Genomic DNA, 72,089 nt, shown 5'->3' on the forward strand with positions numbered 1-72,089 from the left:
TGCCCCCTTTCAGTGCAGAGTGCCCACAGCGTACTCCCTTTCAATGCGGAGTGCCCAGAGCGTGCTCCCTTTCAATGCGGAGTGCCCAGAGCGTGCCCCCTTTCAATGCGGAGTGCCCAGAGCGTGCCCCCTTTCAATGCGGAGTGCCCACAGCCTGCCCCCTTTCAATGCGCAGTGCCCACAGCCTGCCCCCTTTCAATGCGAAGTGCCCAGAGCGTGCCCCCTTTCAATGCGGAGTGCCCAGAACCTGCCCCCTTTCAATGCGGAGTGCCCACAGCCTGCCCCCTTTCAATGCGGAGTGCCCACAGCTTGCCCCCTCTCAATGTGGAGTGCCCACAGCATGCCCCCTTTCAATGCGGAGTGCCCACAGCCTGCCCCCTTTCAATGTGGAGTGCCCACAGCCTGCCCCCTTTCAATGTGGAGTGCCCACAGCCTGCCCCCTCTCAATGCGGAGTGCCCACAGCCTGCCCCCTTTCAATGCGGAGTGCCCAGAATGCAGAGTGAACAGCGTACCAAGCCCCAGTGCACTTCACTTACCTGTTTTAGCGGCGGCTTCTTCTTCAGTCCCCGCGTCTCTTCGAGTCCTCCCGCGTCCCGCCTCCTCCTCAGCCAATGGCATTGGCCGAGGAGGAGGAGGATTCGTGAGACAGTAGCGAATTTTCATTCGCTATTGTCACACAAATGGGCGGGCTCGAGGCGCACTGCTCTGCGCCTTGGGTCTGCCCTTTTCGGAGATTCACAGTGTCAGAACGGAGCCATCGGCTCCTTCTGACACAGCGGCACGGGGAGGGGGCCGAACAGAACGATCGTGCGGGCCGCATGCGGCCCGCGGGCCGGCGGTTCCCCATCCCTGCCCTATAGGCTTACTGCTGATTCTTAGTTTCAATGGACCGACTCTCTTGCCAATTAGCACAGATGTCTCCATTCTAAAACTGTTTCGCGAGGAGACGTTACCTTCCTTGACTCTTTTCTTTCCCTTGTTTCTCCTGTGTATTGTCTTACCCTCCTTTTCCTCTCCCTTATTTCCAGCCTTGCTGCACCCCCCCCTTCTCACTTATCATGCCCACCATAGCCGCTGCCCAGCTGATGGGTGTGCTGGTTCTCAGTTGGTGAATTATTCTAGTTAACCGTATGTTGTCATGTAGGTGCAGAAGGATGGCATGTTCTGGAATATGTCACCTGTTCGTTTTTTTTTTATTATTATTATTGTACTAAGGCATTTTGTTTTTCCCTGTATTGTTGTTTATTTTGAAAAGTGAAAATAAAGATTACTTAAAAAAAAAAAAACATTGGTGGGTTCTAGTGATAAATACAACTATACTTCCATTTTCTCCATCAGCCCATCCCCCATGGTTATTGCCTTTTGTTTCACTTGACCCTCCCTTCTAGATTGTAAGCTCTAACGAGCAGGGCCCTCTAATTCCTCCTGTATTGAATTGTATTGTAACTGTATTGTCTTCAGTGTTGGGGTAGTTACTCAAAAAAAGTAACTAGTTACTAGTTACTAGTTACTTCTGTAAATTGTAATGAGATTACGTTACTAGTTACTGCATTTGAAAAGTAACTTCACTACTTATTACTTTAGGCTCGGTTCACATTTATGCGATGCGGGAAGGCTGCGAATTCGCAGTCTGTTCCCGCATCGCACACGCACCCCCGGCAGTTCACACTGCCATATGCGATACGCTGGGGGTGTCAATGTAATCTTAATGACACCCCCAGTTTGATCGCATATCGCAGTGCGATCGTGCAGTTCGCACAGGATGGGATCGCACAAGTGTGAACCGCTGTGCGATCCGATCCTGATGCGGCTGCAAAAATGCCTCCTGTGCGTGTTTGCTCCGGGTGCGATGCGAATTTAGCCATACAAACTGTATGGCTAAACTCGCACCGCACAGCTGATCGCATGTAATGTCGGAGCAGTGCGCTCCGACATTACATGCGAACCCGGCACTCGCACAAATGTGAACCGGGGCTTACTTTCCTCTTTCATAATTGACCGTGTAGAAGAAGATACATGACACTCTTTCTGCATAGAGTTTATTGTATAAACACAGGCTTTGGGAAACCTGAGAACAAAACCTGAAAAAACAGAATAAAACATAAAGTGCAACAAAAAGTCATAAACTTCATCCCTCTCTATTCTTCCAAATAACGATTGTATCGCACGGCTTGGGTAACGCAGGAAAGCGTGTTCCTATAGCCTAGTAAAGTAGTGTAGTTACCAATATTAGTATTGTAACTAGTTACTTTACTTAGTTACCAAAAAAAGTAATTTAGTTACTGTAATCAGTTACTTTGTAACTAGTTACCCCCAACACTGATTGTCTTCCCTCAAATTGTAAAGCGCTGCGCAAACTGTTGGCGTAATATAAATCCTGTATAATAATAAAAATAGAAGACAGCTATACTACATATGGCTAACCTAATTCCCAGTGTTCTTGAAGATACAAGGGCGGCAGGATCCAGGAATTCTAAAGAATTGATGCCAGAGCTTATTTTACCATTTATTGTGTAATGGAGCAGCACTAATAAAATACTGTAGCTGCCATACAGCACATGAAGCTCATGTTTCCTACTTAGGCTCCATGTACACGGGACGCTGGAAATGGCCGTTTAGGAGCAGTTGGGCGTTTTTTTCAGAAGCCCCTGAACCCATCTACATTTTATCTTATCTGTCCATGTACACCAGGTCGTTTACAGTCATTTGCAGGCAGTTGCGTTCAGGGACTATTTTTAGAACGCAATTATTTGCGTTCGAACGTGTGTTTCCCGGCGTTTCAAACGCACAAACGCGTCCGAACGCGTCTGAACGCGTCCGAACGCGATGACCCGCGTTTAGCGTTCGCGTTTTTCCATTTTAAAGGGGAATAATTTTTTTTGACCTCTAGGAACGGTTCTAAACGCAAACGCCGCTAAACGCCCGCTAAACGCGGGTACAAACGCGACCGAACGGACGTTTCAAACGTCCTAAAAATTCCAGCATTCAAAGGGACTTTTAACAACGTCCCGTGTACATGGAGCCTTACTGTGTTTACATTTCACAACAGTTATTCGCTTTTGTTATAGATACTATTAGAAAACCTATTGAAAACCACAAATAAATAATTAGAAAGGGAGGGGTGTAAAAAAAAAAAAAAAAAGAAAGTGCAGGTTAATCAGAGGGAAAAAATGTTTCCGTTCTTGTGGATACAAGGTATAGTAAACAGGTGCTGCACTGCCTGTGTGACAGGTGTAGTCCCGCTGCAGGGCAGGTATGTGATACGTGTGCCGGTCACACCCTTTACCACCAATCAATCCTACACCTTCCGCACTTATCCTCAGCACACAACCTTTTACTGATAATCTGCTCTCTGCAGGCTCTTTGCCTAAAACAACACATTCTTCCACCCAATTATATTGACAGCTGTCTCATTAAATACACGAGAAGATTAAGCGACGTCCCTAAAATGAATACTATTTTTTTATTAGTATTCATATCACAATATCAGCTGTGTTGTTGGTTGTCAGACATGCATTGTTATATATTGATCACCTAGAAATGAATTGATTTAGGATGATCTGCACAGAGTGTCTCAGGACACCCATAGAACCTGCAGCTATAGAATACACTGAAGACATGGGTGTCTCTTTGTAGTGACTAATGAATGGCAATCCATGTACAGACAGTGAAATGCTACTGTTACTTATTATATCCAGCCCGCTGGAAAGTTTATGTTGATGAAGCATAAAGTTATTTCTAAAAGCAGCAACTGTTCAAACAGGGAATGTCTCACCCACTGTGTCTGAGTCCTACTGATCATACTGGGAATGACTCACCCACTGTGTCCGAGTCCTACTGATCATACTGGGAATGACTCACCCACTCTGTCCCAGTCCTACTGATCATACTGGGAATGACTCACCCACTCTGTCCCAGTCCTACTGATCATACTGGGAATTAATCACCCACTATGTCCAGGTTCTACTCTGAACCAATCATATGTGTGGAATTTGAGGAAGATAATGCCTACCTATCATTTGTAGATGGTAGTATTCAAACTTGGAGTAATAAATGAAACCTGTGCTGAAATAAGTATGTACAAACAGTGCAACTCTTGATCAGACAAGATATGAAGGAGTCTTTTATGCTATGACTGTTGCAGGGTTTGAATGTTTTTGGCGTGATTGAGTGTTAAAACTTGTGACTAGACCAGGCACAGATCTTTCATCTTATCAGAGGGGACATTTATTAGACAGAAAAGGGCATTGTGCTGATTGCTAGTTGCGCTTCAACTGCATACCACCAGGTGTTCAGCATTTGTGGTGTTGCCTCATTGACTTCAGTGGCCACATTTGGCAACGGAATGCCTGCCAAACGCAACATGGTAAGTTAAATTTGCCACACTGCAAAGCATCGCGGCCATGCCAATGTGAACGGACCTGAGGACCCACTGTGCAAAATTGTAGGTAATCATTTGAGGAGTTGTAATAACACAAATCAATTGCCTGCCCTTTGTCGTCTGTATGACTTTATAGAGCCCATAAACATTAGATGACAATCTCCCAACCAGACATCTTTTAGTCATGTAGCGCCAAAGGATAAATAAATTCAATATGCACAAAATGTGTCAATTAACAAAAATGTAAATATCTGTAAATGATTAAATACATATAAAAATATATCTCAATCAAAGTGCAAGTGCTCTTAATTAATGTGAAAAAAAAAAAATATTCCAGGTGATAAAACTATATCGGTGGATAAAACAATAGTTATAATAAATGACTGTTGTCATAATAGGTGCTCGTGCAAATATAAGTCACGCATATGCATACACTGGTGTGAATTAGAAATAGGTGCACAAAAGTCCATAAAAAATGTGTGATATCTTCTGTGTTAGTATCAAAAGACCAAGTGCTGGTGCTTAAATAATTAAAAAGTGCCTTGGTGCATAAATGGTATTGCTGGCCGCTCACCTCCTGGTTTGGCTCACAAATTATAATGAGCCAAACCCGCTTTTTGCACACACAGGTGCCAGTAGGTGTGGATAGGTAACTTCCTCCTGTCCTCCCTCTGTATAAAGGTGCTTCAGGTAAAAAATCGGCAGTGTCGCTGACACACTGAGGGGGATAGGGTGGTCGCCTCCTCACACTCCTCTCTCCACCATCATGATACGATACATGTGGGAAATAAATACAGCTATCTAGTGCTCTCTGTAACATATACTTTATTGATGTAAATAAAACAAAAAAAACACTCACATGTACTGGCACTCAGCCAGTGCGGACATGGACAGCGATATGGGTGCTACAGCGTGTGCAGGATCCTCCCCCGTACGCGTTACGTCGAAACCACGACTTCCTCAGTAGGTTTCTACGTAAGGCGTACGGGGGAGGATCCTGCACACGCTGTAGCACCCATATCGCTGTCCATGCTCGCACTGGCTGAGTGCCAGTACATGTGAGTGTTTTTTTTTTGTTTTATTTACCGCAATAAAGTATATGTTACAGAGAGCACCCATACGTATTATGACAGTGGAGAGAGGAGTGTGAGGAGGCGACCACCCTATCCCCTTAAGTGTGTCAGCGACACTGCCGATTTTTTACCTGAAGCACCTTTATACAGAGGGAGGAAAGGAGGAAGTTACCTATCCACACCTACTGGCACCTGTGTGTGCAAAAAGCGGGTTTGGCTCATTATAATTTGTTGAGCACTCATGGCTTAAACAGTTGCCTAATGTGGACATTGTGTTTAGGAAACCAGTGGCTGACAAAGATGCCGAATAACAGTGGGGTTAATTTACTGAAAACAATTAGACTGTGCACTTGCATGTAATGTGCAAGCAAAGATGCTGTTTTTTTTTTTTTTTTTTTACTTTCCTTATATGTGATTGGCTATTTTTTTAAAAGTGAAGGTTTACCTCATTTACTAAGCTCCGGAGCAAATGCATGTCTGTTTGCCTTTAGTAAATCAACCCCAGTGTGTCCATACATCTGACTGCCCTCTACTGTCAATGGCAGCCTTTCTCAGCTTTTTGACCCCTGGAGAACCATTGAAATAATTTTCAGTTTCTCAGGGAACCCTTGCTATAGAGAATTCTACCGATAGCTCATGGTATATTAGAATGATCAACAAGTTCAAGAAAGTGTTAAAGTAGAATTCCAGCCTAGTTAACTTTTTTTCAGAAATGCAACCCCCCCTTCCAAATGCCTAGACTAACTAAACTGCGTAAAAAAAAAAAAAATGTATATACTTACTTATTTTCACACCTCTCTGGTCCAATCACGAGATCCGACTGTGTCAGCCAGTGATAGCTGCGGGGGAGGGGAGAGAGCGCCAACAACAATCGGGCTCTCCGGGAGTGGTGATGTCACACATAGGGTCCCATGTCCCAGGTGTTGTTGGTGCTCCCTCTTCTCCCCTGAAAATAGGTACGTATATACTACTTTTACATCTTTTTTTACACAGGTTAGCCAGCATAGGGGAAGAGGGCATTTTATGAATAGTTACATTTATGCTGGAATTCTACTTCTAGATTTTTATTATTATCAAGGATTTATATAGCGCCAACAGTTTGCGCAGCGCTTTACAATGTGAGGGAAAACAGAACTACAGGGCCCTGCTCGTTAGAGCTTACAATCTAGAAGGGAGGGTCAAGTGAAACAAAAGGCAATAACCGTGGGGGATGGGCTGATGGAGAAAATGGAGGTACATTTGTTAGGTGTGGGTAGGATAGGCTTCTCTGAAAAGGAGGCTTTTCAGAGATCGCCTAATAGCTAATAGAGTAGGAGATATTCGGACAGATAAGGGTAAGGAGTTCCATAGGATTGGAGAGGCTCTGGAAAAGTCCTTGAGGCGGACATGGGAGTAGGTGACGAGGGAGCTAGAGAGCAGGAGGTTTTAAGAGGAGCGAAGAGAGCGATTAGGTTGGTATTTTGAGACTAGACTAGTGATGTAGCTGGGGGCTAAGCTGTGGATTGCTTTGTAAGATGTTGTAAGTATTTTGAATTTAATTCGTTGGGTGAGCGGAAGCCAGTGGAGGGCTTGACAGAGAGGAGCGGCGGACACTGAGCGATTGGTAAGGTGGATGAGTCTGGCGGCAGCATTCATGATGGATGGAAGGGGGGATAGCCTGTTTAGAGGGATGCCAATGAGAAGGGAATTGCAGTAGTCGAGGTGCGAGATGACCAGGGAGTGAACTAAGGGCTTTGTTGTGTCTTTGATTAGAAAGGGGCGTATTTTGGAGATGTTACGGAGGCTGAGGCAGCAAGATTTGGACAGCGATTGGATGTGGGGTTTGAAGGAGAGTTCAGAGTCCAGGACAATACCTAAGACCTTGGCATGCGGAGATGGGCTGATAGTAATGCCATCGATATTGACGGAGAGATCACGGGAGGGGGCATGTGGTGGAGAAAAAATTATAAGCTCGGTTTTGGATGGATTGAGTTTGAGGAAGTGGTGAGACATCCAGACCGATATATCTGATAGTAAATTAGTGATACGTGAGGAGACTGAGGGAGAGAGCTGAGGGGTGGATAAATAGATTTGGGTATCGTCAGTGTAGAGATGGTATTGGAAGCCGTGGGAGGCTATCAGCTGACCCAAAGAGGAGGTGTAGATTGAAAATAGGAGGGGTCCAAGAACAGAGCCTTGGGGGACCCCAACAGAGAAGGGAAGAGGAGGAAGTAGAATTGTACATAAGGCTAAAGGTGCGATTTGATAAGTAGGAAGATAACCAGTGAAGAGTACAGTCACGGAGACCAAAGGCATGGAGTTTTTTGAGGAGGAGGGGATGGTCCACCGTATCAAAGGCAGCAGAAAGGTCCAGAAGTAGGAGTACTAGATATAATAAAATACAAGATTAAGTAATGTGGCATATCTAGCATATTTGACACCTGGGAAAAATAATTTTATTGTCAACCCTCTACCTATTTTAAGCAAAATAAATAATAACTGCAGAAATGAAAGGCAGATAGTAAAAACTTTGGTGTCCAATCATTTTAGCGTTCCATGTAGAAGTGACCCCTTAAGCCGGCCATAGACAAAGCAATTTTCTTTTAGTCAGTATTGAACGTGCTGTGATCAAGGCTCATCGCCGAAATGCGTTAGCCACCCTGTCTCGTTTACTCACTGAGGTGTGATAATAAAGAATTGGAAGAGTTGCCGACTGTCCTGTTGCATGACATTGTATTCCATGGTGTTTGTTCCCGCAGCCTGTGCACCTGATGGACGTTTCCATTTACCTGATGGTTCCACTGTTCAGAGCGATGTGTTTTTATCTAGTGTTTAAGGGAGAATCCCGCCTGCTATACCATTCTGCTTTCCCTGACGGCGGTGGGACATTGGCCGCCCCCGCCGGGAGAATAAAGTGATTGTTACCAGCTTTAACAGCCACTAGCAATAATCGCATGTAATATCCGACTGGTCCGTTGTACCCAAGTTGTTTGATGGATCAACTTAGGTACATTCAGCCTGCCCATACATGGTTCGAACCTTGGTCGGTTCCTGCCGGCTCTACATTGGAGGAAGACAGTGGAGGCCCGTCCATACAGGGCGCAGGGGCGCCGCCCCCTTAATCCATGCGCCTGGCCCCTAATCCACATGCAGGGTGCCAGACGCATGGATTCCAATGGGTCTTTTTTTTTTTTTAGAGGCTCTAATTTCAAAAAGGGTGGTCTCGGGGCGCAGATTGGCCGGGAGAAGAATTGACTGCCAGGACTCTGGAGGAGACACAGGGGTGAAGACACCATGGGGTAAGTGCAGGGGCTGGTGGGGGGCTTGACATGCGATCGACCGATCAAGCGATGGTGGTGTTATGTAGTTGGCTGGCTGGGGGGGGGGGGCTCACTACACAACAAACCTTTAGCAACCTCAGGAAGAACCCTGGTTTAGAAACACTGGCAAACTTTGAATATGAATGCCCTAGCCAAGCTAGGCATAAGTGTTTATGTGCCCACTGGAGTTCTGTAGTCCCAGAGGGTAGTCACTTGCCCCTGCATATCCAGTTGCCTTATGTGATTAATGGACACCTTTAAATTGCCTACCTCCAAGCTTTGGAAAAGAAGGGCGGCTTTTAGTGCAAAGTCCAAACCATAAAGATTTACAGCACAACAATCATCAGTTAAACCCACCAATGTTTTCTTTACCTCTATTTATCACTAAACTAGCATTATAAAATGAACAATACAATGATCTGAAGGGTAGTGGGAAGTTTTTGTGCAAAATTACCATCATTGGCAGTTAAAGCATTATAAACACAGTAAGCACGATAAAATAAACATTCCCCAGTAAGCTATTTGTTAAAATTCTTACTCCAGCTCTTGCAGTTTAAGTTTATGGCTTTCAATGCTGCTGGCTCCTGCATTTTCATTGCTGCTTCCCTGAACTTCCAGTCTTCACAGGAAAGAGAACAATGTACTCTGGAGTCAGTCTGTTAGCTTGAAGAAGGGAGGAGGAAAGGGGAGGAGAGGCAGCAGGGGAGTTCCTTGCCATCCTAGACTATGGGGCTGTGTGTTTCTATCGATGTACACTCGGCTCCAGTTTTTTTTTTTTTTTTTTTAAACAAATTAACAAACCTGTTATACTTACCTGCTCTGTGCAGTGGATTTGCACAGAGCAGCCCCCGATCCTCCTCTTCTCGGGTTCCCCGCTGGTGCTCTTGGCCCCTCCCTCCTGCTGCTTGCTATGGGGGCACCTGAGCAAGCTCACTCCTGAGCCGCTGCTTTGTGTGTACATTCACACTTGGAGCATAGCTTGGAGCCGCCCCTGCTCTCTCCCCATTGGCTCACTGGCTGTGATTGACAGTAGTGAGAGCCAAGGGCTCATGCTACTGTCTCATCCAATAAGGAGGGAGAGACCCAGGAGAGCCTCAGCTCTTGTGCACATCGCTGGAGTGAGAGGGGGCTCAGGTAAGTATTAGGGGGGCTGCTGCACACAAAAGTTTTTTTTATCTTCATGCATAGAATGCATGAAGGTAAAAAACCTTGACCCTTACAACCACTTAAAAAAGTAAAGAAGCTGTATACTCAGTAAGTGATTAAATCCGGTACCAAAAGTGCTTACAAAACTGAGGGTTTACTATCACTTCAAATAGTAGAGTGATTTGCAAAGATCCAAATTTATACACACTGGATAGAGGACAGAGGGCTTTGGTTGGTAATAAGGGACAGTTCCTCTAAATGATGGTTAGTTGGGAACTAACACATGAAACACACACACACTCTCCCATTGGGCATACACTGAACAATTTTATTGTATATACAATTGTATGTGGAGTGATTTACTGTCTGGGAGAAAAATATGATTGGAAGATCAATCAAGCACCAATGCTCTAATTAAAATTGCTCGATATTGATCAGACCCTATACTCAAAATTGATTCAAAACAACTTTATATAGCATATTAACCGCTTGCCGACTGCCGCACTACTATTTACTGCGGCGGTCAGCCCCTCACAGGCAAAGCGACGTGGGTCTACGTCGCTAGCCTGTGAGGGTCTAGGGAGCGAGCGCTCCCGCTCCCGCACGGTCACGGACCCCCCCCGCGCGTGTGCCTGGCGGACCCGATGTCCGCCGGGCACCCGCGATTGTCCGTTACACCGGGAGAAAGGCAGGCGGCTAATGTAAACAAAGCCGCCTGTCATTCTCCCCTGTGTAAGAATGGTGATCATACGGTTCTACTATGTAGGACCGTTAATCACTGTTCTTACACATCAAGCCACAGCCAATCACAGTTAGAATCACGCCCCTAGGGACACACTTAACCCCTCCCTCTCAAAAAAAGTTAACCCCCTTCACTGCCAGTGTCATTTTTACAGTAACAGTGCATATGTATAGCACTGATTACTGTAGTAATATCGCTGGTAACCCCAAAAGTGTCAAAAATGTCAGTCAGGAGTCCGATCTGTCCGCCGCAATGTCGCAGTCCCGCAAAAAAAATCGCAGATCGCCGCCATTACTCGTTAACAAAAAAAAAACAACAAAAATGACAAAAATCTTTCCCTTATTTAGTAAACGCAATAACTTTTGTGCAAACCAATCAAAATACGCTTTTTGCATTGTTTTTTTTTACCAAACATATGTAGCATAAAACAAATTGGCCTAAAATGTTAAAAAATTTTGATTTTTAAATTTTTTTGGGGGGGGAATTTCATATAAAAAAAAATTTGAAAAATATTGTTATTTTTGCAAAATTGTCGCTCTTTTTTTGTTTATAGCGCATGATCAAAAAATCGCACAGGTGATCAAATACCACCAAAAGAAAGCTCTGTTTGTGGGAAAAAAAGGACGTCAAATTTGTTTAGGTACAGCGTCGCACGACCGCGCAAATTAAATTCACGCAGTGCCGAATCGCAAAAATAGGCCCTGGTCAGGAAGGGGGTAAAATCTTCCGGGGCTTAAGTGGTTAAGAACTGAGCGGTTGATTCCGATCCTATGTGACGTACTGTAATAAAAATAAAAAATAAAATAATAATAATAAAAATAAGTTATCTATGTAGTGATGTATAAGTATTAAGCAATACGTATTTTTATCTCTCATTCTTGCATTTTGTGTTTTACAGAAGACACAACATCAATATTGTTTGTATTTACAACATGAATATGTTATATACAAAAAAAAACAAACAACTATGGGTAACATTAGCTTCCTTGTGTTTACTCAACATTGCTTTCAAATCTGTCTGAATTAAAAAAAAAATCATAAGCCTGCCATCTCCTCAATTAATAAAATTTACAATTGTTTGAGTAACCAGAATTTTATTTTTTGAGCTATAAACAAAAAAGGATGACAATTGTAAAAAAACAAAAAAACAAACAAAAAAAAACAATATTTTTCACTTTCTGCTATATAACATTCCCAAAAAAAAAAATTAAAAATTGAATGTTTTCATTATTTTAGGCCAATTTGTTTTCTGCTACATATTTTTGGTAGAATAAAATCCCAATAAGCGTATTTTGATTGGTTTGCACAAAAGTTATCGCGTCTACTAACTACGGGAAAGATTTATGTCATTTTTTATTATTATTTTTTTTACTAGTAATGGCGGCGATCTGCGATTTTTAGCGGGACTGCGACATTGCGGCGGACAGATCGGACCCTTGACTGATATTTTTGACACTTTTGTGGGGAACAGTGACATTACTACAGTAATCAGTTCTATAAATATGCACTGTTAGTGTAACAATGACACTGGCAGGGAAGGGGTTAACCCGGGGCGAGCAAAGGGTTAAGTGTGAGCCTAGGGGGGGTGTTTTCTAACTGTGTGGGGGATGGGCTTGTGAAATAAATACAGAGACCTGTGTTCCTAAATAGGATGAACACAGGAGCTCTACAATTATTCCAGAGAGAACAATGGTCTGCTGTGTTTACAACAGCAGACCGCTGTTCTCTCTCCACGGGAGCGATCGTGGGTGCCCGGAGGCAATCGCGGCTGCCGGCCCCATGGATCGGCTTCCCCGCTGGCAGGTGGGCGTGCGCGCGCCCCCAGGATGGCTTTTGTGGACTGCAGTGTAGGTACGATGTCTCGCGGGAGCCTGCCGCCGTATAACTGGTCGGCAAGTGGTTAAGGTGACCCTACACATATATTGATTTGTGAATTATCCCCTACCCTGTCTGCCTATAGGTGACCCCGGAAAACTCAACCTATTGAGGGACGCCTACCCCACCAACACCTAAGAACTGTACCCAACTCACCTCTATCAGAAATATCCCCCACAGCTTATACCTTTTGTACCACCTCCTCCTCCCTATTAGATTGTAAGCTCCATGAGCAGGGCCCTCCTATTCCTTCTGTATAGAACTTTATTGAAATTGTACTGTCCCCCCCCCCGCAAACTGTTGGCGCTATATAAATCCTGAAAATTAATAATAATCTAGAGTACAATGGATTGCAAAAGGATTTACCATCAATGAAGATATTGAATGATGAAACACACGTAGTATTGATTGGAAAGGCGATCTTTCAGAAACAATCCAATTACAAATAATCATTTCATTGATCTGTATTGTGATTGGTTGATTCTCTACGACAAAGTCCTGGACTCCTGTTAGGTGAAACGCGTCAGCCATGGTGGTCCTGTCTTTGCAATGACTGTGGATATTCCATACAAGTAATGTTGACGTCAGTGATCTTTCCAGTGTCCGGTGGTTCCTTTTCCCTACATTACGATTGTCTGTTTGTCAGACTTGCAAATATTCATTCAGAAATTATTGATCAATTTCCGCCACAATGGATCCACTTGCCAGCGTTTAAGTTGAAAGTTCAATTTTTCATTTGATGTGACTGAAATAATTGACTTGAAAAAGAATTGTAAATCAGAGACATTCTATTTAGTGAGCTTTCAATCATTGGCTCCAGTGAAATGGAAAGCTGACCATACACTCTACAATCTGATTGGACAATCATTTGATCTACAACAACCATGGCCTGTGTGATTCCATAGAAATTGATCAGATTTTTCCTCATATTTTATGGTTTTAATGAATTTAAATGAGATTGTACAAAAAGACCGTAGCCATACCACTCATTTCCAATCGATAGCACACATATCTGCTGTGTGTGTTTCTGTGTCAGACAATCGATTAAACAATTGTTTCCTAAAAAATGACTGTCAATCAATACTATGAGTTTGATGAGATTTGATATATTTATTAGATAATAGATGATAAATGACTTGTTTGTTATTGATTGTATACATCGATTGGCCACAGGTTGATAGTGTATGGGCACCTGTACAATCAGAGTATATATAGATCAATAATAAAATATAAATCTGACGATTGCTAATACGATGCACGCCATAGATCGGAACTATTTATAACATTTATAGTACAATAACGGCAGTAAGTTCGGTGAAATGAGCCTCATTGTACATATATGAGAAGATGAAGATGCAATGGATGGGGGTGGGGGGTAAATTCTCCAGAAGCTGGGCTCTCCTCTCCCCCCCAGTGTCAGATCCTCCCAGTGATTGCAGGTGCTCCCTCTAGTGTCGGCGTTCTCCAGCAGGTGCTTGTCCCCGCCCTCCCCGTGGCACAGTCAGCCACTCAGGTAAGGAGAAGCGGGCGCCCCTCCCTCTGTAGGGCAGCATACATATAAGTGCGGAGTGTAGCGGGGTCCGCACTCAGTCCCGCACTCCTCCAGTCTCCTCTCAGTACAGCGCCGCCTCTGTCTCCATCATGTCTGTTCGGGTGAACAAAGTTACCTACCGCACCTCCAGCAGTGCCGTGCCCCGCTCTGCCGGCTTCAGCAGCTTCTCATACAGCGGAGCCCCGGCCGGAGCCAGAGCCAGCACGGCGTCCTTCTCTCTGGGCTCCAGCTATGGAGGGTCCCGCTTCGGTAGCGGCTACAGGACGGCGTATGGGGGAGCCGGGGGAGGTGTGGGCTCTGCCGGGATCACCTCTGTCAGTGTCAACCAAAGCCTGCTGGCCCCCCTCAACCTGGAGATCGACCCCAACATCCAACAGGTCCGAACCCATGAGAAGGAGCAGATCAAGACCCTCAACAACAAGTTCGCCTCCTTCATTGATAAGGTGAGTGCATGGCATCCATATCTTCACCATCTTCTATACCCAACCCCCCATACCTTCACCATCTTCTATACCCCCCCCCATACCTGGCACAGGACCCCACCCCCCCCCCCCCCCCCTCATACCTTCACCATCTTCTATACCCACCCCCCCATACCTTCACCATACCTGGCACAGGACCCCACCCCCCCCCCCTCATACCTTCACCATCTTCTATACCCACCCCCCCATACCTTCACCATACCTGGCACAGGACCCCACCCCCCCATACCTTCACCATCTTCTATACCCAACCCCCCATACCTTCACCATCTTCTATACCCCCCCCCCCATACCTTCACCATCTTCTATACCTGGCACAGGACCCACCCCCCCCATACCTTCACCATACCTGGCACAGGACCCCACCCCCCCATACCTTCACCATCCTCCTATACCTGGCACGGGACCCCCCCATACCTTCACCATCCTCTATACCTGGCACAGGACCCCCCCCCCCATACCTTCTCCATCTTCTATACCCAACCCCCCATACCTTCACCATACCTGGCACAGGACCCCACCCCCCCATACCTTCACCATACCTGGCACAGGACCCCACCCCCCCCATACCTTCACCATACCTGGCACAGGACCCCCCCCCATACCTTCACCATCCTCCTATACCTGGCACGGGACCCCCCCATACCTTCACCATCCTCTATACCTGGCACGGGACCCCCCCCCCATACCTTCTCCATCTTCTATACCCACCCCCCCATACCTTCACCATCCTCTATACCTGGCACAGGACCCCCCCCCCATACCTTCTCCATCTTCTATACCCAACCCCCCATACCTTCACCATACCTGGCACAGGACCCCACCCCCCCCCATACCTTCACCATACCTGGCACAGGACCCCACCCCCCCCCATACCTTCACCATCCTCCTATACCTGGCACGGGACCCCCCCATACCTTCACCATCCTCTATACCTGGCACGGGACCCCCCCCCCCATACCTTCTCCATCTTCTATACCCACCCCCCCATACCTTCACCATCCTCTATACCTGGCACAGGACCCACCCCCAATACCTTCACCATCCTCTATACCTGGCACAGGACCCCCCCCCCATACCTTCTCCATCTTCTATACCCACCCTCCCATACCTTCACCATTCTCTATACCTGGGACGGGACCCCCCATACCTTCACCATCCTCTATACCTGGCACAGGACCCACCCCCAATACCTTCACCATCCTCTATACCTGGCACAGGACCCCCCCCATACCTTTACCATCCTCTATACCTGGCACAGGACCCCCCATACCTTCACCATCTCCTTTACCTGGCACAGGACCCACCCCCCCCCCATATCTTCACCATCTTTTTCCTGGCACAGGGCCCTCATACCTGGTACGTGATGCCCATACCTTCACCTTCCCTTATACCTGGCATAGGACCCCCATTCCTGGCAAAGGACCACCCAATACCTTTACCATCCCCCATACCTGGCATGGGAATACTATATATTCACTATCCCCCCATACCACCTGGCACAGGACACTCCCTTAAATCGCCCCATACCTACTACAGGACCATCTTGGCCCCCTATAGCTGGTGCAGGACGCTTATACCTTCACCACCCCCTATACCTGGCACAAGACTTTCTTATATCACCCTATACCTACTATAGAACTATCTCCACACTCTATACCTTGCACAGGACCCCCTATACCTTTTACCATCCCCCCCATTCCTAGAACAGGACCCTCTTAGCACCCTATACCTAGCATGGGTCCCACATACCATTACTGACCTCTTGTATATACACAAACTCCTTAGCTTTTCCAGCACTTTAACTGCCATGGGTTCAATATACCTACCACAGGACACTTGCTTTCTTCACCCAATACTTGGCACAGGAAGCTCTTAACTTTAGCACCCTTAAACATGACATAGAACACCCTCAAAATCTGCATGCTATACCTGGCACACCCTTTTTACCTTCACCTTCCTATTTCTGGCACAGGACAGGATCCTCCCACTTGTCACCCTATAACTGGCACATGTCCCCCATAGCACCCTATAACTGGCACATGTCCGCCATAGCACTTTTTTTTCCACCTTTGTACATAGTTTTCTATCCTAAAATGTATATATATTTTTTTTTTTTTTTGCTCTGAAACTGTGTTGTGTGCAGTTGGTAATTAAGTTTACAAAATGTGATCATACAGCTGTGAAATAAATCTGTACAAATCTAAGTTATATTTGTAGGGCAGATGATGTGACGTCACGATTTTTCTTTGGATAAAATCCTTCCTACAGTCAAATCCCACATTTAGGCTGGCTCTGAAAATGTAAGACCAGTGGATTGTTAACAGACAATCACTGGTTCTAATGCATTTCCCATATGTAGTTCTGATTGTATGTTACCGACCCTCCCTGTATATTACCTGCATTGTAGTGGCTCAATAGTCTGCACAGTATTCTGAAGCCCGCAGGCTTTTTTTTATTAATCTACAATCATAATGATCCTTTGTAACATTTTTATGAATGCCACACCCATGGCAGTGACATGGTGCCAAATTCCATTCTATCTTCATGGTGGCCATTGACCTCCCCAGCAGACGGCACTAATCCCAGACTTGGAGATCTCTAATGGCTTTTGGGAGATCTGCCTGGTCTTTCTGACATGGCCAGTCTTTCTGGTAGAGGAAGAGATACAATGTATCAAAATAGAACTGATATCTAGAACTAGTTGTAGGACAGACACATTTAAACTGGACTAAGTGATATCTATAACTCGTAGGACAGACACATTTACACAGGACTTCCAGAATGTTCTCTATATAGTATATGTGACTATAAATCATTGTACAAGGTTAATGGTTGGAATTTTTTTTTTTTCCCACACATCGGCCATAAGTAACAGCTGCAGGTTCATGTTATATAACATGGGGAGGGACACCTTGTTAAAACCTACCCATAAGCCGTATACATTGTATCATTATAAAGGATTTCTAAAACAAATGACATTATTTTAAAATAAACATTCTGAGTGTGTGAGATACAGCTTCTAATCTGCTTATTAGAAATTGCACCTGCATACTCAATTTATTTTAACCTGATGTACTAAGTAAATGTGTGACGGATCTTCAAGTGGCAACCACCTAAATCCACATTTGCAGAGGTCAGATCCTTGTAAGATGGATTCTATAGAATACTGTGAAGTGTTTATTACTGGTTCTCAAACCAACCCTCGCATGTGATTTTGCGATAAGCATACATTCTTAAAGGGCTGTTTTTCCGGGAGAGCAGGATCTGCGAAGGTGACAATGGTGCTTTATCATTGGGATCTTTGCATTGTTTGCAGTCTAATCTCTAGCCTGTGGCAATTTGCACCAACAACCGGTTACAAAACCTAAAAGCACTGCAGACCCAGAAGTGTGCAGGGTCCCCCGACTCCATATAATGTCAAATCATTCTACAAGGTCTTGGATTACCTTTTTTTAATAAGGATACGAGAAATGTTCAAAATATGTTGGCCCATCACAACCGCTAACTGCATTTCAGTGGTGGTCCTTTGTTTCTATATGCACAGTTAATATTGTAGATGTGGGCATGTATAGACTGCCAATAATATGCTCACCTGATCTATCGCGCAGCTTCCCTTCCTTGTCTCTTGCATTGATAGACTGCCAATAATATGCTCACCTGATCAGCTTCCCTTCCTTGTCTCCTGCATTAATAGACGGCCAATAATATGCTCACCTGATCAGCTTCCCTTCCTTGTCTCCTGCATTAATAGACGGCCAATAATATGCTCACCTGATCAGCTTCCCTTCCTTGTCTCCTGCATTAATAGACGGCCAATAATATGCTCACCTGATCTATTGCTCAGCTTCCCTTCCTTGTCTCCTGCATTAATAGACTGCCAATAATATGCTCACCTGATCTATTGCTCAGCTTCCCTTCCTTGTCTCCTGCATTAATAGACGGCCAATAATATTCTCACCTGATCAGCTTCCCTTCCTTGTCTCCTGCATTGATAGACTGCCAATAATATGCTCACCTGATCAGCTTCCCTTCCTTGTCTCCTGCATTAATAGACGGCCAATAATATGCTCACCTGATCAGCTTCCCTTCCTTGTCTCCTGCATTAATAGACGGCCAATAATATGCTCACCTGATCTATCGCGCAGCTTCCCTTCCTTGTCTCCTGCATTGATAGACGGCCAATAATATGCTCACCTGATCAGCTTCCCTTCCTTGTCTCCTGCATTAATAGACGGCCAATAATATTCTCACCTGATCTATCGCGCAGCTTCCCTTCCTTGTCTCCTGCATTAATAGACTGCCAATAATATGCTCACCTGATCTATTGATCAGCTTCCCTTCCTTGTCTCCTGCATTAATAGACGGCCAATAATATTCTCACCTGATCTATCGCGCAGCTTCCCTTCCTTGTCTCCTGCATTAATAGACTGCCAATAATATGCTCACCTGATCAGCTTCCCTTCCTTGTCTCCTGCATTAATAGACGGCCAATAATATTCTCACCTGATCTATTGCTCAGCTTCCCTTCCTTGTCTCTTGCATTAAATAATGGTTGCACTTTCTTGGACTGTTCCCGTGTTAATTGGCCACCAACACGGGTGACTTAATATGTTGTACATTGAGCCACCTGATCTGAAGGTGTATGGTAACTTTTACTGCACTTAATATTGTCATTGTATTTACTTTAACAAACATCCTGGTGTTCAGTACAATTCCACATTGATACTTTGCTAAGCAGACCTAGCCCTGAAGGGTAGAGCAATACTCAATACTGTACTTTTTAATTAAAAATCATGATGTAGAATACACTCATACCCATCTGACATTCAGTGAGCTAAAGGTTGGCTATGTGCAATCCAAATGATTGCATAATCTGTGCAATACCCCTCAGATTTACAAATAACAGATTAAGGTGAATTTGCCCTAGTATTCTACTGACTATGCCCAAGATGGCTGCCTCACCATCTGCTCCAATGGTAGATCTCTCCAGGGAGAAAGGTGTGATTGAAATTTTTTTTTTCATATAAATTAGAATTATTTATATTAATTATAAAGTTGTTCTTTAATCCCAGTGCCCAATTTTGTATACTTGCCTTCCTTGCGGTTCCACTGATCTTTGCTGTGCCACCCTACTTGATGCTGCACATCCATGTAAAATGTCCCTGCCAGGTCCTCTTGTGCATGCACACCATGGCTTCATTCATTGCCATGGTAGATCCACACTCATGGTGGTTGCCAGTGGTTCAGCAGAGTATGAATGGATGGGGTTATGGACAGCAAGAGGACCAAGTGGGGAAAGACCACCACAAGGCAGCCCCCATTCACCCTTAAGTGTTTACTACACGATTCTTGAAGCTTGACAGCAGTCAAGATAAAGACTCTATTCTATTTTCTCAGGGTGTCCATTCACACCTAAGCATTGTGCATGTGTTCATAAAGCTAAAAAAAGACCACCTTTGGAGCAGCATTGCATTTTGGCCCCATATACTTTAATAGGAGCACCTGAAAAATGTCAAATTTGTTCAAATTTGCATGGGATATTGGCTGTGAAGAAGGAAAGTATGCAACCAGGTGGTGCGGAGCATGAAAGGGCAGTTTGTCCTTTAAATGCCAAGTAGACCCACGTACTTAGTTTGTAAATCTAAGGAGATTGAACAAGGAAATTGTAAGCTGTGCGCCCAGTGTAGCACTTTATTACTGGTTGGCAGCTGATTTCTATTTTACTCCACCTTATAATCTTCAGATCAGTTTGAGAATGTCATTTGTCATTTTTTTCTTATCAGTTTGCTGTAGAAGGGAGGGGCACCTAAGGTGAATGGTTACCTGCAGACATTACCATATAGGGCAATGTCGGCACTCTTACCTCGCTGTGCCCAGCTCATTATCCTGTGCAAACAACCTGATGTCACAAAGTACACAAAGCCAGTGTGCAGAGAAAAGTCACCCTGCAAACTGAAACGGTGCCTGTGCTTCATAGCAGTTTCATCAGCCACGCTGCAGATTAGTGAAATGACGTGGATTAAAAAAAGTATACAAAGCCGCAGCAACCTGCTTCAGAGCTGCCATTGTACTGTCCATATTTTTTGTTTTTGTAGTTCTCTTCTGCCAGAGAATTCAGCAACACCTTGTAATTGAGTCACAACTTGGCACTCGGAATTGCAATGTTTAATGCTGATGCTAATATAAGCTGCTACTCTTCTAAAAGTAATATTCCCTTTCTGAAGTGTAACTTTTTTGGAATTTGCAGTTTCCTCGTAAAGCATATAATAATTTCTAAGTATATGCAGCCATTATGTGCAAGTGTAATATAGATTATCATCCTAAAGGAGCCTGAGGATGAGCAGCATTGCCAATGTAGAAACCAAGAACTTTAATGTGGAGCAAAGGGATCTTCCACACGGGCACCCTGAGCCATACAACATAATGTTTTTTCCTGCTTGGTAAGCTCAGGTGCTGCATACAGCCACCTATGGATTTGAATGGCCGTGCATAGCCACATTCGGGTATATGATGGTATGCACAGAATGGTTATAATGCCTGGTAGTTTTTTTGGCCATCTGTGTCCCGTTGCAGTAATTTTAATTCACTTCCCCTCCCATAGTCTCAACAGGAAGTTGTCTCCAAAGTGAGATCTATCCCCTCTCCCGACAGTTGCCACCAGAACGTCTTCCCCTTGGTATTTAATTTTGATTAGCTATGCTTAGTTAGTACAGCAGTTTATTCTATACATTAAAAGTGATTCTAACATCTAAAAGTATTTTTACCTTAATGCTCTCTATCCATCAAGGTAAAAAACCTTGTGCTGTAGCCCCCCTTATACTTGAGCCCAATCCAACATGTGCAAAAAGTCTTTCTCCCTGGGCAGATTGCTAGCAGTAGCCTTTTATGACTTTTATAGCTGTCATACATTATACATTTTTTTTGTGCACTTTTCCTTAAGATTTACCAAAACCATGAGGTTAAACCTAAACCCTTTTAATTTGTATGCACAAAGGCAGGCCCTTGCAGTACATAAAAGGTAAATCTATGTGCAGTGGTTTTGGACAGAGCAGCCCAGATCCTCTTCCTCTTGGGCCCCTCTTCACTGCTCCTGGCCCCTCCCTGTCGAGTGCCCCCACAGCAAGCAGCTTGCTATGGGGGCAGCCGAGCTGCACCTCCGTGTCCATTCAGATAAGTAGCTTCCATTCGGCCTTTCCCCTCTCTCCTGATTGGCTGAGACAATCAAGCTCAGTTAGCCAATCAGGAGGGAGCCTCCCAGATGGCCGAGGGACTCGTGGACATTGCTGAACAGATGGGGGGGGGGGGCTGCTACAAAGAAGGCTTTTTATCCTTATTCATAGAATGCATCAGGATAAAAAAAATCTGCCATACAGAAGGATCCTAAAGCCACTGGTTTGGTGCATTAGATCTGTGCATTGTTGGAGTAGGGAAGTCATGTTCTGCTGCATTTCTTTCCAAACTGGACCTTAGGCTCCACCAACTGTGTATGTGTGTACATACTAGCCACACTGTTGCCAAATGGCATTGCTAGTACAAGTTACTAATTGTACTCCATGTACAGTATGTGAGGCTTCTGTAAAGCAGTCATGTAGTCATGGTAGCCATAGATCATTGCAGTATTTTGCTGCCTGTCAAAGTTGGTTGGATCAGAGATTTGGCCACATATCAAGGAACCCCTAGACAAACCCTTGGCTTCCATGGAACCCTGGTTGAGTTTTGACTGGTAGATCAAAATGCATTTGGAAACCATGAATTGAATAGCATTCTACACTTAAATTTTCCCAGTAGAGCTTATTGCCTTTCTTTATTGTACTTGCACAACACTTCATCGGATCTTGTGTTGGTGTGTCATGTTAAGGCCCGTACACGATACGAAAATCGGAAGGGAAATTTTGTCCGAGCGATCTGCTCTGATTTTCGGATTGTTAGTATGGTGCTTTCAACAGCGGATTACGAATTTTCGGACGAAAAACTGGATGTGCAGGCTATAAAATTTTTATCGTCCGTCAACACAACGTCCGATTTTCATTTAATTAGTACAGTTTTCACCCGAAAAAAATCGTAAGAACGACTAGGCATGCTCAGATGAAAGAACACATACAAAACAATTCCTCACATCACTTCTGAAGCAGAATTCTGTTGTACGGGAATTTTCGTATGAAATTAACCTCTTCACTTTTGACATGAGACTAACATGCAACAAAAAACAGACAACAGATCGTTTGATAATCTGATCTTGTGTATGGGGCTTTACTCGTAGATCATGCAATTATATAATGGTATCAATTTGTCCTTGTAGGTTCGCTTCTTGGAACAACAGAACAAGATGCTGGAGACCAAATGGGGCCTCCTTCAGAACCAGAAAACAACCCGCAGTAACATTGATGGCATGTTTGAGGCTTATATCAACAACCTACGCCGCCAGCTCGATACTTTGGGCCAGGAGAAGCTGCGTCTGGAATCTGAGCTTGGAAACATGCAGGGTCTAGTGGAGGACTTCAAGAACAAGTGAGTTTCTGCTTGTTGCTGATGTGTAAGGGATTTAGTACATGCAAGATGGTCTCCCTGATGGCCATTAAAACCACAGACCTGACTGAGGTTTGAAGTAACATAAAAGGCTTCTGGTAAAATGCCAGACATTGTGTGTGGTGGTCGGGGGGGGTTGATGCTGAAGTACTGTAAGTAAAAATGTCCTTGTCACTTCCTGGCAGCACAAACATCCTGATCTTTTCTTGTAATGGAGATGAACAAAGGTACACATGCATTCCAGCCTGTGACAAACAGCTCTATACACAGCAGTGTTGTGGCATGTTGGGACAAACTGCACAAAGCTTTTCCCTATACAGCATGCTGGTATGAACTGAACTAATATGATATAAGGCAAATTGCCTTGTTTTTGTGTTGGGACTGTGTGGCACAATGCAGCCCAACAAAAAAACTGCAGTTAAACATTTTAGGCTCCAAGCACACTAGCTTTATTTATTTATTTTTTTGAAGCTCAAAAAATCCTAGGAAACACAAACTCTGATCACAATGTGTTTGTGCCGGCTTGTAGTAGCATTTTAGGAGCATTAGCATTTTTATAGGACATGAAGGGGGGGGGGGGGGAGGAAGTAACGCTAGAAAAAAAGCAAGTTAGGGCTCGTATTGCAATCTGCTCCGGCACTTTTTTTTTTTTTTTCTTTTTTCACGGACACGGATGACACTTGTGTCATCTGCTCGGTATGTCCGCATATCATCCCATCCGTTTGCGGATGATATACGGACATAATGTAGGTCTATGGGATTGCGGATGTCAGCGGATGACACCGCTGATATCCGATTTTTGCATCCGTTCCGATTTTTAAACGGAAGAAAAATAGGGTTCTGTTCCGTTGCAAAGAACAGAACTGAAAGGACGAAAATCGGATGTCAGCGGATGGTCATCCGCAATCCCATAGACATTCATTATGTCCGTAAATCATCCGCAAATGGATGGGGTGATTTACGGACATACAGAACGCCCGCGTGAAAGAGCCCTTAGGAGCGTTTAGCATGTTGGGGAAACTACTCCCAAAAACTTTGTCTGGTCCTAAATGCTATAGCTTGAAAAATGCATCTAGCATAAAATAGTGTGCATGGACACATAGAATAACCCTGCATGGAGCCTTACAAGATTGGCTTCATTGGCACAACTTCATATATTGCTGTTCAGGGATGGAAAGTACCCCAGCCCCACTGAGTGCTGTGTACAGGTCAGCTCTGCTCTTCTGTCATTTTTAAAATCAGTGTTGTATTTCTAGGCTGTAAACTAGGACAGTGCAACCTGTCTTTTTTTTAGGACCTCGCTCTTTATAACCAATGAGTTACAACCTCATTCTCTATCCCCACTTATGGAGTTTTCAGTGTAATCTATTTTAATATGACCTACTGTCTTCCTGTCTGCATTTGAGAAAATATTGTGCTTGGATCGAATTTCTAAATAGGAGGGATGGAGCTCCTTGAGAAGGGTTGACGAAATTGAGAAGTTTTATAACCATAAATGGGAACTGGGAACTGGTGCAGAGAAAAGCATGTCTGGAGACCTCATATTCAAGAAATTCTGCCAACTTCTGTGCAATGGAACATTTTCATCTTAAAGTGACAGCTTCCCTTCCTCCTTTTTAATGACTTTACTTGATTTAACACTATGAATTCAAACCACCTTGTTTTTGTCTTTTAGATATGAAGATGAAATCAACAAGCGTACTGAAATGGAGAATGAATTTGTCCTGCTGAAGAAGGTGAGCCAGTGAATAGACTTTTAATTTTTTATATTTTATGTACGTTGTATGATTAGTAACTCCTAACACTTTGTCTATAGGATGTGGATGAGGCTTACATGAACAAAGTGCAATTGGAGGCAAAACTGGAAAGTCTGACAGATGAAATTAACTTCCTGCGTCATCTTTATGAGGAGGTGAGACATGGCCATCCTAAATGTTTACAAGATGCTATTTTGTAGCTTTAATCAGAAATCCTATTGACTGTAAATGGATTTGCTTTGGAAAAACATGTTCAGTTAAAAGAGCTGAACTTGACAAACATTCTAAATCAGTGGTCCTCAACCCTGGCCTACAGGGCCCACTAACAGGCCAGGTTTTCAAGATAACTGAAATGCATCCCAGGTGATATAATTTGCTGCTCAGTGATTGCAGTACTCTAGTCTGCATCTCCCCAAGGTAATCCTTAAAATCTGGTCTGTTAATGGGCCTTGAGGACCACTGTTCTAAATGATTGTGGTCGTCATATCTTGAAGACCTTTTTTGGTTTAGTTTCTGAGCTTATAAACTTGACAACGTGTGCACGCGCCTGTTTTTGGAAGGAAAAAAATATGCAAATTGACTAGAAAATTCAAATATTTTGCTGTTCATGTACACCTGCCTTCCAAGTTAATGAATGCAGAGGTGTGGTCAGAGCCAATCCAACCCACAGCATCTGACAGTCATGCCTAGAAGTCTCTTAATTTTGTTCTCTTGATTTGCTGTAATGCAAATTAAGTTTTATTGCAGTCCTTAATTTAAAATGTTCCTGCCATTCCAGAGCCTGATACAAGCTATCGCTTTGATAAACTGTAATTGAAATTGTTAGCATGTATCTTTGCCTCCAGTCTAGTAGTTTTTTTTTTTTTTGTTGTCTAGTAGTTTTAAAGCGAAAAAAAATGTTGGTTTAATTGGAATAAGTACATGTGAACTTATCTGATCTTTTCGGATCTGCAGTCTGCCTAAATAGGCAGCAAAACCTAATGTAGCCTTAGAGAAGAGCTACAGATGACCATATATACCCATGTAAAACGTACTCATCAGTATAGAATTTGATATTGTACAACTCTGGCTTTATTCCATCCTTTAATGTAATTCCAGACAGTAGAAAGGCTGCATATTCAGTTCCTCAGGTCTATGTTCAATTCAGATTTTACAAATGACATCTTTTACATTCCTGTAAACGTTTTCATCCTAAATTGTTCCAGCTATTGCCTGCCAAAAGAAATTGCCACCAACAAATCGTGTTAAAACGGAAGTTGAAGTTGCACAGATTTGCAAAATATGTAGAAGCCACATGGGCCTCATCAAGGCCCCTCTGTAAAGTGTGGTGCTAACGCTTGTATTTGAGACTCTCCCTTGGAGCGTGCATGTATAGCAGTGGAAAAATTACAGGGAGGAATGCCTGATGGGAACCTCTTTCCTTTAAAAAAAAAAAAGTTAGGAACGCATTTAGTGTGTCCCACAAAAATTTAGGACCAGCTTTTGAAGGAAGATGCACATAGAAGGGTTTTGCACAGCACAAACCTCGTCGTCCCATTTGTGAAGTCTTGAGAGCTTTTGGGGTTTGTGGAAATCAAGCTGTAATACCATCCTGTTCTGTTTTTTAACTCTTCACTGATTTATTTCTCCCCTCCCTTGTCTGTGTAGGAGCTTCGTGAGCTGCAGTCACAGATTTCTGACACTCAAGTTGTCTTGTCTATGGATAACAACCGAAACCTTGACCTGGACAGCATCATTGCAGAAGTGAAAGCTCAGTATGAAGATATAGCCAACAAGAGCCGTTCTGAAGTTGAGAGCATGTACCAGCTGAAGGTGAGACTAATAATGTGCTATCTCTTTTGGCTTAATTTAAGCAAATTTGCATGTTTACTGGTGTATTGGGCAGTGGATGCCGCAAAGAACCAGTTATCTGGTTTTGGAAGAGTTGAAAGATGAACATGTGCAATCTTCTGATACTGAAAGAGTTGTGGTGCAAGGGAAGAACCAGCCAGCCATAGACAGATTGAAATTTCAATCAGTCTGAGCAGGCTGGTTATACTCAAGTCGAGCCATTGTTTTTTGTCTAAACACTGCCAGTGGCTATAGCTGCCAGCAGTGATCATTTTATTCTGCCGGTTGGTAAGGCTCCCTGCTGGCAGAACACAATAGTGCTGCGGGGGGAGGGTGGCAGCAGTGGTTTAAGAGAAGAAAATTGTAATGTATGGCCTGCCTTTTAATCGGTTCCAGATTGAATGAATAGACTGGTTAGATTAGACTCTCCTATTGCATAACCATGGAAAATCCAAAGCAGATTGTAACCTTTTATGGCTCACTTTAGAAAACCTTACAAAAGGTATATTCAGTACATTAGTTTAGTGCAGAGAATTTGGTGTTTTGGTACTATACGGTCTGTAGGTTCTTAATAATATGACCATTTGGATGTTACTACTACTTTTTCCATAATCTTGTGTGCTCCATGATCTTTAACAATTGTCAGACATCAAGGAAGGTATTGAATGTGTTCCATACAAAATTTAAAAGGCGTTTTTTCAACAAATGATCTTCCTCATCGTGTGCCCCCCTCCTCCCAATATAATAAACTGATTTTTGACTTGGAAGTGCCTTAAATTGCCTTTTGGCTAGGTGGAATTGTGCTTCTTCCCTCCCACACTGGTGCTTTTATGCAGGTAACCACCTTCATCACAAGGGGTCTTTACACTTGCAGAGCTGAAGAGGGGATGTCTGACCAGGTTTTAGATTATGGAGTGCACTTGGGGCTGGGGTGCTGGCTTGAGCTGGCTTATTTTGATATACTGAGCAACTGCTTTAGGGAAAGTGTAGATAAGCCCACAAAAATCAGAGGTTGATAGCACAACATTTACCTGACAATCTTTGACATTGTTTTGCTGAGTTCCTTTCATTTTTGTCCTACAGTATCAAGAACTTCAGGCATCTGCTGGACGTCACGGTGATGACCTCAAAAACACAAAGACTGAAATCAGCGAACTCAACCGTTACATCACACGGCTGCAGTCTGAGATTGATGCCCTTAAAGCACAGGTGGGTCATACTAAACATTAGCCAAAAAATTACACTTGTGTATTAAAAGCTGAAATGGTTATCCCAAGTATTCCTCTTTATGAAGGTTTTTTAAATGTAAATTCTATATAGTTGATTGGTTAAGAGTAAATGTGTACCTTGTTCAATAAAGCTTTTTGGAAAAAAGTCAATACAATATTTTCCATGGAACCTTCATCGGCTTCAGCCACTGAAATGTTTGTTGTACTAGGAGGCTCCTCGTAAAAATTCCCAGTTACAAAATGTCAAAGAAATGTAAAAGACCTTGGCTGTCTGAACTCCCTGTGGAATTTTATCTATTCCTACAGCGTGCAAACCTTGAAGCACAGATTGCAGAGGCTGAAGAGCGTGGGGAACTGGCACTGAAGGATGCCCGCAGTAAGTTGTCAGAGCTGGAGGCTGCTCTACAGAAGGCCAAGCAGGACATGGCTCGCCAACTGAGAGAATACCAGGAACTGATGAATGTCAAACTGGCTCTGGATATTGAGATTGCTACCTACAGGAAACTGCTGGAAGGAGAGGAGAGCAGGTAAACAATTCATATTAGAAGAATAGTTATTTGATCTATGGTGACTCTTGGACATGTTAAGATTTTTACTTGGAAAATTTTTACATGGAAAATATTCTATTTTCAGGCTGGAATCAGGTATTCAGAACCTTAGTATTCAGACCAAGACCACCGGTTACTCAGGTAATCTACTTTTATTTTTAACTGAAAACATTCACTTCTGTAGTCGTATAAACATTAAGCAGCTGCTACTTGAGCTAAAAAGCAAAGCTTAGTGACAGGCAAGGTCTCTTTAGGTGCATTGCCTATGGTGCCACTGGATACTATAGCACATATAGCCTACTAAAGTCACTGAGCTACAAGGGCCACTTCATAGCTGACATTACAACTTCAAGAATGCATATTGTTTGCACTAACTTGCGTTAAATTGGAACAGGAAAATGTATGTGCTGCCCTAGTGATTTGCCCTATTATCTGTAGGTGTGAAGAGCAAGAATCAGTTGATTACATAGCTGATACTTGGAAGCACTTGTTCCAGATATGGATCTAAGAGGAATATATAGAAAAGGTTTCCTTTCATGATACAGCAGCTGCCATTACTGACACTCAGTAAAATGATAGTTGCTTAGCTGATGGGCGGTGTTTTTTTTTTTTCGGTTTTTGATTTATTGATGGAGAGAGCGCGTATCAAATGAAGTCCTAACCCCTAATCTACGTGGGTGTTTTATTATATAAAAAAAAAATTTGAGATTACTGACCTGTTCATACGACCCTATTTCGTGTGCAGGCTAGTGTCATTTTGAGCCATTGGTGCCTTGTGGTGTTACAATGCATGGTTCTGTTTTTTTACTTTTTTTGCTGTTTGCCAATCCACTTCTGAAAATACTAGTGAAGTAAATGACAGCCTACACACTTATGCTTATTCTTTAAAAACACTAAATAAAACAAATTGTATACAGTAATGCATAGCTGACAATTGTAGTCAAGCTGGTGAAAGCTAGTTCATGACTGACCCAAGATATTAGACTAAACCTTGTAGTGATCGCTTGTTGCGATGGAATGGTTTTGTTTAAGAAAAGTCTGTTTTTGCTTTACAGAATGAGTGACACATGCTTTCTTTCCCATAGGAGTTAGCAGTTCCTACAGTGGTGGACTACAAAGTGGATACGGTGGTGGATATAGTAGTGGTTATGGTAGTGGTTATGGTAGTGGATACGGTAGTGGAATAGGGGGCAATTATTCTTATGCCAGCAGTGTCAATGCCTCCCCCCTGGAAACCTCCAGAACCAAACGCAGCATTGTAGTGAAGACGGTTGAGACCAAAGATGGAAGGGTTCTGTCCGAGTCTTCAGACGTCTTCTCAAAATGAGTGCCTTTTCCACTGACGCACCAAGCTGTCCCACAGCCAGGACTCTATTTCAGATGAGCCTTCTTCAAGGCAGAAATCAGGACTGTTGGCGTAGATGTCTTCAAACTTTTTTTTTTTTTTTATTTCCTTGGACCTTTTAACCCGGATCAAGCTACTCCCAGCTTGTGCCATCAAGTGGCACCAATGCTAGACAATAAACGGTGCTGTCCCAACTTTGAGATTTAAAAATGTTTACCTATTTTTTTGAAAATGGAATAACTGAGGAACTAGACTAGACGTGAGTGATTTATTGTACTGCTGCACCAACTTGTATTGGTTTCTTCCCAGCAGGCTCAACTTAAGGTGGGCTTGGCTTCCAGTGGGTTTAGCTGTGCTGTCTCCTCTTCCTTTATTCCTCTTACTTGGCTTCCTATGCAATTCTAGCCACAAACTGCTAGGTAAAAATCTCTTGCAGCGTGCTTTATCCATCCTTGCTGGGTGGATACTGGAAGTGCGCATCTTGTTTCGCACCTTCTAATCTCTCAATAAAAACTTTTTGTTTTTTTAAAAAAGTCTGTATTTTCACTTTATAGCTTGGTATGTAAGAGCAAATCCTATTGCCAGGGCTGCAGAAATTTTTGTTCAACTCCTCATTAAAATGGCACATGCCTCGTGAGCAAGGGTAACCGCCCACCCTGAGAAGTTTAAATGTAGGGAGGAGAACATGCTGCTTGCAAGATGGGGGGGGGGGGGGGGGGGGGGAGGGCTTAAATGCCAATATTAATGAACCCTGTGACATGTAGTGTGGGTTGGAGGACTTGGCAGAGAAGATCTTAAAAAAAGAGGAGAGAAGTTTCTCGAGGGAAAGAAAAAAAAAAGGGGGGGGGGGGGAGGGATGAGTTGGAGCAGAGCGAAGTAGGATTTTACACTCTGGGGTGAATCCCCTGGTGACAGCTAGATTCCTGTTAAAGGGGACAACGATGGTTTGTTTGGGGAGAATAATTGTAGAGCCAGAGATTCCACTTTTTTTTTTTACCTTGTTTTGCAGGACTGCAGATAGTTTTCCATTAGATGCGCTCCCGTCTCCCCCCCCCCCCCCCCCCCCCCCACCAAAAAAGTGTCAGCTACAAAAACTGTAGCTGCTGACTTTAATAGGAGACTTGCTTGTCCAGGGATCCTGCAATATCAACACCCTAGTTTTCTATCTGCTCTCGGATGCTGCCGCCGCCATTCTTTGTAAGGTTAAGCCTTCACAGGTGGATCCCTACTGCACATGCGCAAGGCATGCTGCCCTTCTTGAATGGCCCTGCGGCTAGGGAAGGAGGAGGGGGCTGAACTTCTGGTGGGCCTGTCGCAGTGAAGTCATCAAAGTGGGGATGGGTACCTGTCTAAAACTGGTACCCACTTGCCCCCTGTGCCAAATGTGGAAGCAGTGAGGGAGGAAGCAAACAAATGGAGCTTCACTTCAAGTACCACGTCATAAGTTTTGACCTGTGCTTTAGTCAGCGCCCTGGAGAATCTTTTACATGCTAGCAGTTCACTGGCTGGGTTTCAAATTGAGCAATACTTCATATGGATTTTAGGGGACCCTGCCATCAAAAACGGGTGTATAGGAGTTGATACACCCTTGTCCAAAATCTTTTGATCTGCAAATAATTGCACCATTAATGTACCAGCCATCTGAACCACATCCCCCAAAAGCAGTGGTCTGAGGCACCTCAGGGTAAGTTTAGCTACACTCCATGGTACCATGTACTTCTACAGCCACAGGTTTGTAGTTTGCCTCCAAGGAGGAAGAGTTGATTGACCTGTGTACAACCGTATCCTATCTTTGAGACCATTGATGGGCTTCTAGTAGGGCCTGCCTTCCACTGAGTGGTGTGCAAGGTGGCTGGGCAGCCATATCCATGGACAAGTATTTATAGATCAGGGACAAAATGCATTTTGCCAATGGATCAGTGTGGTAGAGGCTCTTGAAAGAGTTAGCAGTTGACCTGTGTCTCGATGTGATTGAATGAAGTTGCGTATTTAAAAACCGCAGTTCAGAGGGTAGGATCTTATAGGAAGCACGCAGAGCGTTTATACGTCTAGAGGTCTTGGATGTGCTGGAATCCCAAAGCCACCAACCAGTCTTCTCCAGGCCTGAGCTGAATTAAGGGTTGTGGGGGACATCTATTCCTAAGGCACAGTTTTTGTATAGGTCTTTGGATATGTTTAACATAGGAGGGTCTGGAATAGGATAAAGGATCCAGAGTCAGATAGTTGGCATAGAAGTAAACTAAAGTTGGCTTCAGGAAGTCTTATGTGGGGTGAGGTATATTCCCACATAAGAGGTGCCCCAAGATCCACTAATGAGTAATTGGTTTGTATGAATTGCAATTTGGCCTGATGTTAAGGGATTTGTTCAAGGACTTAGGATCACTAGGCCTGAAAGGGCTGAGACCTTTTGAAAGCTCTACCCAAAAGTCTTATCTGCTATTCCTCCCCCCCCCCCCCCCCTCTCGGCCTCCTCCTTCCTCTGCCACTGGGCCAATTGGAAAGCGCAGTGTGCTATGCACAGTAGAGAACCAGCTGTGAAGCTGAAAGGCTTCACTGCTGGTTTTCCTTACCATGAACGGGAGTGGCAGTACCCGAGAGCTGATCCAAAAATCTGCTTGGGTGCTGACACTGCTGGATCCCTGCACATAGAAGTTTCCTAATGTCAGTTGCTCCAGGTGGTTGGGCAAGGCTGTAATTCGTGTAAACTGCTTCTTGAATGGGGTGCATGCCCTGTCACTGCTGCAGAAACATGTTGCTGAAAACGAAGGATGGCTGCACTTCCATAGACTATGCAATTGAGTTTATTCAGGAGACCAAATGAAAGGGGGAAAAAAAACCTGGGGTACAGGCAGGGGGAAGTGGGTGACATGTTTCACACGACTGGCATGCTTTGTCAAAACATTGCAAGACCTAGCCACAATACGTGTGTGTATATCAAACATTGCATGATTATACAGGTGTAATTGAGTGGTCAAGCTTGCTCATGCCAATCCTTGTTCCCATTTAGGAGACCTATCAACAGACATACTATTTTTTTTTTTTTTTTTTTTAAATGAAAACATTTTCACATTTTCAAATTATTTAAATATCACTATAAACAAACCACTAAAGGAGCAAAATCAAGATCTAGTGTATGAACACGCTGGTGGCCATGACAAACTATCCCAAAAATGTTACCAGCCGTAGTTCTGTTCTAAATTTACCTAAAATCAAAACCAAGGAATTATAAAAGTGGGTCAAAATTCAAGCCCACTGGAATGTTATGTGAAGAAAATATCCAGAACAATACTCGTTTGCAAAGTTGTGGCCACCACTCCTAAGCGTGATGACTTTCTCTATAACTTGAATCTGCAATTGGGAGGTGTTGCCAACCCCCCATGAGCTACATTGGTGTCATGTTACTTCTCGATGTTATACACCTGATCTTGCAATCTACAGTATCTCTCAAAGTGAGTACACCCCTCACATTTTTGTAAATATATCTTTTCATGTGACAACACTGAAGAAATTACACTTTGCTACAATGTAAAGTAGTGTGCACAGCTTGTGTAATGTTTCTGTCCCTTTAAAAATGATTACAACAAAGCCATTACTGTCTAAACTGCAAAAAAAAGGTACACCCCTACATGAAAATGTCCAAATTGGGCCAAATTATTTTCCCTCCCTGGTGTCATTTGACTTGTTAGTTACAAGGTCACAGGTGTGTTAAATTTGGTGTTATTGCTCTCTCTCATACTGGTCACTGCAAGTTCAACATGGCACCTCATGGCAAAGAATTGTTGCTCTACTTAAAGATGGCCTAGGCTATAAGTAGATTGCTAAGACCCTGAAATTGAGCTGCAGCAGCGTGGCCAAGACCATACAAAGGTTTAATAGGACAGGATCTACTCGGAACAGGCCTTGCCATGGTCGATCAAAGAAGTTGAATGCATATGCTCAGCATCATATCCAGAGGTTCTTTTTGGGATGTAGATGTATGAGTGCTGCCAGCATTGCTGCAGAGGTTAAAGGTGTGGGGTCAGCCTGTCAGTGCTCAGACCGTAAGCCGCACACTGCATCAAATTGGTCTGCACGGCTGTTGTCCCAGAAGGAAGTCTCTTCTAAGGATGATGCACAAGAAAGCCCGCAAACAGTTTGCTAAGGACATGGATTACTGGAATCATGTCCTGTGGTGTGATGAGACCCAAGATAAACTTATTTTGTGCAGATGGTGTGTGGCGGCAACCACGTGAGGAGTACAAAGACCAGTGTCTTACCTACAGTCAAGCATGGTGGTGGGAGTGTCATGGACTGGGAAGATTCAGTTCATTGAAGGAGCAATGAATGCCAACCTCTACTGTGACATACTGAAGCAGAGCATGGTCCCCCCTCTTTAGAGACTGGGCCAAGGGCAGCATTCCAACATAACGACCACTGCCTTGCTGAGGGTAAAGGTGATTGACTGGCCAAGCATGTCTCCAGACCTAAACCCTATTGATCATTTGTGGGGCATCCTCAATGGAGGGTGGAGGAGCGCAAGGTCTCTAACATCCACCAGCCTTGTAATGTCATCATGGAGGAGTGGAAGAGGACTCCAGTGGCAACCTGTGAAGCACTGGTGAACTGCATGCCCAAGAGGGTTAAGGCAGTGCTGGAAAATAATGGTGGCCATACAAAATATTGACACTTTAGGCCCAATTTGGACATTGCTCTGCGACTGAGTACCTTAGGGTTAGTACCAGGGGAGATAGCGGTAGTGTAGGTAAGGAATAGCAGGTTGTTATGTCCGACAGGATTGGGGATGCCACTCTGTGCACTTCTTGCTGCATGTATGCGTTCCTTGATGAACCAATCGAGGGCGAAAACTGATGTGCAAGATGTATGCGGCTTGTTTCTCTGGAAGCTGAAATCCTGGATCTGGAGAACAAAGTGGCAACACTGCGTAGTATCAACAACCTGGAAAGGAGCTTGGACATTACCCATCAGGGGCCAGCATGGAGTAGTAGAGGAGACGCAGGCATCAGAGGTAGGCAGTTGGGTGACCGTTAGGAAGGGTAGAGGGAAGAGCGCTAGGGAGGCCAGTCTTGAGTTGATACACCCTAACAAATTAGCCAAGTTGCATTTTGATGGGCATATCAAGCTCAGGGGTGGCAGTGCTGGAGCAGGCGCCCTCCCCCAGCTGCCAGGGGAGTGGCGGCTCCAGGAAGGAGGGGGGGGGCCGAGACTCAGGACAGGTTGTGGTAGTGGGGGATTCAATTATCCAGAGGGCAATCTGTTGAAATGATTGCGGTAGCCGGACAGTATGTTTACCAGGCGCTCAAGTTCGGCGGATCGGGTAGACAGATTATTGGGCGGGGCTGGGGATGACCCAGCGGTCATGGTGCATGTGGACACTAATGACCAAGTAAGAGGAAGGTGGAGGATCCTAAAGAATGATTTCAGGGACTTAGGGAATAGATTGAGGAATATTCTCTGAAATACTGCCGATACCTTGAGGCAGAAGGAGATTAGGGAACTTTAACAAGTGGCTGAGGAACTGGTGCAGGAGGGGTTCAGGTTCCTGGAGAACTGGGCTGACTTCTCAGTCGGCTACTGGCTCTTTAGTAAGGATGGGCTGCACCTTAATGGGGATGGTACAGCTTTTGGGGGAGAATGATGGCCACCAAGTTGGAGGGGCTTTTAAACTAGAGGATGGGGGGAGGGCTCAGAAGTAGTCAGTCAGGAGGGAGCAAAGGACAGAAGGCAGTATTAGAGTCAGTAGCGATAGCAGTTCCATAACGTCAATTGGGGGGTCTATATGGGAAAACCTCAGACCAAGCAGGAATAAAAATAATCACCATTCACCAACGACTTCCATAAAACTAAGAGGGGTATATGCAAATGCCAGGAGCCTAACTAATAAAATGGAGTTGGAAATGTTAGTACATGAGGAAGACATAGACCTTGTGGGAATAACGGAAACTTGGTTCGACCCCTCACATGACCGGCTGGCCAATATCCAAGGGTATTCGGTTGACAGGGTAGGAAAAAGAGGGGAAGGGGTATGTCTCTATGTCAAGAATAATGTAAGGGTGATAGAGAGGAGTGATATTATGGAAGGGTCAAGTATGGCGTTAGAATCCGTGTGGGTAGAACTCCATAGGGAAGAAGTAAAGGGAAAAGTAATTGTGGGGATTTGCTATAGGCCACCCAACCGAAGAGAGGAGGTAGAGCTGGAATTTATATCACTGTTGGGTAAAGTGGCAAAACTGGGATCAGTCATCATATTGGGGGACTTCAATTATCCTGACATTGACTGGGAAGAGGGGATTACACACTCACAGAAGGCCCGTCTCTTCATGGAAACCTTACAGGACAGCTACATGTCTCAGTTGGTGGATTCTCCTACTAGAGAAAATGCAGTGCTGGATCTATTGATCACTAATGACCCAGACCTAATTTCGGAGGTAGGAGTCCAGGACAACCTAGGCTCTAGCGATCACAGGATGATCACATTTAGCATAAATAACAATATAACAAGGCAAGAGGGGAACATAAGAACCCTAAACTTCAGAAGGGCAAACTTTCCCAAATTCTGCTCAATGATGGAAAGGGTAAACTGGGACCAAACCTTAGGAACACTGACCACAGAGGAAAACGGGAATGCTTTAGGAACATATTAAACAAATGCATCTCGCAGTGCATTCCTATGGGAAATAAATTTGGAAGAGACAAAGCCAAATCTGCCGTATTAAGGGTAAAAAAAATGGCCTTCAAGAAATCTAAATGAGAGGGCACAGTATCGGCTTTCGAGCAAAACAAGGTGGCAAATAAAAGTAAATTCAAAATGGCTAAAATCAACTTTGAGAGACAAATAGCGGAGGATAGTAAAAAGAACCCAAAGAAATCCTTTAAATATATCAACAACAAAAAAACTAGGGCAGAGCATATTGTACACATAATTAACGATGATGGGAGGATCGTTACAAAGGACACTGAAAAAGCAACCGTGCTGAACGCTTTTTTCTCCTCAGTCTTTACACAGGAAAAGGAGGGGTACACTGACCATGACTGTATGGTTAGTAGTAATACACTGGACTTGCCGCTATGGCTAACCAAGGGTGAAATCAGGGAAAGGCTGGATAAAATTAACACAAATAAATCACCAGGCCTGGATGGCGTACATCCGAGAGTACTCAAAGAACTTAGTAAGACTATATCTAGACCACTGTTCCTAATCTTTGTTGACAGGAAATGTACCAGGGGATTGGAGGAAAGCTAACGTGATACCGATACTCAAAAAAGGGCAGAGGCATGTCCCGGGAAATTATAGGCTTGTCAGTCTGACATCGATAGTATGTAAACTTCTGGAGGGGATGATAAGGGACTATATCGTAGAGTTTGCTAAAGACAACAAAATCATCTGCAGTAATCAGCACGGGTTTACAAATGGGCGTTCTTGTCAAACCAATCTCTTAACATTCTACGAGGAAGTGAGCTGTGAGCTAGATAGGGGGAGACCAGTGGATGTGGTGTACCTGGATTTCGCTAAGGCGTTTGATACAGTTCCCCACAAGCGATTAATTTATAAAATAAGGTCTGCAGGCATCGACCACAAGGTTTGCTCTTGGATATGGAACTGGCTAAAAGGGCGTGTCCAAAGGGTGGTAATAAATAGCGCATACTGAGACTGGTCTAAGGTGGTAAGTGGGGTCCCCCAAGGCTCAGTCCTGGGACCAACCCTGTTCAATTTATTCTTAAACAGCAATGAGGACGGGATTAATAGTTCTATATCAGTTTTTGCAGATGACACAAAATTGGACAGGGCAATAACTGCAAGGCATGAAGCAGATATCCTACAGAATGACCTGGACAAAATAACAGAGGTGGCAATGACATGGAAAATGAAGTTTAATGTGGAGAAGTGTAAGGTTTTGCACTTGGGGACTAAAAACATAAAAGCACAATACACTTTAGGGGGGGAACCTTTGGGGGGAATCAAAAATGGAGAAAGATCTGGGAGTCTTGGTAGAGGATAGACTAAGCAATAGCATGCAATGTCAAGCGGCAGCTGCCAAAGCCGGCAGAATATTGGCATGCATAAAGAAAGGGATGTATTCCAGAGATAAAACTATAATCCTACCACTTTATAAAACTCTGGTCCGACCACATCTGGAGTATTCTGTGCAGTTCTGGTCGCCAGTCCTCAGGAGGGATGTGTTGGAGCTGGAGAGAGTCAAGAGAAGGGCAACTAAACTAATTAGGGGGATTGGAGGACCTTAATTATGAAATGCGTCTGCAATCGCTTGATTTATTCTCCCTGGAGAAGAGACGCCTGAGAGGGGACATGATAGCAATTTCTAAATACCTCAATGGTGATCTCAGCATAGAAAAAAAGCTATTCAGTCGAAAGGATTGCATGAGGACTCGAGGGCATACAATGCGTTTAGAGGAGAAGCGTTTTAACCTCAGGCAACGCAGGGGGTTCTTTACTGTTAGGGCTACAGGATTGTGAAATTCTCTGCCTCAAGAGGTGGTTTCTGCAGGAAGTATGGTTGCTTTCGAAAGACTCTTGGACGTACATCTCAATGATCAGAACATTCAGGGGTAGGAGAGATGATTACGGCCACACACACCGCTACACAGGTTGAACTGGATGGACTATTGTCTTTATTCAACCTCAACTACTATGTAACTGTATCTTGAAGTCTCCTAGTCGTGCGACCCACATATTAGATCACACACGCCTTGCAAGTTACCAAGTAGATCACATATTTGGTGTTGCAATTTATGAAAGATCTAATTTTACAGGTCCTGTTATTTGCAGTAGATCCAGCAATGTTCTGCTGTGAGCACAGGAATTATAATCACTAGGAGATAGGGAATTGGCTAAGGAGGGAGCCTGTCATGATACTGTTTTAAAGCCTTTAGACAAAATTTTAACATAGCATTCATCTTCATATAAAATCGGTATATGGTGTTCTATAATCTTACTGAATTCCATACTATAAGGAGTGGAAAAGATGGGTATATCAGACAGATTAGACTTACCGTACATTTTTTGTTTTTAAAAGTTTTTCCCTGGGTGTAACCTCTGGAATATTTATAGCCCTACAAAGGACATTAGGTTTATATCCCCGAGCATAAAATCTGTTATACATCTCATCTTTTTCCAGTTGAAAATCCCCTTCCTCGCTGCAGATCCTGTGCAACCTCAAAAACTGCCCTACTGGTATTCCACGAGGCACATGACTCGGGTGCCCAGAATCTGTGTAAAGAAGGGTATTGCCCGACAAAGGTTTCCTATAGAGATTGGGCACAACGTGGCCTTCTCTATTGGATAAAATGACATCAAGAAAAGGAACCGATCCACTGTCCAATTGTCCCATGAACCACAGGTTTAAATCGTTTATGTTCAAGTATTGTAAAACATTTACCAAAGTCCCTATAGAGCCTGAGCAAATGAACAGCAGATAGTCTGCGTAGCGACTGTAGAATCGAATTGCCCAACAAACGAGTTAGTATCCTCAAAGATGCGTACCCTCTGCCACCATCCAATGTATAGGTTAGCGAGAGAGGGTGAAAACTGAGCACCCATAGATGCTCGGTATCTCTGGACATAGAAAGTGCTATCAAAGGAGAAAAAATGGAAAATTGTTATCATACTTACCGTAATTTTCCTTTCCTGGCCCATCCTCACGTCAGCACACAACGGGTTAACACCTCCTCTGGAGCCCACAGGACCACCTCTTCCTAGCTAAATAAAAGACAGCCCCTCCCCCAGCTGAAGTGTTCGATAACCTAGCCTGCGACAGGCCACTAGGGAGGGAGTCTTGTGCTGACGTGAGGATGGGCCAGGAAAGGAAAATTACGGTAAGTATGATAACAATTTTCCATTTTCCTGGCCCACCTCACGTCAGCACACAACGGGATATACCCAAACTGAATATAGGGCGGGAGAGAACACCTGAAAAGAGACACTCAAAAGAAAAGTTGTTAAAGCCAATAAGAGTGAATCCCTCTAGTCCCAAACTTGCTGATTGCACATCTCGTTTGTAGGGTTGAAGGCCGGACAAGAATTTCAAGCTAGCCGCCTTACACTGACCTTCCAAGAAATCCTGGCACAATTGCCCCAAAGGCTACCGCCCCTCTTGTCAAATAAGCTTGCAACTATTTCAGAGCAGAAAAGCGTACTTCCAGCATGCCAATGTAAAGAGGGGTTTGTTTTGATCCTATAGCAGAGTAGTAGTTTTTTGCCTCCGTCCCTGTGTATTCTAGAAGGGTGATTTTTGTTTGATGCCTCAAGTCAAAAAAGAGGGGGTGGGACTTTTACGGGCAAGTGAGTTTATACACAATTTGTAAAAAAATAGTCAAGATTTATTTATATATACAATATTGTTTACAATGATACATATATCCAGTGCATATGTGTTTTGGGTTATAGACCCAAATGGTGTTTAAAAGGAAGGAAAGTTTTGGAGAATATCCGTGACATAGGTGAAAAGGTGACTTTTATTTTGGACGTTGCTCTCTGTTTTTTCAGGCGTGTTGCTTGAAAAAGTTTCACAGAGATCCAACTGTGAGTCCAAAGCGCATTTCCGACGCGTTTCGGCTATAGGGTAGCCTTTTTCAAGGGCTTTGGGTTATCACTATTTTGTAAAGATAGTGATGGATGTTATTTGAGTCTTTTGTATTTTAATAAAGTATTTTTTGACTTAGTATTTTTTAATGCATATATACATACTTTTTCTGTTTATTTCTGTGAGCCTCCTTTTGCCTGGATGGATTCGCAGCAGGAACCACTATGGTGCAGTCTGAGGAATATATATATATATATATATATATATATATATATGCGTTATATATTGTTTGTTTGATGTATATTGTATTAGGTTTGAAGGTAAGTATATGACTTACTGTATTGTTGTCTTCCAATTTTGAAGTTGGAATGTGGGAGGTAATATCCTATTCTTATGATGAATGGATCTGAGAATACATACATGTAATGTTAAATATTTGATGATTGTGCAGGGTAGTGGAATAGGTTTTTTGTTGATTTTTTAGGTGGGGTACTTACAGTAGAAGTAACTTTTCCCCTTTTAGTTGATAGTTTTTTGAAGGTTTTTTCTTTTTTATATAGTATTAGGTTTTTCTGAAAGATATTCCAGGTTATTTTGTTAGAATGTCTCTACACATGTACACTCGTATGTGCACACATGTGCATACATGCATGCATGCACACGTATGCACGAATATACAGGTGTGAGCATATACACTTACTCTTATATCGTAGGTATGTAGTAAAGGAGACCTTTTTCCTCCCGCACAATCATTAGTATGTGGTAGTCACAGTTATTGTGTAGACTTACTGTTGGTGAGAGGTTATATATAAAGTAAATAATATATATATATACACATGGAGTCCAGTGAGCTAAAAAGTGCTGATACGCAATGACGGACCTCGGGATGCGCGCGCACCTTCGGGCGCATGCGCAGTAACCCGGACCGCGCCAATTGCGTAATCTAGCCGAGTACGTGCGGGACCCACGGCGCCTGCGCGACAGGCTTTATAAGGCCGGGGAACCAACGTCTCTCCACGATCCCCTCACACTGAAGGGACTGGAGAGACTGAATGGCAGCACGAGGAAGCAACCACTAAACAGTAAGTCCTTTAAGAATGACCCATCATCCACCGGAAATACCACAAGTCACTTGAATAATAAAATCAGCACTTTTTAGCTCACTGGACTCCATGTGTATATATATTATTTACTATAAACAATATTGTATATATAAATAAATCTTGACTATTTTTTTACAAATTGTGTATAAACTCACTTGCCCGTAAAAGTCCCACCCCCTCTTTTTTGACTTGAGGCATCAAACAAAAATCACCCTTCTAGAATACACAGGGACGGAGGCAAAAAACTACTACTCTGCTATAGGATCAAAACAAACCCCTTCTTGAAAAATTGGATGGATAATACATCCCTGCCCTCAATGATCCATATCTAGCAGAAAATAAAAAAACTCAAAAAAAACGTATATATTCACATAAGGCTGATCAGCAGAACCTTATTTAGTATAAAATTCCCCCCAAAAAAAGCACAAGAGTTTGGTGACCAATTCCCCCTCCCAGGCAGCTTGCATACTGAGAGGATTGGGAACCCACCCATCTCTAGCTACTCCCTCTATTATACAAATAGAGAACTTGTACCTGTTCCCTGGTAAACCATGGAGGAAAATCAGGCAGAAGGTCTAATGGGAACTGAATGGGAAAACTTAATGTCCAACATACATAAAGATTTCCAAGGAAACGAACAACAAGAATCTAACATCACATCACTTTTCAACTCCCTCAAAAGGCATTTTGAGAGGAAATCGGCCCTTCACTGGCACATCAAAACATTTGAGAGGTATATATCCGAAAAGATAAACCCTGTAGGCCTTAGGATCCAAATATTTCCTACTATGGAAAATATCAGCACACAAATGAAAAAAGATTGGGAAGACGCATTGAATGAATGTTCTAGAAACTTGATGATAATACTACAAAGTGAATATCTGTGCCAAATAAAAACACTCGAGAATGAAATCAAACTCATATATGAAAAACTCTCCCCTCTAAAAAATATCGCTCTTTATAGCGAACAAGAAAAAAAGTTAAAACAACACATAGAAGACTACAGCAAAGAAATTCTAAAGAAAAAAGAAAAAAAGTACTGGAGAGACAAAAATGCATTTAGCCAAAACAGAGCCTACAAATGGTCTAATACCCGACCAAATAGAAGAACAACCTACAGATACCCCCCTAACACAGGACCATACTACTCCTCTGATTCCTCATCCCACGCATCAGGAACAGAGCAATATAGAATGGAAAAAAGGAGAGAGAGACAAAACCCCCCACAGCCATCAGAAACAGGTGATAGAGAGGAAGAAACCTACGACCAAACAACAGAACAAAACAAACAAAATGAAGAAGACGCCAGACCACCCCTCAGACAGCATGAGATATTCACAAGATCCAAGAAGGATCAACAAAAACCACCTAAAGCTTTTTTAGGAGCACCGAACCCCAAAACCAAAAGCAAGACGACACCGCACCAGAGACCATAAACCAAGGAGCTCTAACCATTATCAATCTATCATCACATATACTAACCCAAGCACAAACGGAAGTTCTAACATTAGGCCTATCCTTCTGCCCTAACAAAACATCGGACAAATTTGAAATAATTAAAGACATTAATTTATTTGCCAGGAATTTACTTTTCAAAGCCATGTATACCAAACCTACAACAGTGGAACAACCACCTAACCTAACAGCTGCTGAACTTCGAGCCATAAAGGACCTTAACCTACTACTGGAGGAGGGTGGCCTAGAGGATTGGCCTGAACAAGAGAACCAATCAGATACAGACGAGGAGGAAGAAGAAGATAATTCTACAGAAACCACACAAACAGGTTTTAAAAAGAAATCACAAAAATTTCCACCCCTAAATCTAAACCCGGCCATCGCACTGTTTGTTCGGGAAATTACAAAAGATATTGAAAAACTAAAAGAGGACCACAAGACACAAAATCTTACCAAAAACCAAAAATTAGCAATAAAAGAACTACAAAATCTGGAAGAAATTACAATCAAACCAGCCGATAAAGGCGGTAATATCGTACTTATGAATAATGAAAATTACAAAAAAATGTGTTTGAAAATTTTGAATAACCCCAACTGTTACAAAAGAATATCACCAGTTATGATCAACGCCTTTAATGAAGATTTCAACATAATACTAGACAAAGCCCTCAATGTAGGGATAATTACGGAAACCCTATGGAATTTCATGAAGATTAAACATCCACGAACACCAACCTTCTACGCCCTCCCCAAGGTACATAAAAACAAAACAAACCCACCAGGCAGACCTATAGTCTCAGGAAACGGAAATATTACCGAGACTACAAGTCAGGTAATTGACGCACACCTAAAACCGTACGTCACCAACCTACCTTCATACATCAAGGACACGGTACACCTCCTTCAAATCTTGGAAGATATGATTATACCAGAAACAGCATTCCTTATTACAGTTGACGTAGAATCGCTGTATAATAATATCCCACATAAAAAAGGAATAGATATTATTAAAAAAACACTAAGTCAAAGAAGTGACCGGGAAACTAAATTTAATGAATTCATCACCCGGATGTTGGAATATATTCTTAATCATAATTACTTCACCTTTGATGGTAATTACTATTTGCAGACATGTGGCGTAGCGATGGGCACAAGTTGTGCCCCATCCTACGCCAACATATATCTGGGAGATTGGGAAAGAGAATTCCTAAACAATGAAGAAAACCGTATGTATACCGACCATATACTATTATGGCAAAGATATCTGGACGATATCCTGATCGTATGGGATGGACCAGAAGAACAAATAAAAGGATGCCTAAATAAAATGAATACCAACAATCATAACATGTTTTTTACGTCAAATTATAGTAATACAAAAGTAGCATTTCTGGATACCTGGATAATAAAAGATGAAATTGGCCAAATACAGACAACACTTTACAGGAAGGAGACTGCAGGAAATACTATTCTACATGCCTCCAGCTTTCACCCCACACCCCTTAAAAGAGCTATTCCATATAGCCAATACCTGAGACTTAAAAGAAACTGTAAAGCCGATCAAGACTTCCAACAGGAAGCAAGACTTCTAACTGAAAGACTCATCCAAAGGGGATACACAAAAAGTACCCTCAGAAAAGCTTACAATAAGGTCAATATACAATCAAGACAAGAAATCCTATTCAAAAAGAAAGAGAAAAAAACTACGAAGGAAAGTGAAAATACCAGGATTATAATGAGATATACCAACGAATATCCAAAGATCAAAAGGATACTACAAAAACACTGGCCTATACTTAAAGAAGATCCTACATTAAAACATCTTATACCAGACACCCCAAGGATTACATACCGAAAAGCTGGCTCTCTACAACAGAACCTCACGCATAGCGAATATAAAGAGGGAAGCAGGAAAGACCCCTGTAAAGCCAAAGGCACATTCCCCTGTGGAAGTTGTGCCCAATGTAAGGTCATCCAAAAATGCACTGATACAATACTTCCCAACGGTGAAGAATTCAGACCCAAACACTTCGTTAATTGTAGGACTAGAGGAGTAATATACCTCATGCGCTGCGAATGTGGATCATATTACATTGGCAAAACCAAACAAGAGATGGGAAAGAGAATAAACAAACATATAAACAGTATGGAGCTATGCAACCCCTATCTCCCTTTGGGGAGACACGTAATATACCAACACGGCTACAAAATGCCCAAAGTGACATTTATTGCTCTTGAGAGAATACATATTCCACACAGGGGAGGAGACTGGAACAAAAGACTCCTCCAAATAGAAACAAGATGGATACAACATTTAAAGGCAACAAGACCACCAGGCCTAAACGAGATCGTAAGTTTCCGTCCCTTCCTTGAGGGTTTCGCCTCGGGAAAAACTGACTGAATATGACAATAGATACCCATCTTTCCTAAAAAGGAAGTATTCTCATCCATTCACCAAAATTCTTGTACATAGTTCTGCTAACTAAAAAACAATGTGACATCCACCCCACAGGATACTACCCCATAGAGATACTTTACCATGAAGAAACCCCTTATCCAGGTTCATCAAAACAAAATAAAACTCCCTCACCACCCCCTCCCTCCCCTTTTACCTTATTTCATTTACTTTATCCTACTATTATTATCTTTTATTTATTTTTTTTTTATTTTTTTTATTTTTTATTTATTAATATTTTTTATTTCTTATTATTTATTATTCTTTACCATTATTATCCCTATATTATCCCTCCCTTCCCTTTCCCCTCCCTCTTCCCAGAATATACCCCAAGCCTGATTGCCCCCATATAAACCAGAGAATTATATTCTTGAAACTGCTGTTAAAACTAATCTTTTTTCCATTTATTCTTTTTGCTCTATTACTTGCGTATATATGACTTATTATGTGATATCAATGTTTGATTTCCTTTAATTATATGATTATTCTGTGTTGTTTGCTTGAGCCTCATATTAGCCTGGATAAAATCGCACCCGGCACGGTAAGCCCCTGGACAACCAGGGGTTAAGATGGAACACCGGGACATACCATCTTCCCCATCAAGATCCCCCTCCCAGGGATCTTGGTTCCTCCTCTCCGTGTCGGCGGCCAATACGCAATGACGGACCTCGGGATGCGCGCGCACCTTCGGGCGCATGCGCAGTAACCCGGACCGCGCCAATTGCGTAATCTAGCCGAGTACGTGCGGGACCCACGGCGCCTGCGCGACAGGCTTTATAAGGCCGGGGAACCAACGTCTCTCCACGATCCCCTCACACTGAAGGGACTGGAGAGACTGAATGGCAGCACGAGGAAGCAACCACTAAACAGTAAGTCCTTTAAGGATGACCCATCATCCACCGGAAATACCACAAGTCACTTGAATAATAAAATCAGCACTTTTTAGCTCACTGGACTCCATGTGTATATATATTATTTACTTTATATATAACCTCTCACCAACAGTAAGTCTACACAATAACTGTGACTACCACATACTAATGATTGTGCGGGAGGAAAAAGGTCTCCTTTACTACATACCTACGATATAAGAGTAAGTGTATATGCTCACACCTGTATATTCGTGCATACGTGTGCATGCATGCATGTATGCACATGTGTGCACATACGAGTGTACATGTGTAGAGACATTCTAACAAAATAACCTGGAATATCTTTCAGAAAAACCTAATACTATATAAAAAAGAAAAAACCTTCAAAAAACTATCAACTAAAAGGGGAAAAGTTACTTCTACTGTAAGTACCCCACCTAAAAAATCAACAAAAAACCTATTCCACTACCCTGCACAATCATCAAATATTTAACATTACATGTATGTATTCTCAGATCCATTCATCATAAGAATAGGATATTACCTCCCACATTCCAACTTCAAAATTGGAAGACAACAATACAGTAAGTCATATACTTACCTTCAAACCTAATACAATATACATCAAACAAACAATATATAACGCATATATATATATATATATATATATATATATATATTCCTCAGACTGCACCATAGTGGTTCCTGCTGCGAATCCATCCAGGCAAAAGGAGGCTCACAGAAATAAACAGAAAAAGTATGTATATATGAATTAAAAAATACTAAGTCAAAAAATACTTTATTAAAATACAAAAGACTCAAATAACATCCATCACTATCTTTACAAAATAGTGATAACCCAAAGCCCTTGAAAAAGGCTACCCTATAGCCGAAACGCGTCGGAAATGCGCTTTGGACTCACAGTTGGATCTCTGTGAAACTTTTTCAAGCAACACGCCTGAAAAAACAGAGAGCAACGTCCAAAATAAAAGTCACCTTTTCACCTATGTCACGGATATTCTCCAAAACTTTCCTTCCTTTTAAACACCATTTGGGTCTATAACCCAAAACACATATGCACTGGATATATGTATCATTGTAAACAATATTGTATATATAAATAAATCTTGACTATTTTTTTACAAATTGTGTATAAACTCACTTGCCCGTAAAAGTCCCACCCCCTCTTTTTTGACTTGAGGCATCAAACAAAAATCACCCTTCTAGCATGCCAATGTAATCACCCTAGAAGTCCATCAGTGGATGACTCTTGAGGACCTGATGGCTAAATGAGAAGTCCACTTTCCTCTTTGACCAAGTACACAGCAACGTGCCCATGTGTAAGGAACTGATGTCTTTCTGCTGTGCATCCAGTGACTCTGTGTGAAACTCAGGGACTACTTCCCAGTTTTGCTGGAAACTGGATCTCACTTTAAAATTGAACTCTGGAGACAGACATAGTATCACTCTTTCTGGAAAAAAAGGAAGGACACAAAGGGCCCCTGCAGGAAAAGTGTTGCAATTGTCAAACCTTCTGTCTGAAGTAGTTACTGGCAGAAGAACTTGTTTTTCTGTGAGGAATCTTGATGGAATTTAAATTATTGGAGCAAAGGGCGCCCTAGTGCTCTCAGATCCAAGCCTAAGTCCCACAGAGGGAACAAGGATCTCCTTCAAGGTCATGTATACTGTAGATTGTCGCCTGCAAAAAGCATCTGGTAGCTGGCTCTTCCACCAGTTTGAAGCCTGTGAAAGACAAGGTGAAGAATTGTACCTTAAATGGAGTTGTATGCCAGACCAACCTCTAGCGCTGACTGTAAAATGTCCAGGATATTGGCTAGAGCAGGGAACACAGGAGAGAAAGCCTTTGCTGAGCAAACAAAACAAACATTTCCTATCCTCTCATATGTAGCGTTTAGGGTCAGTACTCTGGACACCAAGGTCTGAGCAAGCTTGGATGAGAATCCTTGCACCTCTAGTCTGGCCTATTCTATAGCCAGACTGTTAAAGTAGTCTCATTGGATTAGGGTGCTGTCACTAACCTTGCCAAAAAGATTTTATTTGACCAGAAATGGGTTTGGTGGTGCTGATGACATCTGGGGAGCAGTCTAAGTCAAGGCATTCTCGGTAGGTGGAAGTGACTTGTATGGCATGGACTTGTCCTGTCCAAATTTTCAGAAGCATCTTTATATTCAAGGACATCAGCAAGAGACAAAGATCAAACACAAAATTCCATGACAGAGCCTTTGCATTGGTATCCTGTTGCAAATGTCTGAAGCTGCATGTTCAATGGAGTCTCCCTGTGAACTACTGTTGGAAAGCCTTATTTGCCAATATTGGTTTGAGGCACTTGTTGAAAAATCTTTTGCCTAACCAAACCACTGGTTGATTTTGCTTTCCTAGCAAGAAGGCCACTGTTAATGAACTGTAAGTGGCTCTCTGCCCAGCAAAATTATTCTGTTGCAAGATGTAACAGGAAAAGGCTTCTGGTGTCCCCTGGGAAGAAATCTAGGCTACTGCTGTCTTGTTGTCAATCAACTTCACTCAGGCCCCTTTAAAGTAGATACTGAAAGGCTTGCAATGCTAGAAAAGGTTACTTCAGTTTCAGATAATTGGGGAGTCTGCATCCCATTGGTTTATTCAGATTGTGTACTCCTCAGCCCCAAAGGCTGGGATCTGCCATCAGAATCATCATATCTCCTGGGCTGAAAGGCATGTCCTGAAAGTACAGTAGCAATGTCCAAATTTTCAGTTCTTGCTGAATTTGTATAGGCACAAAGATTTTCTGATCCATAGACAGCCCAGCTTATAGACTAAAGAAGGTAAATTAAAAATGACCTCATGTGCCACCTGGCCCAAGGTACCACCGCTGCCAACAAGATTTTAAAATGATTCCTTGGGCTGTGCCACTTCTGTAAAGGGCAAAGACCTGAACTGGAAGGAACATCTGGCCACCGCAATTCCCACATGCCTCTGGAGCGCGGCCTTGATCTGCACCTGAGAGTACGAGTCGGCAGGTCAATTAACACTAACTGGTCTTCCAGCTGAACTATCCCTGTGACTGTCTGCATGGCCTCCATCTTGAACCTCTTGGTGTGTGTGTGTGTGTGTGTACACATTCGATTCCTTAAAACTGAAAACGACCAGAAGGCTTCTGCCTTAAGTACTAGAAAAACCAAGGAGAAAAGCACCCAAAGGATTCTATGTCTTGGGCATCCCTGGCATGATGGTCTTGTAGCAGTATAAATTCTTAAACACAATCTTGCAAACCAAACCTTCTCTCTTCTGAGATCTGTTGGTCATAAATGAAATGGATTCAGTGGTCAACGTTGGAATCTTCCATTGTACTCCCACTTAACTGTCTTGTGGACCCACTGGTCTTTAAGGATTGTTGTCCAAACCCTCCAGAAGGAAGCTACAATCATCAACTTCACTCAGGCCTCATGGCCCCAACTGGGAAAGACTATCTGAGCCCACATTCAAAAAGGCATTTCAGCCATCTTAGCAACTTGCTCTGGACTTTCATGTAAAGAGTAACTGAGGCACCTCCAATGTGATCTGTTAAATCTATGGCCTGTCCTATAAGACTTGGCCTCCTGCACCCTTCTGAAGTTCAATAGGCTTGAGTCAAATATGGCTGCCTTCTCATACTAGTCTGTGGCCACATTCCCATCTTTTCTTCCGGTCACTCACTTTAATTGCGTTGTTCAGTGTTTGACCAAACAACCTCCCACTATAGAATGTGTTGAAGGCTTGTATGGACTTTATATCTGCCCTCCAGTGAGGTAATCACAATGCTCTCATGGGTGTGGCAGAGTGTGCCAGGCTTGTACTAAGTCTATCCACGCATCAACCAGAAGCTATCTGCCAGGTTCAACTCCTCCCGAAACCGTGCCAAACCTTGCTGGTTGACAGGAAAAACGGTCACTGTATAGAATCTCTACAAGCATGATTGCCAGATCACCACAACTTCTGCGTTCCAGATGTGTTTCTGCATAAGTGTTTTTGATGCAGTCCAATGCGTTCTCAATGCGTTTTGCCACTTTCCAGATGTGTTCAATACAGAAACAATGTAACATTTTTTACTTTGTTGCCTGCACTAGAATGCACTGCACTGGTGTGAACTAGGAAATTAAACACTGTCCATGCCTTCTTGCAGCAGAATAAAAATGTACTGGATTGCATCTGATATGAACAAGTCCACTTTGCCATCCATAGGATCTTCAATAATTTCCTAATTTCTCTCTGGGATTAAAGTCTTCTATAAAGGCAACTGAGTTATAAAAAGGCAAAAACACTTGATGTGCCAGACATTAGAAGGCAGCATCCACTCCTGGAAGCGCAGTGCATAAACATGCATCAGCCATCCTATTTGGATAAAGCTTAGAGAACCTGTTACTGCAAGTTGGTCTTCTGGAGAGGTCTCTGCCATCCTTCCTTAATGAGCGTTTTACGCTGTGTCATAAGAAAAGAAGGCCCTTGGAAATATCTGCATGCTTTTGTAGTGGTAGGGCATCTGCAGCGTACTTTCTGCTATAGCCTCCTCAATAGGGCTTAGAAGTCTGCACATCCACATCCTTGTGAGGCAATCTGTGCATTCTCTGCCACTGCAGCTGCATGCAGGCCCACAATGCACCCTGAGCTGGCTAAGACATTTCCTATCATGCTGACAAACGCATGGGAGCCATTGCCACATGGGGTGCTTGGGGAGCATGAAAGCCGCCCTGTGGAGGACTCCATTGGATGTGCTTGTCCTGGGCAGGAGAAGATCGTTGGCGGGTCTTATGTTTTTTGGAGCATTTGCTTTCAGGGTCTCTGCTCCCACAATCATGCAAAACTTCTTTCTTTGCAGTCCTTGAGCACTCTTTTAAAAATATGTCCCACGTTGCCCCCTCCTACCTTTGCTAGTCTTCGGTGCCACTAACAGGTGTGGCAAGCTCATATTTGCATAAAATATATAGAGCAAAATCATATATTACCTCTCACCAAAAACATGAACGCTGTTTCTTTAAGACTCATTTACCTTCATCCACTTACTTCAGAAGCAGCAGCAGGTGAGCCCAAGCAACACTTCCCAAGGCAGACAGCAGACATAGTCATAGTCTAGTGGGCCATACACACTATACAACTGTCCCTAGATTTTTTCCCCCCAGATTTACCAAAACCATATAATATGAGATCAAATCTAAACACTTTCACTTTGCAATCAGGCCGGCCCATGCACTACATAGTTGAAGGTAAATCTAAAGGAAATCCAAAAGGTTGTACAGTGTGTATCCAGCTTAAGACAAAACCAGTCAGACCGTCAAACCCACAGGGGTATACAGCATAACACAGGAGCCAGGACAGCACAGCCAGAGGGAGACAGGATCTGAGACAAAACCAGTCAGACCGTCAAACCCACCGGAATACACAGCATAGCACAGCCAGACCGGATCTGAGACAAAACCAGTCAGACCGTCAAACCCACTGGTATACACAGCATAGTACAGCACAGCCAGAGGCAGACAGGATCTGAGACAAAACCAGTCAGACCATCCCATCTCTTGGAACATACTGCAGCAGTGAGCAACAGCAACAAGTCCTTACCTGGCAGGACTGCAGAGAGAGAGGGAGAGGGAGAGAAATCCTTTCCTCTGCAGACCTCCAAGAGTGTTTACGCCATTGTTTGGCGCCTGGCGGATACCATCCTGTGCTGCCCATCTCCCTGCTCGCTGTGGCATCATTCACAGCCGCTCTCAGACTGAAAATAAAGCCGGGAGAGCAGTGCGGTGCACTACATATACAAGACAGGAGAAAAAAAAAAAACTCAAGGGAGAGGTAATGATGACATTGCAGAGCTTTTATAATACCACACCGCAGCCCGGCACACAGGGCACCCAGTTTTTAGAAAGATTTACTTTCAACATTGAGAGGCTGAACATGGAGGGGTAGGTTCGGCAGGGGGGGATATCCTTGCAGAAAAGCACTTACCAACCGCAAACCACAGGTGGCCTGGAGCATGACCAAAAAAATAAGAACACTTCAGCTGGGGGAGGGGCTGTCTTTTATTTAGCTAGGAAGAGGTGGTCCTGTGGGCTCCAGAGGAGGTGTTAACCCGTTGTGTGCTGACGTGAGGTGGGCCAGGAAAATTGTGTGCAAGAAGATAATTAAAGCACTTCAAGATGTATTCTTCGTGTATGGGTGAGTACCCACTGTGATTTTCCAGAAAGAACTTGATAGCCCGCAACCCCAATATGTGCGGTATAGAAGAGTACAAACAGGACACATCACATGTGATCCATTCCATTTGATCACATAAGTATTTGTAGCTGCTGACTTTTAAATCTTTTGGGGGGGGGATGCCACTTTAAGGAGCTTGACCACAGGGGGGGAACAGCAAGATGTTATCAGCAAAAGGGAATATCTTATTGTGATGCACTGCCTCTACACGTGGGGGGAGGGTCCAACAGTTCCACTGCTAAGGCAAACTGTAAGACCTCCCTGTCTCATGCCCCTCTGTATGAGGGTGTTCTAAACCCGACATACTGAATGATAGCCTTAGGATCATAATATAATGCAGCAATCCAGGCCATAAAATGAGGCCTAAACCTCTAAAAGTGATGTAAGTTCTGGCCAGGATGCACTATTAAAGGCCTTTCAAAGAAGGCAGGCTGGTTGGTCTTGCAATCTATCTAGATCAATAGTCTCCAAACTGCAGCCCTTTGTGTGCCTTTATCCCACACTTTGGGCACTATTCCTCCCCATTGCTACCAATAATGGGGCATTATTTCTCCTCCTACAGACTCTGTAATGTTTTCTCACTGACCATCAAGCCTGAGGCATTGTTTACCTTCACTGATGTTGGGGCATTCTCTATTGTCATTTTCCAAAATCTGGCCACCCTAAAGTCTGAAGGACAATAACTTGGCCCTTCGTTTTAAAAAGTTTGTATCCCTTTGATCTAGATGAATCAAGTGGAGGGCTCATCTGACATTATTGGTGGCACAAAGAAAATCTGGTCCTTCCCAAGTATGCTTTCATTTAGCCTGGTTGCCAGCACCTTGGTTAAGAGTTTAGCATCTACATTCAGTAGAGAAATGAGTTTGAAATTGACCCAGGAGGTATGGTCTTGGTTGGGTTTCAGAAGCATACATGTACCTGCGATTAAGGTATCGGGGCCTGTTTTATAGTAAGATGCTGTGAAGCCATCTGTCCCAGGGTGTTTGTGGTTTTGATTTGTATGATTGCAGCCTCTATTTCGGTACCTTGTATCAAAGCTTCCAGGGAGGTCAAAAAAGCCTGGGAGGGGGGAAGGCAGGAGGAGTTTGGATAAGAACACTCACATATTTAATTGGCTAAACGGGATGTGAAGATAAAGGGATCTTTAGAGTTTATGGAACTCATCAACTATTCTGGAAGGTTTGCTAGTGGGACCCAAGTTGCCGATGATGAGGCAGAGAGGCAAGAACGTATTGCCCAGGTTTCACAGGTGATTGGCTAACATAGAATCAGGTCTGTTGTCTTTAATATAAAATTTGCTTTTTAGTCCTATCTGCTAGCAGAAGATCAAGCTGCTGCCTCATGTGTTCCTGATGTAGTTTATAGGTAAGGAGTAGGGTTTTTTTTATGCAGGGCCGTATGTTGGGTGAATTGTGATTCTAAGTTTTCCAGTTGGGCCTTGGGCTGCCTCTGTCTATGGGAGGCTATTTGAAAGAGACTGCCTCTTAGCATAGCCTTGTGGGCACACCAGTTCATGTCTGGTTTTTGACTCTGTTTTTTTCGGCTGCATGCACTTTAAATATCTCCTAAACGGTGCATGTTTAGGAGATATTTATAGCACCTATAGGTAAGCCTTAATTTAGGCTTACCTATAGGTAAAAGTCTTTAAAGTGGGTTTACAACCACTTTAATCAGCATCAAAATCGTATAATGTATGTGTTTGGTAAGACCCCTTCTCCAGTCCACTCCAAAGGAACAGGATCAGAAAAGGGGTTAAAAAACAAAATTGTTTATCTGCACCCATTTCCCCCTATATCAGTTCAAAGTACAGAAGTTACGCAGGATCTCTCAGCTCTGAAAAGCAGGGGGTAAGGTGCTGAACTTACACTCAGTGAGGAGGCTGTAAATCACACACTGTGCCCTCTCCCGTTACCTTTTTTCCCTCTTGGTGTCAGGAAAACCTGTCAGAAGTGACTCATGCTAATAGCAGAGGAATGACGCAGGAGACAGAAATTAAACCTAGTGCTCTGGACCGAGACAAGTGCACATTATAGAGGGATATGCTTTGTGCATATTTCATGTCTGAGGTTTTTGAACACTTAAGTCCTGTAAGTTGGGAGGTGGAGCCTCCATGGATCAGACTTGTTTTTTTCCAGCACATCCCACAGATGTTCAAAGGATTGAGATCTGTTGAATTTGGAGGCTAAGTCAACTCCTCAAGCTCATTGTTTTCCTCATACCATTCTTAAACCATTTTTGCAATGTGGCAGGGTGCATTATCCTACAAAAAGATGTCATCAGGGAATACCCCTTTCCCCTGACTTCTCAATAATACAACGATCAGTCCCTCCCCTCATGCCAGGGCTCTAGGTGTAATCCTGGAATCTGACCTGTCCTTTCAGCGCCAAATCCAATCGTTGTCCAAATCTTGCAGGACTTCACCTCTGTAACATCTCCAAAATATGCCTCTTTCTTACCGTTGAAACCACTAAGCAATTTATTCACTCCCTTTTTATCTCTTGCCTTGACTATTGTAACTCCCTTCTCATCGGCCTACCCCTCTCCGCTAGCTATCACCCCCTTCAGTCTATCATGAATGCTGCTGCCTGACTCATCCACCTTACCAACCGTTCAGTGTCTACCTCCCCTTTCTGCCAATCCCTCCACTGGCTTCCCATTGCACAATTAATAAAATTAAAAACACTAACAATAATATATATATATATATAGTACAAAGCCATTTACAACTCTGCCCCGAGCTACATCACCAATCTTATCTCCAAATATCACCCAAACTGTCCTCTCCGCTCCTCTCAAGACCCCCTGCTCTCTAGCTCACTTGTCTCCTCCTCCCATGCTCATCTCCAGAACTTCTTTAGAGCCTCTCTCTCATCCTCTGGAACTCTCTACCCCAATCTGTCTAGCTATCTCCTATTCTGTCCACTTTTATGCGATCCCTGAAAACTCATCTCTTCAGGGAAGCCTTCCCTGCCTTCAGCTAATAACCAGATATTCTATTTCTCCCATCAGTTCCTCCCTCACAGTTATTAACTTTCATTCCTCCAGCCCCTCCCTATTCGGATGTAAGCTCATAGGAGCAGGGCCCTCCTAACCCTCTTGTATTGAATTATATGGTTGATGTATTGTCTCCCTTTATATTGTAAAGTCCTGAGCAAACTGTTGGTGCTATAAAAATCCTATATAATAATAATAATCAGTGGCGTACCTAGAGCATTTGGCACCCGGGGCGGATCCTATATCTGGCACCCCCCCCCCAACTTTAAGATGTAAAAACACCCACAAAATTTTGTAATGTTTTCAAGAATATTTATTGCACAAATTTCACAGCCCCCCATCCCAGTGCCCCTTGCAGTCTGCCTCCGTCTCTAATCACAGTTCCCCCTTTTGCACTCTCTGCCTCCCTGCACAGTCCTACCTTCAGCATAAACTAATATTATTAGCAATGTGTTTAAGTTTGAGTAAGAGATTGGAGACTTGCTAAAGGAGATGGTCAGAGACTGCGGACATGGTACAGGAGATGGTCAAAGACTGCGGACATAATACAGTAGAATGGTCAGAGACTGCAGACATGATACAGGAGATGCTCAGAGACTGCAGACATGATACAGTAGATGGTCAGAGACTGCAGACATGATACAGTAGATGGTCAGAGACTGCAGACGTGATAAAGGAGATGGTCAGAGACTGCAGACATGATACAGTAGATGGTCAGAGACTGCAGACATGATACAGGAGATGGTCAGAGACTGCAGATGTGATACAGTAGATGGTCAGAGACTGCAGACATGATACAGGAGATGCTCAGAGACTGCAGACGTGATACAGTAGTTGGTCAGAGACTGAGGACATGATACAGGAGATGCTCAGAGACTGCAGACATGATACAGTAGATGGTCAGAGACTGCAGACGTGATACAGGAGATGGTCAGAGACTGCGGACATGATACAAGAGATGGTAAGAAGACTGCAGATATGATACAGTAGATGGTCAGAGACTGCAGACATGATACAGTAGATGGTCAGAGACTGCAGACATGATACAGGAGATGCTCAGAGACTGCAGACATGATACAGGAGATGGTCAGAGACTGCAGATAGGATACAGTAGATGGTCAGAGACTGGGGACATGATACAGTAGATGGTCAGAGACTGAGGACATGATACAGTAGATGGTCAGAGACTGTGGACATGATACAGGAGATGGTCAGAGACTGCAGACATGATACAGTAGATGGTCAGAGACTGAGGACATGATACAGTAGTTGGTCAGAGACTGCAGACATGATACAGGAGATGGTCATAGACTGCAGATATGATATAGGAAATGGTCAGAGACTGCGGACATGATACAAGAGATGGTCAGAGACTGCAGACATGATACAGTAGATGGTCAGAGACTGAGGACATGATACAGGAGATGGTCAGAGACTGAGGACATGATAGTAGATAGAAGAGCACTAGGGGGGCCGGAGAGCACAGGCGAAGCAGAGAGCACTGGAGGAGCTCAAGGGCAGGGGGGGGGGGGGACTGGAGAGAATTAAGAGGGGGTTTGGAAAGCATTGCAGGGGGGTTGGAAGGCGCAGGCGGTGGAGAGTACTGGGGGGAGACAGGGAGCATAGGGGGGAGGGAGATGAAAAGCACTGTGGGGAGCTGATGAGCACCGGGGGAGGGCGGCTAAAGAACAGGGGGGGGGTCTAGTGCATTGGGGGGGCTAAGAGCACTGGGGGGTTAAGAGCACTGAGGGGGGATAAGAGCACTGGAGGGGGGGGGGAGTTAAGAGCACTGGGGAGCCAGCAAAATAAGTTGTATAGGAAGGGGATGGGGCAGCTGTATATAGATGAATTGATCTTTCCCTATTCTTCCTGCAGGAGGGAGAGGAGGAGAATCAGTTATTCAGCAGCTGCAGGAAGAATAGGGAAAGATAAATTCCTCTATATGCAGCTGCCCCATCCCCCTCCTATCCAGCACACACACTTCGGCACTCACCTTCTTCCCGCCGAGGCTCCACCCCTTATTCCCACTGTGGCTCCGCCCCCCCCCCCCCTCCCCAGCTAGCAGTGCAGACTGAAGGAGGTGCCACTGCAGCTGCCTTCACACTGCGATACGGGATCTGTGACATCTGTCAGAACACGCCGGGCAGGACACCGGCTGACACCCCCCAGTGCATGGCACGCCGCCCCAAGCCCCCCCCCCCGTTGGTACGCCACCGATAATAATAATAATAATAATACAGTTTTCATGGGGTGTACTTGGTCACCACTAATGTTCAGGTAGGTGGTGCGTGTCAGTTAACATCTACATGCATGGCAGGGCCCAAGGTTTCTCAGCAGAACATTGCCCAAAGCATCACACTGCCTTCGCTGGCTTGCCTATAATCCATACTGCATTTTGATGCCATTTCTTCCCCAGGTAAGCGGCCTTGGCTGCCCACATGATGTAAAAGAAAACATAATTCATCAGACCAGGCCACCTTCCTCCATTGCCCTGTGGTTCAGTTAGGATACTCACATGCCCATTGTAGACACTTCTGACCGTGGACACAGGTCATCGTGAGCACCCTGACCGGTCTGTGGCTACACAGCCCCATATACAACAACCTGCGATGCCCATTTTTCCTGCTTTCAACACAATAGCCTCAGGGACAACATGTTTATTTGCTTTCTAACATACAGTATCCCACCAATCTTTAGATGCCATTGACATGAGATTATCAATGTTCTTGACTTAAAGTTGTGTCTAATCAGTGTATACTCAGCTGAAAAAATTGACGGAATACATACCACCTGCTTTGAAGGGAACCTAAAATCTGATGTGCCTACCACAGTCATATTCTGTAGACATACACATTAGTGTCAGTTTGTGAGGAAGCCACTTTACCTACCAGTATGTGAATGGAACCAGAGTACCTGATGAAAGACCAAACAAAGAATATACAAACTCTATGCTGGGTCCTGATGAGAACTAATGCACTTTGTCAGTGTGCTGCCTAAGAATGAGATACATTAAATGCCAAACACAATTGTCCTATCAGTTTGTAAAGGAAAATCAGTTGTTACACATTTTTTCAGTAATCCTTCTGGATCCCATATGTACGGTAAGACCGTTCCTTCCTGGAAGATGATGGGAAAATTAAAGGTTGTAATCTGCTAACTTTTTTTCCAATTTTGTTCCAGGACAGTAGCTTGTCAAGTATGTTGCCCCGAAAGATGGCTTTGGGAAAATTGTCTTGGACAGTTTCCTATTGGGATTGTTTCACTTACCCAGTGCAATATGAAAGTATGGGTTGCTATGGGCAACACAGATAGTGACAATTCCTAGATAAAGTTCAGTGTGAGGGGCAGCAATGACTATGTGAACAATAGGACATTCTATAGTTTGATCCTTATCAAAAAATGTCTCTACATAACTTTAATTGGTAAAGTTAATTTCTTTAGGGAATTTCTTAGAGACTTCCTCTTGGACAGCGCACATTTAACAAAAGGATGATCAATATTGACTTGAGTTACCAGGCTATAACTTTATGTAGGAAAAAATATGGTAGACCAGAAGTTTTCCATTTACACGAATTACAATTAGCAATAAGAAGATGTTTAGATAAATTTAGATAACTTCAAACTAAAAAGATCTTTCAGCTGTTCCTTTAGGATGGTTCGCAGTTAACCCCCACCTCCCCTTAGCTTTCTATAGCTTGTCAGGAGATTTGTACATACAGATTTCCTGCATTCACTTCTCCAGTTTCACAGTGGTAGACATAAACTGCACAAGGATACTATGTAAAGAAATAATTTGAGTTCCTGTGACATTGTTGCTCCTTTTATGTGCTTCTTCTATTTCCATGAAGCCATATGGTCACATGCTGCCTTTATCAGGACAGGAACTCAGTGGGAGAGCAAGCACAGCTACCTGTTATTGTCTGTCAGTCCAATACCATTTCCTACAACTGTGCCTGCACTGGCATCACCGTATGTCCGTATGTGACATGTAACGTTACTGAGCTAACACCATGAGACCTAATTCCATTAGGGTTGCCACATCATCCCTTTAAACCAGGACACAATAATTACACAGGTTCGGAGGCTAATATAATACACATAAGGCCTCTTTCACACATACGGACCATTCATTTCATCAATTCAGTCACTTTTTTTTGTCATCAGTTTTTTTTCAGTCAGTATCAGTTTTTCATCATTTGTAATCAGTTTTTCATCCAATTTTCATCCATTGCCATCCGTTTTGCATCCGTTGTAATCCATTGTCATCTGTTTTTCATCCGTTGTCATCTGTTTTTCATCTGTTTTCATCCGTTTTTCATCCGTTTTTCATCCATTTTTCATCTGTTTTCATCCGTTGTCATCTGTTTTTCATCCGTTGTCATCTCTTTTTCATCCGTTTTTCATCTGTTTTCATCTGTTGTCATCCGTTTTTCATCCATTTTTGATCCTATTTTTTTAACAGATAGAAAATAAAGCTTTCATCCATTCAAAAAAACTGATGTTGACATCCGTTTTTCCATAGGAATGCATTGATGTCCGTTTTTCATCCATCAACGGATGAATGAAAAACAGACAAACGGACAGCATGTGTGAAAGGGGCCTAATGGGCCATCCACACTATACAATTGTCTTTAGATTTTTTCCTTAAAGGCCTGTACACACGATAAGAAAATCTGTAGGGAAAATTCATCCGACGACCGATCTGCCGATTTTCGTATTGTTAGTATGGTGCTCTCGACAGCCGACTCCGACTTTTCGGCTGACAAAATCCTGATGTGCAGGCTATAAAATTTTTGTCGTCCGTAAAAACAATGTCCGATTTTCATCTCATTAGTACAGATTTCGACTGAAAAATCTTAAGAGCAAGGCTAGGCATGCTCAGAGACCAAAGAACACATACAAAACAATCAAACACATGATATCACTTCTGAAGAAGAATTCTGTCATACGGGAAAATTCGTATGAAAATAACCTCTTCACTTTCCACATCAGACTAGCATGCCACAAAAAACGGATGACAGGTCTTCGATAATCTGATCGGGGCTTTAGATTTACCAAAACCATATAATATGAGGTCAGACCTAAACACTTTCAATTTGTATGCAATCAGGCAGGCCCTTGTACTGCATAGTTGAAGGTAAAGCCCCGTACACACGTACTGATCATCGGCCGAACGATCGGCCGTCTTTTGTCCATTGAAAACTGCAAAAGACTGCACACGAATTTTGTCAGCCAACAACAGCCGACTGCAGAAGTGATGTCATGTGATTGTTAACTTTCCTTGTCTTTTTTCTTTTCTGAGCTTGCCCAGTCTTGCTAATCTGCTGTCTGTTGGCCGAAATCTGTACTGACTGGCGAACAATCGGCCGTTCTGGTGACGGACAACAAAAATTTTAAAGTCTGCACGACAGATTCTGTTCGGCCGAAAATGCGCTGTCGGCTGTCGGAAGCATCATACTAACAAGCCTACAATCGGCCAAATATTTACGGCCGACAATCGGTACGCGTGTACGGGGCTTAAATCTAAGGGAAATCTACCAACAAAAGTTGTATAGTGTGTATCCAGCTTAAATCTAAAGGAAATCAAACAACAAAAGTTGTATAGTGTGTATCCAGCTTAGGTGAGTTTAATTACCACCTTAATCAGGCACAGAACCTGTGTAATTAATGTGTGTCTTGGTTTAAAGGGATGAGCTGGCAACCCAAAATGCAATGCCACAGTGTTTAGTGTTAAAGGCATGTAGTAAATGTGTACATGTACTATTTAGGCTCCGTTCACATGTAGGCGTTTTGGGGCGTTTTTGGGAGTTTTTCTGCTCTAGGATCAGCTCTCAAAACGCCCAACAAGATAAATCCTATTCATTTCAATGGCCCCTGTTCACATCTGAGCGTTTTGACGCTGTGAGCAAAACGCCCAACGCTCAAAAAAGTACATGAGCTTCTTTTTGGGCAGATTACAGGTGTTTTCCATTGGTCTCTATTCAATCTAAAAACGCCTGCACAAAAAACGCATGTAAAAACGCCCCTAAATCGCGGATAAAAATCGTGGTAAAAAACGCTACGCTCAGGTGTGAATGTAGCTTAAAAAAGTATTTTTTTTAAATTTAAATTTAGCATTTTATATGTTTATAAGAAATCTACCTTAACCACATAAAGACAAGGCCTATTTCTGGCACTTGTTGTTTACAAGTTAAAATAAGTATTTTTTGCTAGAAAACTACTTAGAACCCTCAAACATTATATATTTATTTTTTTTAGCAAAGACTCTGAAGAATAAAATGGCGGTCGTTGCAATATTTTTTTGTCACGCGGTATTTGCGCGGCAGTCTTTCAAACGCAATTTTTGGGGAAAAACGGAAAATTCCTATCATACTTACCGTAATTTTCCTTTCCTGATAGTCTCCATGGCAGCCTACGTGTGGGTTAACCCCGCCTCCACTCCAAGGGTATAGGACCCCCCTCCCATAAATTTCAGCTCTCAGGTACAGCAGGTGTTCCATATCTTAACCGAATCCAAGACGAGAGGGTGGGTACTCCGGCTGCCATGGAGACTATCAGGAAAGGAAAATTACGGTAAGTATGATAGGAATTTTCCGTTTTTCTGTCTGTCTCCATGGCAGCCTACGTGTGGGAAATAACTAGCTCACTCCACACGGGTGGGAATGTTTTAGCAAAGAAAATTTTAATTCATGCTATTTGCAGACAAAACAGTCAAACCAAAAATTAACTGAGGACAGAGAAGCAGGCTCTACACAATAGTGGGTCATAAAAGTATTGACTGATGACCACGAAGCCGCTCTGCAAATCACATCTGGAGCCACGTGCCGCGAAGCCGCCCAGGAAGTAGAGATACTCCTTGTAGAGTGCGCCGTCACCGCCTCCGGAGGAGCCAGCCCCTCAGCTCTATAGGCCTGTTGGATAGCTGCCACTATCCATGAAGCGATAGTCCTAGATGAAGCAGGTTTACCTCTGTTCTTTCCCCAGAACAGGACAAAGAGGTTGTCAGACTGCCTGAATGGTGCAGTTGCTTGAAGATAGGCTTTTAAGGATTCTCCTACATCCAACGGATGAGGAATGGACTCATTAGATGAACGGAAAGTAGGCAGGACAATCTCCTGATTCTGGTGAAACACTGAGGTGATTTTCGGATTTGAATTCAGCCTGGGTATCAGTACTACCCGATCCGGGAAAAAAGTCAAGAATGGTTCTTTACATCCGAGAGAACTTAATTCAGAGACCCTTTTAGCCGAAGTAATGGCTACCAGGAAGACAGTTCGGATGGTCAGGTCCTTGATAGAAGAAGAGGAATCTATGCCCGATTTGGAGAGGGCATTTAGGACAAGAGGTAGATCCCATTTCGGGAACCTAGGTCTTCTCTGAGGATTGAGCCTGATTGCTCCTTTGAAAAATTGTTGAATTAGTGGGTGTTGGGCCCACATGACCCCGGAGAAGGCCGATAAGGCCGAAACTTGAACTCTAAGAGTTGCCACTGAAAGGGGCATATCCAGACCAGCCTGAAGAAAACTTAGTATTTCTTGAATCCCAGGGACTGAGGAAGACATACCTTCAGGATATGCAAACTCCATGAATCTTGCCCAGATTCTACAGTATACTTTATTAGTACTTGGTCGTCTAGCATTCATCAAGGTGGAAATGGCTGTAGATGGGCAGCCGAGCGATTCCAACCTTTCCCTCTCAAGAACCAGACCGTCAACCGGAGAATTGCAGGACAGGGGTGATCTGATGTTCCCTGAAGAAGCAAGTCTGGTCTGAGGGGAAGAGGGACCGGGTCCCGGTAACTCAGTTGTAGGAGTAGCGGGAAAACAATGGCCTGTTCGGCCAGAAAGGCGCCACCATCACTATCTCCACATCTTCCGCTTGAAGCCTTTGCAGGAATTTGAGAATGATGGGTACTGGAGGAAAGGCGTAAGCCCTGCTGAACTCCCACCTGTCGGTTAGTGCATCTGTCCCGTAAGCTTGAGGACACTTGCCTCTCGTGACATACTTCTCCAACTTGTGGTTGCAAGGGGAGGCGAACAGATCGACTTCGGGAGATACTCCCAACGACAGAATCCATTTGAACGACTCCACATGGAGCGACCATTCGTTGTGGTTCAACTGGACCCTGGACAGAAAATCCGCTTGAACATTCTGTGAACCTGGGATGTAAACTGCCGAGATGTTTACTAGGTGAGTCTGGGCCCAGGACATGATCGGGTCTAATTCTCGTAGCAGAGAGAGACTCCGTGTCCCACCTTGTCTCTTCACATAAGACACTGCCGTGGTGTTGTCCATCCGAATCATTACAGATTTCCCCTCTAGCAGGTGTTGGAAAGATCGAAGACCCTGGTAGGCTGCTCGGAGTTCCAGTATATTGGAGACTGGAGTGTGTCTCTGAAAAGACCATCTCCCCTGTGTCATCTCTGTCAGACAATGAGCCCCCCAACCTGAGTTGCTGGCGTCTGTTGTGATTATAGTCCATGAGACTGGAACCAGAGAATGACAGTTGAGCAGATTCCTGCGTTGCAGCCACCAAAGAAGACTGTATCTCATGCTGGAGGAGATATGAATGTACTGATCTTTCTCTTCTGTGTTCCATTGTTGTAGGAACCCTTTTTGGAAGGGCCTCATATGCCAGAGAGCCCATTTGACCATTGGAGCCGTGGACACCATGGTGCCAATGATTTTGAGGCACTGAGAGGCTTTCAGCCGAGGAGAGGAAAGAGCCGGAAGGATTCTCTCCCTCACTACCGGTATCTTCTCTAATGGGAGAGAGATTGAATTCTCGACGGTGTCGAATTGCGCCCCAAGATAGACTAGGCGCTGAGTGGGCTCCAGCTGACTCTTTTGTAGGTTTAGCAGCCAGCCAAACTCTTTGAGGGTCGATATGACCTGATCTCTGTGTGCCAATAACTGATCCTTTTCTTGAGACAGAAGCAGAAGATCGTCTAAGTAATGATGTAGACGTATACCTTTCAATCTTACGAAGGCTACCACTGCTAGAAGAACTTTGGTGAATACTCTGGGTGAGGTAGACAGGCCGAAGGGTAGGCAAATGAATTGCAGATGCTGATTCCGAACACAGAAGCGAAGATATTTGTGGAAGTCGGTTGCCACAGGTACATGAAAATACGCATCCTTTAAATCTATTGAGGCGAGCCAATCTCCCGGCAGTACTGCCCTTTGAATAGTTGAGAGTGTTTCCATCTTGAATTTTTCGTTCTTTATGAACTTGTTCAGGTATGTGAGATCTATAACAGGTCTCCAGGCCCCGTTCTTCTTCTGGACTAAGAAGAGGGGTGAGTAAACTCCTTGAGCCACCAAAGCGTCTACATAGGCGAGCAAGACTTCTCTTCTCTCTTCTAGACAGGGTAAATGAGTTGAGATGAATCTTGGAACTGGATCTGGCAGAAATGACCATCTGTGGCCTGTAGAGACCGTCCTGACGGTCCAAAAGTCCGTGATTGAGGCCGCCCAGACATGCTGAAAATGGAGAAGACGTGCCCCCACCTGACATGTCTGGACGGGCCCAATCTCAAAAAGATTTAGTGGAATCTTGTCCAGCAGGCGCTGGATTTTTTGATGACCTCCGAGTAGAGGATTGACCACCTCTCCAGTTTCTTCGGAAATCTCTATTAGGCTTGTAAGAGCGTGCATCTCTTGATCTCTCCGTGTATTGCCTCCTAGGTTCAGGCTTCTTCTGACCAAATAGTCGTCTGTCCTGCGGGAGGAAACCTGACTTTCCGCCAGTAGCCTTGGCAATGGCGCTGTCTAGTTTGTTTCCAAAAAGGGAAGTACCCTCAAAAGGGATCTTACACCATGCCTGTTTAGAAGCTGGATCTGCAATCCACGGGCGAAGCCACAAGGCCCTCTTTGCTGTTACTGAGGATAGCATCGATCTGGACAGAAGACGCAGAACATCAATAGACGCTTCTCCTAAAAACACTGAAGCCAGCTTGAGTTCGTGAATAGGGGAACTTTCTACGGCTTCTTCCGAGAGACTTCCAAGTTTGGATTCTATATCGGAAACCCAGACTTCCATGGCTTTAGACATTGTTGCTAATGCCATCACAGGTTTGCAGGCCGCGCCGGCCGTCACAAAGATCCTCTTTAGGTCCAGATCTATCTTCCTATCCAAAGGGTCTTTGAAAGAGACCGCGTCATCTAGTGGCAAAGTGACATGCTTTGCTAATCTTGTAACTGCCGCATCCACAAGAGGAGAAGATTCCAGACGGGCGACATCTTCAGGTTTAAAGGGATATAATTTCCCAAGTTTGGAGGATAAGGAAGACTTACTATCCCCTTTACTCCACTCTTCAGTAATCACCTCTTGTAATTCAGAGAGGGAAGGGAAGTTGATACGCTCCTTACCAAGGTGCTTGAAGAACTTCCGCTGCTTTTTCTGAGGAGACACAGGATCCTCCCATCTGAGAGCTTCTTTAATGGCTCTGATCAGGGGTGAAACTAGAGCGAACTCAAAGCCGCCTACAGCCCCTTCTTCTTCCGAATCACTGTCAGATGACTTTGCAGAAGTAATACTCGGTTGAGAGGGGCCTTGATCTTCCTGCACTTCCGCTGGAGAACTGGATGTGGTGGGACCAAGTGGTGGGACTGTACCCCATTCTTTCAGGGACTGTTGTACTATTCTCTTCACTAGAGATTCCAATCCTTGATCCTTTTGCCCCCTCTCACCGGCTGCATGAGCAAAACATGGCTCACATAGGGACTTGTCCTCCGGGACATGCGCCCCACAACCCCAACAGGCTCTCTGGTGTGTGCGGTGACTCTGGTATCGTGTATGGTGTCTGGGGGAGGAATTAGAGCGTCTCCCTTGCTGCCTACTCCCTGATGGAGATTCACGGCGTTTAGATCTGGAGGATGAACTCCCACGAGGTCTGACAGGGTCTCTTTCTTGTGGTAAATCAGGCCTGGAAGAGCTGATGGAAAAAAGAGAAAATCGGGGAGACACTGGATTTAGCCATGACCTAGGGACCAGCAAGCCCTCCCCGCCCCCCCCTCTGAAAAATGCCAGCACCCACCTGTTGTGAGAGGGCTGGCCACAGGAGGGCGGTGACGCAGGATCCATACTTCAGGCCAAACAACCAGACTGATAAAGAAAGGTAATACATATCAGACACCATGTCAGTGATACATTGTGAGGTGACAACCCTCCGCCCCCCCCCCCCCCTCTGCAGTCAAGTCTCCATTACACATACCTGTTGCAAGGAATCCAGAGACACTGGGAAGCTGCCGCAACGCCCACAGTACATTCCCAAAGTACAGGGGAATCGTCAGCTGTTTAAATCTCCCGCCGGAATGACGTCAGCGGTGATGCGGCCGCGATCGCTAATGCGCATGTGCGAACCAAGCCTCGACTTCGCTCGCGGCGCACTGCGCATGCACGGGACCACGAAGCGTCTACCGATTGGACGCTAGAAGCAGAGGAGGAAGAGGAAGGGCTTGTTGGAACGCAGGAAGGGTTTGCTGGAACGCAGGAAGCGTTCCAGCGCCATTGGGCCAATACAAACAAATTGTACAGTGATAGGAAAAGAGACAAACAAAGTGTACATAAATAACAAATACCGCTGCCATGAAGGAAAGCAATGCGAATCTTCAGACCCATGTCAGAGAATGCCGATCAAGCTTCAGTCAACCGCAGAGAGCAGGGGATTTTAAATGTCACTCACCCACCCGTGGCTGGGCTCTGGACATGCAGACACCATCCAAAGTATCCTAAGGTAAGCTGGACGTAGTAAGACATCAGAAGTGTAGGTCCTTGGAGGAGGACAAAAAATGAACACCTGCTGTACCTGAGAGCTGAAATTTATGGGAGGGGGGTCCTATACCCTTGGAGTGGAGGCGGGGTTAACCCACACGTAGGCTGCCATGGAGACAGACAGGAAAAATACATTTCACTGCATTTAAACAAAACTAAAAGCAGTAAAGTTAGTCCAGGAAATTTAAGGGGCCAGTGGCAGGTGCCTTCAGCTACAGTCCAAAAAAGAGAAGTGGATAAGGCATTTCAGGTGCTTGGTAAGTGGTTGTTACCCTGTGTTGGTAAATTTTGGTTGTGGCATTTATTTTCCATCATGTTTAATATTATTAATAACATATATTAATATAGTGATGTCAACAGCCCTATTGTTTAAAAAAATATTATTTGGCTTTCTTCATTTAGATCTTGTAAAAAAATATATAGAAAGAAGCCTAGAGTGGTTGTGTGGTTTATTTTAGTAGCATGAGATGTCTTTGTCCCCAACTCCAGTCCTTATATTTTTTTAGGTATATCCCTTATTACAGACATAGTTTTGGCTGAGAAGACAGGTGGACAGGTGATCATCCATTGAGTCCCATATGCTGTTTCTTTTCTTTTTTGATTTGATGTAGAAAACAATCACTGCATGCATTTGACATGTGCAGGACAATAAAAATTGTTTTGTTTACTTCTCATTTGTTATTTAAATAAATTAGTTTAGTTAAATCTGTTACATTTGTTTCATTCGGTTTTAGAATTCCTTTCATTAGCTTTGCATTCGAAAAATTCAACCAAATTCAAAAAATTCTGACTGCATTTAAAAAAAAAATTAGAAAAAAAAAAAATGATCAAATCTGTATTTGAATTTGAAAGCTATTTAAAGGCAGCTTTTGCATTAGGCTATTGATACGGACTGTCTGAAAATTTGAAAATGAGAACAAAATAGAATAAAAAATATATAATCATCTTCTGAATTTTGAATTTTGAATAGAATGAATTCAAATTTGAATAGAATGAATTTGAATTCAAAGAGAAAAGATTAGAATAGAATAGAAAACAATAGAAAGGAATGGAATAGAAAACAAGAGAATAGAAAAGAATAGAAAAAAATAGAATATCTTAAAATAAAAAGAATATAATATATAACCATCATTCGAAATTCAAATTTTTAGATAAAAATGAATTTGAATTAGAATACAAAAGAAAAGAATAGAAAATAGTAGAATAAAAAAAAGAATAGAAAAACAAACATTTTTGGGAAAAAAAAAGAAAAACAATATAACAGAATAGAATAAAACAGAAAGAATATATTACCATCTTCTGAAATTAAAATTTTGCATAGAATGGATTTAAATTTAAATAGAAAAGGTGAGAATAGAGAATAAGAGAATAGAATAGAAACGAATAGAATAGAATAAAATAGAATATAACGGTTATATGCTTTTTTATGCTATATTAATTGTTTTTCTATTCTATTCTCTTATTTTCTATTTTCTATTATTTTCAATGATTTCTATTCAAGATCATTCTATTTGAAATTCAAATTTCAGAAGATGGTTATATTCTTTATATTTTATCCTATTCTAGTTTTTTTTTCTATTCTATTATTTTGGATTCCATTGTTTTGGATTCTATTCTAATCTATTCAAATGTATTCTATTCGAAATTTCAGAAGACGGTCATATTCTATTTTATTTTATCCTATCCTATTAAATTCTATTCTATTCTTTACTATTCTTTAATTTTTATTCTATTGCTTTATTATTTTATATTCTACTTTATTGTATTATTTTTGGAACATCAATTTCTAATTTTTTAAATTTGATTTGAATTTGTTTTCTAATTTGATTTGAACTTCAAATCAAATTTTTTCAGAATTTTTGGTTCGTTATTTTGGATTTGTTTAAATCTGTTACTATTGTAAATCGGTGATTCAGATACATCCGAATTTCTGAATTCCAAAAAATGTGTCTGAATTTTATTTTGAAACGAACCGCACATGTCTAGCATGCATGGGTAACATCTTTCTCACGTATTTTTTTACTGAGGATCAGAATTCAGCTTTAAGGACAAAGATTGCTGCCAGCTGAGGGCCATGACATGTGGAAGCTGAAGTTTAGCTATTTTTTACATTACTTATTATGTCCCACATTGTGCAGGCTGCTGGATCCTGTGTAAATATTCTGTGTAAGCAAGTACTGGCCTCTTTAGGTCTCAGAATTTCTCGTGCTTCTATGGTTGACAGCTTCAAGCTGAGCTGCAGTGAAAAAGTTGTGCCCCCTTGTTCTCCATTACAAAAGGTTCTTTTATTGTTTAACCACTTGCCTACAGTGTACTTTCACCCCCTTCCTGCCCAGAACGATTTTCAGCTTTCAGCGCTCTCACACTTTGAATGACAATTACTCAGTCATGCAACACTGTACCCATAAAAAAATGTGTCCTTTTTTTCACACAAATAGAGCTTTCTTTTGATGGTATTTAATCACTACTGGGTTTTTTATTTTTTGTGCTATAAATAAAAAAAGACTGGAAATATTGTGAAAAAAAGCATTTTACTTTGTTTCTGTCATAAAATTTTGCAAATTAGTAATTTTTCTTCACAAATTTTGGCCAAAAATTATACTGCTACTTATCTTTGGTAAAAATAACCCAAATAAGTGTATATTATTTGGTCTTTGTGAAAGTTATAGAGTCCACAAGTTATGGCGCTAATCATTAAAAATTGATCACACTTGATCACACAGGCCTATCTCATTTCTTGAGACACTAAAAAGTCAGGAAAGTACAAATGACCCCTTTTTGGAAAGTAGACATTCCAAGGTATTTAATAAGGGGCATGGTGAGTTTTTTGAAGTTGTAATTTTTTCCCACAATTCTTTGCAAAATTAAGATTTTTTTTTTTTTTTTTACAAATTGACGTATTAACAGGTTATTTCTCTCACACAGCATATGTATACTTGCAACTACACCCCAAAACACATTCTACTACTCCTCCTGAGTATGGCGATACCACATGTGTGAGACTTTTTCACAGCCTGGCCACATACAGAGGCCTAACATCAAAGTATTCTAGGAGCATAAATTACACATACAGTGGGTACGGAAAGTATTCAGACCCCCTTACATTTTTCACTCTTTGTTATATTGCAGCCATTTGCTAAAATCATTTAAGTTCATTCTTCTTCCTCATGAATGTACACATAGCACCCCATACTGACAGAAAAACACAGAATTGTTGACATTGTTGCAGATTTATTCAAAAAGAAAAACTGAAATATCACATGGTCCTAAGTATTCAGACCCTTTGCTGTGACACTCATATATTTAACTCAGGTGCTTTCCATTTCTTCTGATCATCCTTGAGATGGTTCTACACCTTCATTTGAGTCCAGCTGTGTTTGATTATACTGATTGGACTTGATTAGGAAAGCCACACACCTGTCTATATAAGACCTTCCAGTTTACAATGCATGTCAGAGCAAATGAGAATCATGAGGTCAAAGGAACTGCCTGAAGAGCTCAGAGACAGAATTGTGGCAAGGCACAGATCTGGCCAAGGTTACAAAAAGATTTCTGCTGCACTTAAGGTTCCTAAGAGCACAGTGGCCTTCATAATCCTCGAATGGAAGACGTTTGGGACGACCAGAACCCTTCCTAGAGTTGGCAGTCCGGCCAAACTGAGCTATCGGGGGAGAAGAGCCTCGGTGAGAGAGGTAAAGAAGAACCCAAAGATCACTGTGGCTGAGCTCCAGAGATGCAGTCAGGAGATGGGAGAAAGTTGTAGAAAGTCAACCATCACTGCAGCCCTCCACCAGTCGGGGCTTTATGGCAGAGTGGCCCGACGGAAGCCTCTCCTCAGTGTAAGACACATGAAAGCCTGCATGGAGTTTGCTAAAAAACACTTGAAGGACTCCAAGATGGTGAGAAATAAGATTCTCTGGTCTGATGAGACCAAAATAGAACTTTTTGGCCTTAATTCTAAGCGGTATGTGTGGAGAAAACCAGGCACTGCTCATCACCTGTCCAATACAGTCCCAACAGTGAAGCATGGTGGTGGCAGCATCATGCTGTGGGGGTGTTTTTCAGCTGCAGGGACAGGACGACTGTTTGCAATCAAGGGAAAGATGAATGCGGCCAAGTACAGGGATATCCTGGACAAAAACCTTCTCCAGAGTGCTCTGGACCTCAGACTGGGCCGAAGGTTTACCTTCCAACAAGACAATGACCCTAAGCACAAAGCTAAAATAACAAAGGAGTGGCTTCACAACAACTCCGTGACTGTTCTTGAATGGCCCAGCCAGAGCCCTGACTTAAACCCAATTGAGCATCTCTGGAGAGACCTAAAAATGGCTGTCCACCAACGTTTACCATCCAACCTGACAGAACTGGAGAGGATCTGCAAGGAGGAATGGCAGAGGATCCCCAAATCCAGGTGTGAAAGACTTGTTGCATCTTTCCCAAAAAGACTCCTGGCTGTATTAGATCAAAAGGGGGCTTCTACTAAATACTGAGCAAAGGGTCTGAATACTTAGGACCATGTGATATTTCAGTTTTTCTTTTTTAATAAATCTGCAACAATGTCAACAATTCTGTGTTTTTCTGTCAGTATGGGGTGCTATGTGTACATTCATGAGGAAGAAGAATGAACTTAAATGATTTTAGCAAATGGCTGCAATATAACAAAGAGTGAAAAATTTAAGGGGGTCTGAATACTTTCTGTACCCACTGTATAATTTCATGACAACCTATCGCACTTTTGAAGGCCCTGGAGCACCAGGACAATGGAAACCCCCATAAAATGACCCCATTTTGGAAAGCAAACACCCCAACGTATAATTTTTGAGGCATTATGAGTCTTTTGAACATGTCATTTTTTTCCACAAGTTTTTGGAAACTGTGGAAAGAAAAT

General features: G+C 43.2%; 1 protein-coding gene across 1 annotated transcript; it reads left to right on the top strand.

The window, feature by feature from the left end:
• The first annotated feature begins 14,088 nt into the window (after window positions 1-14,088).
• KRT8 (keratin 8) lies at window positions 14,089-29,917 on the top strand. The gene is made up of 9 exons (XM_082244438.1): window positions 14,089-14,512; window positions 22,854-23,062; window positions 24,756-24,816; window positions 24,897-24,992; window positions 26,485-26,649; window positions 27,751-27,876; window positions 28,203-28,423; window positions 28,530-28,585; window positions 29,530-29,917. The coding sequence occupies exons 1-9, from the start codon at window positions 14,159-14,161 to the stop codon at window positions 29,769-29,771; spliced, it is 1,530 nt and encodes a 509-aa protein (XP_082100564.1). The 5' UTR covers window positions 14,089-14,158; the 3' UTR covers window positions 29,772-29,917.
• The last annotated feature ends 42,172 nt before the right edge of the window (window positions 29,918-72,089 follow it).

This window comes from Pelophylax lessonae (genome assembly GCF_965119305.1).
Source record: "Pelophylax lessonae genome assembly, chromosome: 2".
Classification (NCBI taxonomy): Eukaryota; Metazoa; Chordata; class Amphibia; order Anura; family Ranidae; genus Pelophylax; species Pelophylax lessonae.

What these genes read in the sequence shown, in the direction of transcription:
- KRT8 (XM_082244438.1), top strand. Translation starts at nt 14,159, where the DNA reads ATGTCTGTTCGGGTGAACAAAGTTACCTACCGCACCTCCAGCAGTGCC. An exon ending in TGCGTCATCTTTATGAGGAG is followed by an intron (nt 24,993 to 26,484) that starts GTGAGACATGGC and finishes TTGTCTGTGTAG; the next exon opens with GAGCTTCGTGAGCTGCAGTC. An exon ending in CTGGAAGGAGAGGAGAGCAG is followed by an intron (nt 28,424 to 28,529) that starts GTAAACAATTCA and finishes TTCTATTTTCAG; the next exon opens with GCTGGAATCAGGTATTCAGA.